The sequence below is a fragment of the Rattus norvegicus genome, chromosome 16 (genome assembly GCF_021556685.1).
Source record: "Rattus norvegicus strain SHRSP/BbbUtx chromosome 16, alternate assembly SHRSP_T2T, whole genome shotgun sequence".
In the NCBI taxonomy this organism is placed as follows: Eukaryota; Metazoa; Chordata; class Mammalia; order Rodentia; family Muridae; genus Rattus; species Rattus norvegicus.
This window is the reverse complement of record NC_141549.1, coordinates 22,377,063-22,449,151: the sequence shown is the minus strand read 5'-3', so window position 1 is coordinate 22,449,151 and position 72,089 is coordinate 22,377,063. Positions and strand designations below refer to the sequence as shown.

Sequence of the window (72,089 nt, the reverse complement as noted above, 5' to 3'; positions counted from 1 at the left end):
ATCCTGAAGTCACAATATGCCTGTTTCTGTGCCATTTATGCGTTTTTATGAACATAAGAAGGTAATAACAGAAAAAAAGAACAATAAGACTAATTGCATTGAGACTGTGAAACTGTTTGCACTTCCAAGTATAAGTTAAAATGCATATTTTGCAAGGAGTTTTTGAACAGTTTTAGTATGGAAAAGTTTGAATCTTGATTTTTGACATTAGCTTGTATGATTTAGGAAATTTTAAACATGGAGGAAATAAGTCATTTGATAGTATTTATAAAATGTTTTCCTGATGTAGAGCCCAAATAAAGAGAACAACATAATTGTCTTCTCTTGTGGAGGTAATTACTCTTAATGAGCACAGAATTAGCTTGAAATACACCTTTTAATTTTCTACCAAACCAGTGTCTAACCTAGCATCCTGGACAGGAATGGATGGGCCTTCACCTGTATGTTCATGTCCAACTGATGTGGAAGGCAAAACCCCCTTTTATACAGAGATAAATAATTGTCACATGGTCATTTAGTTCTATACATTCAGCTAACCTATTGAGATTCAAAGGATCTGTTACTGTGGAAAGCAGATCATATGAATGGATAATTGACGGGTGGAACTTTCAGGAAGACATGGGACTTGTGGAATAATTAAAAGGTGAATGATTCCCTCGAGTTCCAATGCCAGGTGGAATCACATGCTCTAGATGTTTCTCTGTCCTCCATTTTCACACACTGTCTCCATAAAGGGTTGTTCCCAACCTGAAACCCACATCACGTTCCGTGGGCCATGCTAGTGTGGCCAAATGTCAAGCTAGCCCCAAGCATTCTATAGCCTAGCACGGCTTCCTGTCACAGACTCTTCTCACACTCCCAACAACCCAGTGAAGTCATGACTCAACAAACTGTAGCCCAGCAACCAGAGTCATATGTTAATTACTTAATGAACAATACATTCGCACAATTAACTTATAACTAACTTATAAGGACATAAACCGCCCACCAAGATAAGATATAGTTTGTTCATCTAGACACACAAAATCCTGTACATATCCATCCCTTCAGAATAACCATAACACCCAATAAATGTACAGAGAGAATTCTTAACATCCACCTTCAAATTCTCTCAGCTTGTCATTGGATGGACTGCAATTCATGGGTGTCTTCCAACATCTATGATATATGCTACACCTTTGCATTCATAGCTGGTGCCAAAGGAGGAAAGAAATTGTTGCCATCCTCTAGTAATGACTGACTGAGAATCATTCCAAATTATGTAACATGTCAGACAAGATGAATGACTGAAATGATAACTATGAGTGTGGGTCTTAGTGTACAAGTATTTAGTAAGGCTTTGAAAAGCCAAAGAATCTTAAGTAGACACTAACTTGCACAGTTAATCCTAGCAGGCTCTTTTTAAAAACTGTATAGTTTGTTCTTGGAAATGGTGGGTGAGTATAATTTTCATTTTCTTATGAAATACACCGAACAAGTTTTCAACCTAAAATTATATTCAGAATATTGTGGGACCTGTACGACACAAGTCTCAAAGTATACCCAAAATAATTTACTTATTATCTTTGCATTTCTCTAGTATTAATGTATTGTTAAACCTTACCGGGACAAAGGCCTTTCATTGTTAAAAACAAATACTTCTGAAAATAAAAACAAAGAATGTATTATTACAAGTATAGAAGAATATTACGAATAATCAGACTCATTATTAGTATCAATGTCTATAAGAGCAATCTAGAGAGTATTCTAGAGTAAATATTCATTTGTAGCCAATTACTTCACTTAGAACCAATCCATTCCCTATATATTTCAAATCAAGGATGACAGCAATTTATCAAACATTAATGTCTAGAAATAAATAGCCGTAAACAATTGCGATGATCCTAACTGAACTCTCTCAGAATGACAGGAAGCCCAATCCTTACCAGTATGAATATAATCAACTGTGATTCTTTTTACTCTGGGCTAATGATTCTGGAAAGAATAACAGATTGGGTCTGGTGGTGCATAACATGAATACCAACACTGAGGAAGCAAAAACACATTGATCACTGTGATTCCTTAGACAAACAGAACTACAATTTAGTGAGACAATGTCTCAACTTCACCCGTAAAAAGAGAAAAACCCAGAGCCCACCTCAGGACACTGCACCTGAAAAACACCCAGGGATAAACAGTTGGCTGAGGGCCAGCATGAGAATACATTCAACAAGAGCCAAATCAACATGACACATCCTGAGCCCAGATATCCTACTACAGCAAGACCTGGATATCCTAACACAATCAAAGCACAATGAAATTACTTTGAAACCAATCTTATTGATATGATAGAGGAATTTAAAGGAGAAATTAATAAATCCCTTAAAATGTACAGGAAAATATAATCAAACAGGTGAAAAATGAATAAAACATGTCAATACCTGCAAATGATAAAAAAAGAAATAAAGGAAACAAACTGATGGAACCTTGGAGATGGAAAATCTACAAAAGAGAACAAGAACAGAAGCACAGCCAACACAATAAAAGAATTGGAAGAGATGATCTCAGGCATAGAATATATACTTTAAGAAATTAATACATCATCCAAAGAAAAGGTTACCTAAAAAAATGACTGACCCAAAATGTTCAGGTAGTCTGAGACACTGTGAAATTTCCTACTAAGAATAATAGCCATGAACAAAAGTGGAGAGTACGAGCTCCAAGGATGAGAACATATGTTCAGCAAAATCATAGAAGATAATTTATACAACGTAAAGAAAGAATGCTTATGAACATAAAAGAACCTCACAGAACACCAAATTGATTAGTGTTCCCAACACATAATAATCTCTTCACAAAACGAGAATGGTAGGAATTAACACTCATTGGCTATTAATATCTCTCAATATAAGTGAACTCATCTTCCCCACTAAAAAGACACAGCCTGACAAGCAGGATGTGAAATTAGGACCAAATCTATGAAAAATAGGAATGGAAGAAGTTTCCCAGATTAAAGGCACAGAAAATATCCTCAACAACATCATAGAAGAAAACATCCCAAACTTCAAGAAAAAGATGCCTATCTACACACAAGAAGCTTAAAGTACAAATAGTACTTTATTGTGCCAGAAAAGAAAATCCTCCAGCTACATAATAACCAAAACAGTAAATCCACCAAAAAAGAGAGAAAATTAAAAAGCGGCAAGGAGAAAGAGGCAAGTAACATATTACATATAAAGGCAAACCAATCAGAAATATACCGAACTTCTCAACAGAGAATTAAAAGCCAGAAGTGCCAATGAGATGTCTTCTAGAACCTAAGAGACTACAACTGTCAGCCCAGACTACAACACTTAACAAAATTTTCAAACAACATACATGGAGTAAAAAGATATTTTGTGACAAAACCAAATACAAACTATATCTTTCTACTAATCCATACCTACCAGGGATGCTACAAGCAAAACTCCAAGACAAGTAGAGTAACTGAACTCAACAAAACAGAAGAAATTAATAATCACACAGCAAAACCAATAGAAGAGAAAGACATGCAAACCAACATCAAAATAATAAATAAAAGCAATCGTTAGTCATTAATACCTCTGAACAGGAACAGATTCACTTGCCAAACAAAAAGACAGGGTCTAAGAGAGCAGATGTATAAACAGAATCTATCGTTCTGTTGCATATCGAAACGGAACTTAGCCACAAAGATAAAAACTACCACAAAATAAAGGGCTGAACCAAAGGACTGAAAAGCAAATGGACCCAAGACACAAGCTGAAGCAGTCAATCTAATAACTGGTAAAATAGACCTTCGATCAGAAATAATCAAAAGAGATGGGAAAGGACACTGCATACAAATCAAAGGAAAATACACCAACATGATGTCTCAATTCTGAACAATGCCTGAGATGCAAGGGCATCCTGCTTCATAAAAGAAACATTTACTAATTTGGCTAAAGCTTAAACCACACCTCAAACCTCACAAATTAAGAGTAGGGGGCATCAACTACATATTATCACTATTATGACCAAAGGACATGTCACCAAAAGAGAAACTAAACTGAAAAATTATGCAACTCATAGATGGCATGTACCAAATGGACCTAACAGATATCTACAGAACCTTTCACACAAATAAAAAATATGTACCGTCTCAGCATCTCATGGAATGTTCTCCAAAATTGAACATATATAGATACAGATCTACATCAACAGATAAAAGAAAAGGGAAAAAAAGAACCAACAACAATCCCCCCAAAAAACTCTTGCATCTAATAAGGTCACCATGGACTAAAGCTGGACTACATCAACAAGAAAACAACAGAAAGCATACAATCTGATAGAAACTGAACAATGCTATGCTCAGTGACCACTGGTGCAAGAAGAAATCGAAGACTTTCTAGAATTCAATGAAAATGAAGGCACAAAACATCCCAACTTAGGGAACACAATAAAAGCAGTGCAAAAGGAAAGTTCATAGCACTATGTCCCTTCATAAAATGGAGCAATTTCATAAAAGCAGCTAAACATCAAATCTGAAATATTGAAAAAAAGAAGCAAACAGGCTCAAGAGAAGATGGTATGAAAATTAAACATAGAAACATGGCAAACAATACAGAGAACAAAACCAAGGGCTGCTTACTCAAACCCACTGACATGTGATTTGACACCCATCACAAAACAAGGTGACAAACTCAAGTGAGAGTAAATGCTGGCAGGATGTGGAGCAAAGGGAAGTCTACTCCATCACTGGTGGGTGTCAACAATAACTGGATATCAATTGGGTGGTTTCTCAGAAAACTGAGAATAGTTCTACCTCCAGGGCCAGCTATAACTCTCCTGGGTGTAGTCAGAAAGATGTCACACGATACCAAAGAACCACATCTTAAACTATGTTCTAGTAGCTTTGCTATGAATTTCATAAAGGCATTGTTTTTGATAGGTAAGTAATATTCCATTGTGTAGATGTACCACATTTTCTGTATCCATTCCTCTGTTGAAGGGCATCTGGGTTCTTTCCAGCTTCTGGCTATTATAAATAAGGCTGCTATGGGCTGGAGAGTTGGCTCAGCAGTTAAGAGCACTGTCTGCTCTTCCAGAGGTCCTGAGTTTGATTCCCAGCAACCACATTGTGGCTCATAACCATCTGAAATGGGATCCGATGCCCTCTTCTGTGTGTCTGAAGACAGCTACAGTGTACTCATATAAATAAAATAAATCTTAAAAAAATAAATTTTTAAAATGAAAAAAGACAATGTGGGATACCATTCACCTACTAAGGACAAAGATAATGAATTTTGCTGGTGAATGAATAGAACTTGAGAGTATCTTCCTGAGTGACATAACCCAGACCCAAAAGACATGGATGGTGTATACTCACTTCTAAGTGGATATTAGCAATAAAGTACAAGATATCACTACTATACTCAGGACCGAAAGAAGATGAGCAAGAAAGAACCAAGAGAGGATTTTGAATCTAACTTAGAACATACTGTAAAATAGTCAGAGGAGGCAGAGGAAGGAAGGAACTAGGTGGGAGTGGGTAAATTTGGGACAATTGAGTGTTTCAGGATCGGGTCTGGGGAGATACAGAGGAGATGGCTTGACAGCCATGAAAATGAATGGATAGCTGCAGCTGGTAGGGGTGGGGTTATGGAAAAATTTTACTTGATCATCACATTAGATGCTGATAAAGCCATATAAAAACAAACACCCCTTCATGTTAAAAGTCTTAGAGACCTCAGTGATCAAATTTGCATACCTAAACCAGCCAATAGACAATAACAACTTAAATGCAGAGAAACTTAAAACCAGAGAGTAAGCAAAGCTGCCCACATACAAAGGAGACCTCGCAAAATCTACCAAAGTACACCTACACCAAAGGTGATAAACCCTTACAGAAAAGTGTCTGGATACAAGATTAACTCTGAAAACCAGCAGCCCTCCCTCATACAATAGTTAAAAGAGATAAGAAAAAATTTAGCCAAGCAAAACCCTTCACAGTAACCACAGGGAACATTAAATAGCCCAGTACAACTCTAATCAAGCTACTTAAAGTCCTGTCTGTCAAAAACATTATGTCTCTGAAAAAGGAATTAACAGGACATCTGAAGATGGAAAGGTCTCCTATGCTACAGATGGATAGGATTAACAAGGTGAAAATGGCCATCTTATAAAAAGCATCATCACATTCACTGCACTTCCCATCAAAATTGCAAGACAGTTATTTACAGACCTTGAAAGAGCAATTCTTTCAAAAAAAAAAAAAAAACCCAAGATCGCTAGGACATAGATAGATAGATAGATAGATAGATAGATAGATAGATAGATAGATAGATAGATAGAGTTAGATATCGATATAGATATAGATCTTGAATAATAAAATAATTCTTGGAGGTATCACCATCCCTGATCTCAAGACATATCACAAAGCAATCATAACAAAAGTTGTATAGAATTAGTACAGAAACAAAAAGTTGATAGGTGGAATCAAATCAAAGAAAAGACACACATATCTACCAACACATGATTATGACAAAGAAGGCAAAACCATACAATGGGGGAAAAATGAAAGTATCTTCAACAAATGATGCAGGTGTAACTGGAAGTCTGCATGAAGAAGAATGCAAATAGATGAGTATTTATCACCCTGCACAAAACTCAAGTTCACATGGATGAAAGACCTCAGCATTGAAGCAGAAACATTAATATCCTTGGAACATTAGTACAGTAGACAATTTCCTAAACAGAACACCAATGTCCCAGCCTCTAAGACCAACAACTGATAAATGGGGACTCATGAAACTGAAAACCTTCTGTAAAGCAAAGGAAACCATTAAAGGACAAAACAGAAGCCTACGCATTGGGAAAAGATCTTCACCAGTCCTGCACTTGAAAGAGAAATAATGGTCAAATTATATATAAAAACCCAAGGAGTTAGACACCAATAAACCAATTGGAAAGTGAGGTAAAGTGGTAGATGGAGAATTCTCAACAGAGGAATCTCAGGAGGCAGAGAAATAGTAAATGTTCAGTCTTCAGTCATCACTGAATGCAAATAAAAAGAACTCTTAGATTCCATCCTACCCCAGTCAGAATGGCTAAAATAGAAAACACAAGTGACAGCACATGCTGGCAAGGATATTGAGCAAAGGAAACACTCCTCCATTGTTGGTGGGAGGACACATTTACAACCCCCTTTGAAAAGGAACTTGACAGTTTTTTTTTTCTAAAAATTAAGAATGGATGGGATTGGCAAACATCATAATGGATGAGGTAACTGAAACCGAGAAGGACAGGCATGGTATGTACTCACTTAAAGGTGAGGACCTTAGCAGCCATAAATTACAGAATAACCAGGCCACAGTGCACAGACCTAAAGAAGCTAAGTAATGAGGGCCCAAGGGAAGATGCGTGAATCTCACTCAGGAGAGAAAATGAAATAGATATCAGGATTCAATTGAGGGAGGGAAATTTGTGGGAGATGGGGAGGGGAACTAAGGTGCAGAGCAGGTGTGGTGTGGGAGCTGGGACAGAAGATACCAGTGGAGAGGCATCTCTATCGTGAAACAAAGACCAGGAACCATGGGGGCTCTTAGCAGTCTATCTATGGAGCTGAGACTCGCGGAGCCTACTAGCAGCAGGTGATATGCAGCTTTCAGTGGTCATCTTCTGTACACAGGGGAGACTTCCAGGAGAAGGAGGAGAACACCAAAGCACTTAGAAAAACATCAACCCAAAATTTATCCTACCAGCAAGATAGGCAGGTTAAAATGGAACGGACATTAAGGAGATACCAAACCAATAACTGGACCAACTTGAGACCCACCCTGTGGAAGAGAGCCAATCTTTGACTCCATTAATGATATTTTGCTATGCTTGCAGACAGAAACCTTGGCTAATTGTTCTGAGAGTCTTCATCAAGCCCTGGATAGAAACAGATGTGCACACCCACAGCCAAATAAATATCAGGTGGAGGTTGGGGCGTCTTGTGAAAGAGTTGGGTGAAGGATATTGAATTCAAAGGAGGACAGTGCCATTGAAGGTTCAGAAACACAACAAGAAAACCTACAGATTAACCAACAGGGGACCATGAGGGCTCACAGGGACTGAACCACCAATCAAAGAGCACGCAAGGCTGCACATAGACCCCATATTCACAGGTAGTAGATGTGCAGCTTCATGTGCTCTTCATGTGGACTCCTGGTTTACTGAAGTGAGGGCAGGTTCACATTCTGTTCACATTTGGATTCCTTTCTGCTAGCTGGGCTGCCTTGTGTGGTCACAGTAGGAGAGGAGCTAAAATGTCTGCACTATTTTATCTAGGGTGAATAAGACCAGCTACAATATAGTAAATTTATATATGATATAAAAATCTTACCTTTGTTAAATCTGACATGCTTCACTTTTTTTTTATGTGCTGGTCTTCTTGCACTGTGGCATAGATTTTAAAGTTATGGTTATCGTACTATTCATAAGAAAAACATTTAGCGAGCATTTGAAGCCCTTTATATTTGAGTCCCCTGTGTCTTAGTTTAGATGTTTACAAACATTCTTTTTTGAAACCGGATCTCACTATGTAGCCATGCTGGTCTGAAACCCACCCCATAGACCATGTTGGACTTAACTCACAAAGGTCTATGTGTCTCCTACCTCCCACAGTCTGGGATGTAATTCATGGAACTACAGGTCTAGGCAAATAATCTGTAATTCATTTTTCAGCAAATGATTATGATTATTGACTGGTATCCTCCCGAATTTCACAAGAGAAAACATGAGGCATGGTTAAGTTTTAAATAGAGCACAAACTAAAATGCTCGAGAAAGCATACACACAATCTTTCCCTCTTTCCCTCCCTTCCTCCCTCTCTCCCTCCCTCCCTCCCTCCCTTCCTCCCACTTAAAAACTCTAATGACAAGATTTGCCTTGCTCAGGGATGTATGGCATTAGACTCTTAGGGAACACTAGGAGGAAAGATTCCAGGTCTGCAAGGAGATAAGAACTCCAGAGGACAAACAACAGAGTGAAATAACCTGGACACCTGGGGCTCTCAGAGACTGAACCACCAACCACAGAAAATACACGGGCTGGACTCACACCTTCCCACTCATATGTAGCAGAAGAGTAGCTGGATTTTCATATAGGTCCCAGTCAACTGGGATGGGGCCTATCAAAAAGCTGTTCCTTATACATGGGATACCTCCTTCTAGCTGAGCTGCCTTGTCTGACCTTGGAGAGAGAGGAAGTGTCTACCCTTGCAGAGACTTGAAGTGCCTGGGTGTGGGGATATATAGGGGATCCATGACTGCTCAGAGGTGAAGGGGAAGGGGAACCGGAAAGGACTGTAGAATAGGGAGACTGAGACAGGGTCAGTGAGTTTGATGTAAAGTGAATAAGAAAAAATAAAATTAAATATTTCAAAGAGCATTAAAGTTTTGAAATGAGAGTGAGCTCTCTCTAGAAAGGCTCACCTTAAAGCACAGATCTGTTGTCTGGAAATAATGGCTCAACATAAACAATAGGTAAACATGTGTACTAAACAGGGAATTTCAGCATAAACAATTTTATTTCATATGGAAAGGAATATAGCTTTGTAAGATCATTTTGTAGAGCTAAACATTAACAAAGTCTAGGACAAGATTTATAATTCTACAATACCAGAATATGTGGAAGGAAATGAACTATTTATATATCCACATTGAAAGCTCCATCTGAAATATGACAAAAAAATGTCTTGGACTGCAGTATCAAGAACATTGCTGGTTCATTACAGGATGAAAGTTTACAGAAAACCACCTAGCAAAAGGTAGTTTTCTGCTGCATTGGACATTTCAAAACTCAAACAGATCATTAGGAAACACTATTTATTACCTGTGATTATGTATGTATAATTCTAAACATGTGGCTTATGCTGTCATTTTTAGAGTCAGAAATTATAAAATTTCAGACTCAGGGACTGGGGGTGTTTATTCATGGTAGAACATTTGCCAATGACACACATGACCTTTAATTCAGTGGCAAACTGTGTCAAAATAAAAAATACTGAAGTGGACCAACAGCTGATCTAGCTTATTCTTTGTCTTGGTTCATGACTCACGAACTGAACTACTGAACTATGTAGTAATCCTGGTACTGCTGTTCTTTTGTTGTGTTGGAACAGTCTCCGTATTTCCTGTGTCATAAGCTTTCTAAATATTTGTCTCTGAGTTTTTCAAATCATTTAATATCATTTTAATATTCATACATAAGTAATTGTCACCATCAAGAACAACACTAAGATTGTAGGGAAGGGAGAGGTAGCAATGAATATCCTAGTAAGAGCACCAGTGGAAGGGGAAGCCCTGGGTCCTGCTAAGACTGAACCCCCAGTGAACTAGACTGGTGGGGGGAGGGCGGCAATGGGGGGAAGGTTGGGAGGGGAACACCCATAAGGAAGGGGAGTGGGGAGGGGGATGCTTGCCCGGATACCAGGAAAGGGAATAACACTCGAAATGTATATAAGAAATACTCAAGTTAATAAAAAAAAAAAAAAAAAAAAAAAAAAAAAGAACCTATTCTGCATACAGGCAACATCCTTTAGGATAACCCATGCTGTAATTGTTTGGGACTCACACAAAGATCAAGCTGCACATCTCCTACCTATGTGTGTTGAGGCTTAGGACCAGCCTCTGTATGTTCTTTGGTTGGTGGTTCAGTCTCTAAGAGCCCTAAGAGTCCAGGTCAGTTGATTTCGTTAGTCTTCCTGTGGCGTTCTTATCGTCTGAGGGACTGCAATCCTTCCACTTATTTTTCCATGACAGTCTTCAAGATCCATCCAATTTTAGCTGGGAGTGTTCATCTAAGTCAGCTTCTGGGTGAACCCTCTCATGGGACAGCCTATGCTAGACTCTGTCTGCAAGCATAACAGGATATCATTAATAGTGTCAGGGACTGTTGCTTGACAATGTGATGGGTTTCAAGTTGGGTAGGCTAGTGGTTGGCTTTTCCCTCAGTCTCTCCTCCAGTGTACCGCGCGAGCTCGCCAGCAAGAATACATGGGAACACACGAATTCTTACTGCAGCTAAACATTTTTTGAATCTTAAGGAGAGGCCCGGGACGCCGGCAGGGCGCGGCTTATATACACCCTAGCTCGGCACATCCACACCTGAGTGGTCGCTTACCCAAGATCTCATTAGGCACGCCCCGGAGTGGGCAAAGACCTGGCACGAAGGCACTTTTGCACATGCACACACAGTTAACTTCCTGAAAGGAAGTCGGCTGGCGCGGCGGAGGCCCGCGCCATCTTGTGGTGGCGAATGTTATTGCGGCCCTCTACACTCCAGCCCTGTTCCTTCATTGACTGTAGACAGGAAAAAAATTGGATGTAAAGTTTTGTGGTTGGGTCGATGTTCGAATTGCTCCAGTGGGCTTGCTGCGTAGCTAGAAGAGCCAGTCACCCCAGGCTCTGTATCCCCAAGGCTATGATTCACAACCTCCACTGATTCTTGTGTGCCTCCCCTATCCCATTCTCTGTCTCTCTCTCTGAGGTTGTACCCTCACTCAACACTCTTACAAGTTACAGATCTCCATGTAAGGTTTGTATGTAAGCTTGTGGACATGACCTGTGGATGATTAACAGACTATGGCCATTTTTTATGCGTGATTGACAGGCTGTGAAAATTTCTTCTGGATGACAGAGAGTTGAGAGTTGCTTGTAGATGACTGACAGGACAAGGAGGTTTCCAATGGATGATTGACAGGACTTAGGCAATTCTTATTGATGATTGCCAGGCTGTGGGATTTCCCTATGGATAATTGACAGACTATGGAGGGTTTGCGGACAGATTTTTTGATAAGCTGTGTGTCTTGTGGATGACTGACAGGCTGTGGGTCTTAGGCTGGATGATTGACACAATGTAGACATGACCCACTGATGCAGTTTTCAGACCACGTGTATCTATGTAAATTCTTACCAACAAATGAACAAGGAAACCCCCAGTCACTAGTACTTTGATTTTTTTTTCGTTTCCAAATTTCATTTTTTATGCCCAGGAGTAATGTTTCTGTATTTGCTTCCATCAGGATCACAACATGCTTCTTAGGTAATAGATAAAGTATCAATGGTAACACAGGGACTAAAAGGTAGCAAAGCAGGACTTCACGCTTTATGGTAAAATGGTCAGTGTGTGCCTGGACTTATACCAAAATTGGTAAATATCACTATGAGGTGAGAAACAATGGCACCCCAGCTCCTGGATTTTAGATTCAAAATGGTTTAAGCAAAATGAAATGAGGGTCCCAAAGACCAGGGTTCATTTCATAATATTTAAATTTATGAACTGTAAGGATCTTGACTGGCTAAAGAAACAAAAAGGTGTAAGAATGGGACAATCTTGAGAAATAGTAGAATGGGGATTCTACACAGTACATGTGGGAAGTTACATGTGGGGAGTAAATGGACTGACAGAATGAAAAACTACAGTTCATCAAGTCGGAGTATTTAAAGAATATGTTCAATAAACAGAGGAATATTTTGGAATTAGAATGCATAATTTATTATTTATATGAAACTGCAGCTTAAAGACTAATTAATTAAGCCTTTAGAACTACAAGATGATCAAGAAGCATGTGGACAATGGAATGTCTACTACTGTGCTACTGGTTCTCCTTCCTAAGCTAGTACAGCCTAAAAATAGGAAATAAGGGATAGAGACTGGGGTGCTTGGTAAAACTCAATTGGCAAAACACTTGTCCTGAAAACCTCATTGCAGATGTGGGTATAATGGGATCCCCAAAGCTTACTTTCCTGCAAGTATGAAGATAATTTTGCTCCAAGACAGAAAATCAAACACACTAGGGATTTGAGTGAGTGAACAGTCTCCAAAATGGAGGGACCAGGGGTGGAACGAAAATGAGGGTTGATGGTCTGTATTCAGTCCCTAGAACCCACAGTATAGCAGAACAGAACTGTCAAGTGGCATTGTCCTTTGGCCCAAACACAGTAATCCACGTGTGGGGGTAAAGTGAGAGAAAGACAATATCAGTCTCTATCTTTCATATGTGGATCAATGCACAAACAAGATGTACACATGTACACAATGTGAGTACTGGGGTTCAGGGTCATAGATCCAATTCAAAATGTCTTTGACCCATCTGCAAACACAGGTCATATTAGAGTAAAATGTTCTTAGTGAATTTTTTTTTACATAAACTAGACAATGTATTGAAATTTCATAAGATTTTATGATAAAATTTACCATGTTGATATATATATATATATACCTTTAGAGATGGATGGGCTGTTAAGAGTTCTAGTTTTGACTGTAGAGCTCTCAGTTTTAATTGCTAGCACATTGCTGGTCACTCACAACTATCTGTAACTCCAATTCCAGGGGAACCAGTACTGAATTCTATCACACATACTGCATAGAAAATGCACAGCAGCAAAATCTCCTACATATAAATCTAATCAATTTAATGATATAAAAAATGTAATTTCTTTAACTTAAACATGTTAAAGTGCTGAATAGATGGGCTCTAAAAGAAACATTGGAAAAGTATTTATGACTTAATTCAATGATTATGTTTTCTTATAGAAGGCCTAGGATTGGCTCTCTTTAGTTATACAGGCCTCTTATGCCTAGGAGCCCTAAATAGGAATGCAATCCAGTGGGGCTCAATGAAAAGGAAGGTAAGCATGACCCCTCCCTCTCAGGAGGCAGCCCATAAAATACAGGATGCCCATGATAGACTCTACAGACCCAAGAAGGTAGAAAAAGAAGGGCACAAGAAAGGATATTTGAGAATATAGAATGGTCATGGAAGGCATATGGATGGATGAAAGGAGCTGATTAAGAAAGGAGATAGAAAGGGATAGGGTCAGGCAGGGTTCAGTGTGGGAAGGAGGAGGGAACCATGATAATGAATGGAGATCTGTAACTTGTAAGGGTGTTGAGTGAGGGTACAACCTCAGAGAGAGAGACAGAGAATGGGATAGGGGAGGCACACAAGAATCAGTGGAGGTTGTGAATCATAGCCTTGGGGATACAGAGCCTGGGGTGACTGGCTCTTCTAGCTACGCAGCAAGCCCACTGGAGCAATTCGAACATCAACCCAACCACAAAACTTTAAATCCAATTTTTTTCCTGTCTACAGTCAATGAAGGAACAGGGCTGGAGGAGAGACTGAGGGAAAAGCCAACCACCAGCCTACCCAACTTGAAACCCATCGCATTGTCAAGCAACAGTCCCTGACACTATTAATGATATCCTGTTATGCTTGCAGACAGAGTCTAGCATAGGCTGTCCCATGAGAGGGTTCACCCAGAAGCTGACTTAGATGAACACTCCCAGCTAAAATTGGATGGATCTTGAAGACTGTCATGGAAAAATAAGTGGAAGGATTGCAGTCCCTCAGACGATAAGAACGCCACAGGAAGACTAACCAAATCACCTGACCTGGACTCTTAGGGCTCTTAGAGACTGAACCACCAACCAAAGAACATACAGAGGCTGGTCCTAAGCCTCCACACACATAGGTAGGAGATGTGCAGCTTGATCTTTGTGTGAGTCCCAAACAATTACAGCATGGGTTATCCTAAAGGATGTTGCCTGTATGCAGAATAGGTTCTTCTAGCTAGATTGTGTCCTCGGACTCAGTGGGAGAGGAAGGGATTAGTCTCACAGAGACTTCATGTTCCAGGGTGGGAAGATAACCAAATGGCCCCTACCCACTGAGAGGAGAAGGAGAGTGGGGCACAAGGGAACAATTATGGGAGAGGCTGACAGGGAGGGGGCAGTGAGCAGGATGTAAAGTAAATAAGTAAATATTAAAATTGAAAATATTAAAATTGAAAATAATTGAAAAAAGTTTCCAGGAAGCATCACATGGCACAACTGAGACTCCAATGAAACAATCAATTTTTACTTCAGTCTACAATCAGACTGAACATTTTATTTTAAAATTTATATATATGATCAATTCTCCCACACAGACTGTGTTTTGATATTCCAATCGATCCTGGAGGAGCATCAAGGGTCTAGGGATCAGGAGCCGCAGCCACTAGAAGAAAAAGAAGAATTATTAACAGTATCATCAGGCACATCTCTGGTGATATTGTCATGCCCAGCATCAACAACATCAGTGTCATATTCATGTAGATATCAATGTAGACATATCAATGTAGAGAGAAACAGTGAGAAGGTGGATGCTTCTCTTGTTATTTTTAATCTCAGAAGTTGCTTCTTTTGGAATGTTGCGGTCAAAGGCTATGCTAACTTCAGAAGTCAGAGTTCAGAATGACAGCGATAAATAGACAATAACATTTAACAGGAAGTTTTCCCGGCTTAGTCATTCAGGAAACACATGTTTTCACTGGAAGTGACAATAATCTCCTCATTCTAGAATAGGAAACATCCAAGTAGGAAAAAATATTACCTGGTCAGTTGTATTTCTCTAAACTGGATTTGTTACATTATGAAAATTATTTTCTATAAATTGAGAAAAAATAAAGTTTTCAGGTTCTAGGTTATGCGTAAATAGCCCTATAGAAGTATGAAATTTATTAACAAAAGAGACCTAGGTTTCTAGTAAAACAATCTTAATCTATTTTAAGCTACTATTTTAGTTTAACTTACCTGGTCCGACTCTCTTCTTAGTGGGAGCTCCTTGGCCATTTTCTTCATGCCATGCTTGTTGAATTTGGATTTTCATCCATGTTATGATGGATAAGAGTGAGGATATAAGCCATATGAAGAGCAAAAAAGGTATGCGTGGTATCTCTGTTGCCCGAAGATATCCACTCTCCCTGAGAAGGATCAAGCTGTGGTTTATTGGTTCAGCTCGTGCGGAAGCATGAAAAATATCCTCAGCACCCTGAGTAGCAGGCAGACCTTCTTCTACGTCAGGAGTAAAAGAAGATTCCTCATCTGAAGTAGCAGAATCAAATATTTCTTCTTCACTAAGGGATATCAAAAGAGTCAGGTTAGTCATTTGAATGGAGTCAAGGGAATAACAAGTGCAGGAACCAGGAGTGGGCTCTGGGTCAGCATGGGGTTTGTACCTTGTACTCTCCTTGTAAAGAGGTAAATCAACTACATAATCCAATCCAATGTGACTAGCTGGTCCTGAGTCATGACTCTCAACTAACACACTACTGTCAGCAGCACATGTAACAGACAGCCGAGGTTCAAGAGCAGCCAGACAGTCAGCAACAATGGCAGGATCTGTAGGCTCAGCATCAATAGCAGCCATACTGTCAGCAGGGTGGGTGGACATACTGGACTCAGGCTGAACAGCAGGCAGACAGTCAGCAGTACTGGAGCAATTAGTATGTTCAGGCTCAACAGCAGTCAGAATGTCAGCATGGTGGGTGGCCATAGTTGGCTCTGGCTCAGCAGAGTCCAGACAGTCAGCAGCTTTGGTGGAATTAGTCAGTTCAGGCTCAATAGCTACCAAACTGTCAGCAGGGTGTGGGGACATAGATGACTCAGGCTGAACAGAATCCAGACAGTCAGCAGGGTGGTTTGACCTAGTTAGCTCAGGCTGAACAGTAGCCAGACAATCAGCAGCTTTGGTGGAAAAAGTAGGCTCAGGCTCAACAGATGCCAAAGTGTCAGCAGGCTGGGTGGACATGGTTGGCTCAGCCTTGAGAGAAGCCAGACAGTCAGCAGCTTTATTGGCATGAGACAGCTCATGCTCAAGAGCAGCCAGACTGTCGGAACGGGGGGTGGGCATAGCTGGCTCTTGTTCAATAGAGTCCAGACCGTCAGCAGCATTGGTAGAATTATTATGTTCAGGCTCAACAGCTGCCAAACTGTCAGCAGGCTGGGTGGACATGGTTGTCTCAGTCCCAACAGAAGCCAGACAATCAGTAGCATTGGTGGAATTAATCAGCTCAGCCTTGAGAGAAGCCAGACAGCCAGCATCTTTGTTGGCATGAGACAGCTCATGCTCAAGAGCAGCTAGACTGTCGGCACGGTGGGTGGACATAGCTGGCTCTGGCTCAACATAGGCCAGGCAGTCAGCAGCACTGGAGGATTTAGTCGACTCAGGCTCAAGAGCAGCCAGACAGTAAGCAGCATTGGTGGAATGTGTAGGCTCAAGCTCATCAGTAGCCATATTGTCAGCAGGGTGGGTGGACATAGTTGTCTCAGTCCCAACAGAAGCCAAACAATCAGAAGCATTGGTAGAATCAATTGACTCAGCCTTCTGAGAAGCCAGACAGTCAGCAGTGTTGTTGGAATTAGTCAGCTCATGCTCAAGAGCAGCCAGACTGTCGGCACGGTGGGTGGGCTTAGCTGGCTCTTGTTCAACAGAGTCCAGACCGTCAGCAGCATTGGTAGAATTATTATGTTCAGGCTCAACAGCTGCCAAACTGTCAGCAGGCTGGGTGGACATGGTTGTCTCAGTCCCAACAGAAGCCAGACAATCAGTAGCATTGGTGGAATTAATCAGCTCAGCCTTGAGAGAAGCCAGACAGCCAGCATCTTTGTTGGCATGAGACAGCTCATGCTCAAGAGCAGCCAGACTGTCGGCACGGTGGGTGGACATAGCTGGCTCTGGCTCAACATAGGCCAGGCAGTCAGCAGCACTGGAGGATTTAGTCGACTCAGGCTCAAGAGCAGCCAGACAGTAAGCAGCATTGGTGGAATGTGTAGGCTCAAGCTCATCAGTAGCCATATTGTCAGCAGGGTGGGTGGACATAGTTGTCTCAGTCCCAACAGAAGCCAAACAATCAGAAGCATTGGTAGAATCAATTGACTCAGCCTTCTGAGAAGCCAGACAGTCAGCAGTGTTGTTGGAATTAGTCAGCTCATGCTCAAGAACAGCCAGACTGTCGGCACGGTGGGTGGACATACCTGGCTCTGGCTCAACATAGGCCAGACAGTCAGCAGAATTGGAGGATTTAGTCGACTTAGGCTCAAGAGCAGCCAGACAGTAAGCAGCGTTGGTCGAATTTGTAGGCTCAAGCTCATCAGTAGCCATATTATCAGCAGGGTGTGTGGACATAGATGACTCAGGCTGAACAGAGTCCAGACAGTCAGCAGGGTGGTTTGACCTAGTTAGCTCTGGCAGAACAGTAGCCAGAAAATCAGCAGCTCTGGTGGAAATTGTAGGCTCAGGCTCAACAGCTGCTGAACTGTCAGCAGGCTGGGTGGACATGGTTTGCTCAGCCTTGAGAGAAGCCAGACAGTCAGCAGCTTTGTTGGCATGAGACAGCTCATGCTCAAGAGCAGCCAGACTGTCGGCATGGTGGGTGGACATAGCTGGCTCTGGCTCAACGGAGTCCAGACTGTCAGCAGCATTGGTAGAATCATTATAGTCAGGCTCATGAGCAATAGGAATATCAGCAAGGTGGGTAGACATGGTTGTCTCAGACCCAACAGAAGCCAGAATATCAGCAGTATTGGAGGAATTAGTCGACTGGGGCTCAAGAGCGGCCAGAAAGTAAGCAGCATTGGTGGAATGTGTAGGCTCAAGCTCATCCGTAGCCATATTGTCAGCAGGGTGGGTGGACATAGTTGTCTCAGTCCCAACAGAAGCCAAACAATCAGTAGCATTGGTAGAATCAATTGACTCAGCCTTCTGAGAAGCCAGACAGTCAGCAGTGTTGTTGGAATTAGTCAGCTCATGCTCAAGAGCAGCCAGACTGTTGGAACGGTGGGTGGGATTAGCTGGCTCTTGTTCAACAGAGCCCAGACCATCAGCAGCATTGGTGGAACTATTATGTTCAGGCTCAACAGCTGCCACACTGTCAGTAGGCTGGGTGGACATGGTTGTCTCAGTCCCAAAAGAAGCCAGACAATCAGTAGCATTGATGGAATTAATCAGCTCAGTCTTGAGAGAAGGCAGGCAGTCAGCATCTTTGTTGGCATGAGACAGCTCATGCTCAAGAGCAGCCAGACTGTCGGCACGGTGGGTGGACATACCTGGCTCTGGCTCAACATAGGCCAGACAGTCAGCAGCATTGGAGGATTTAGTCGACTCAGGCTCAAGAGCAGCCAGACAGTAAGCAGCGTTGGTCGAATTTGTAGGCTCAAGCTCATCAGTAGCCATATTATCAGGAGGGTGTGTGGACATAGATGACTCAGGCTGAACAGAGTCCAGACAGTCAGCAGGGTGGTTTGACCTAGTTAGCTCTGGCAGAACAGTAGCCAGAAAATCAGCAGCTCTGGTGGAAATTGTAGGCTCAGGCTCAACAGCTGCCGAACTGTCAGCAGGCTGGGTGGACATGGTTGGCTCAGCCTTGAGAGAAGCCAGACAGTCAGCAGCTTTGTTGGCATGAGACAGCTCATGCTCAAGAGCAGCCAGACTGTCGGCACGGTGGGTGGACATAGCTGGCTCTGGCTCAACTGAGTCCAGACTGTCAGCAGCATTGGTAGAATCATTATAGTCAGGCTCATGAGCAATAGGAATATCAGCAAGGTGGGTAGACATGGTTGTCTCAGACCCAACAGAAGCCAGAATATCAGCAGCATTGGAGGAATTAGTCGACTGGGGCTCAAGAGCGGCCAGAAAGTAAGCAGCATTGGTGGAATGTGTAGCCTCAAGCTCATCAGTAGCCATATTGTCAGCCGGGTGGGTGGACATAGTTGTCTCAGTCCCAACAGAAGCCAAACAATCAGTAGGATTGGTAGAATCAATTGACTCAGCCTTCTGAGAAGCCAGACAGTCAGCAGTGTTGTTGGAATTAGTCAGCTCATGCTCAAGAGCAGCCAGACTGTCGGCACGGTGGGTGGGCTTAGCTGGCTCTTGTTCAACAGAGTCCAGACCGTCAGCAGCATTGGTAGAATTATTATGTTCAGGCTCAACAGCTGCCAAACTGTCAGCAGGCTGGGTGGACATGGTTGTCTCAGTCCCAACAGAAGCCAGACAATCAGTAGCATTGGTGGAATTAATCAGCTCAGCCTTGAGAGAAGCCAGACAGTCAGCATCTTTGTTGGCATGAGACAGCTCATGCTCAAGAGCAGCCAGACTGTCGGCACGGTGGGTGGACATAGCTGGCTCTGGCTCAACATAGGCCAGACAGTCAGCAGCATTGGAGGATTTAGTCGACTCAGGCTCAAGAGCAGCCAGTGTGTCAGCAGGGTGATTGGACATAGTTGGCTCTGGTTCCACATCAGGCAGACTGTCAGCAGGGTGGGTGGACATGTTTGGCTCAGGCTCAAGGTCAGCCAGACAGTCAGCAGCTTTGGTAGAAGTATTATGTGCAGGCTCGTCAGCAGTCAGAATGTCAGCAGGGTGGGTGGACATAGTCGGCTCAGGCTCAACAGCTGCCATACTGTCAGCAGGGTTGGTGGACATAGCGGGCTCTGGTGCAACAGCAGCCCGACAGTCAGCGGCATTGGTAGAAATAGTCGGATCAGGCTCAAGGTCAGCCAGACAGTCAGCAGTGTTGTTGAAATTAGTCAGCTCAGGCTCAAGAGCAGCCAGAGTGTCAGCAGGGTGGGTGGACATAGTTGGCTCTGGTTCCACATCTGGCAGACAGTCAGCAGGGAAGGTGGACATAGTTGGCTCTGGTGCAACAGCAGCCTGAAAGTCAGCGGCATTGGTAGAAATCGTCGGATCAGGCTCAAGGTCAGCCAGACAGTCAGCAGTGTTGTTGAAATTGGTCAGCTCAGGCTCAAGAGCAGCCAGAGTGTCAGCAGGGTGGGTGGACATAGTTGGCTCTGGTTCCACATCAGGCAGACTGTCAGCAGGGTGGGTGGACATGTTTGGCTCAGGCTCAAGGTCAGCCCGACAGTCAGCAGCTTTGGTAGAAGTATTATGTTCAGGCTCGTCAGCAGTCAGAATGTCAGCAGGGTGGGTGGACATAGTCGGCTCAGGCTCAACAGCTGCCATACTGTCAGCAGGGTTGGTGGACATAGCGGGCTCTGGTGCAACAGCAGCCCGACAGTCAGCGGCATTGGTAGAAATAGTCGGATCAGGCTCAAGGTCAGCCAGACAGTCAGCAGTGTTGTTGGAATTAGTCAGCTCAGGCTCAAGAGCAGCCAGAGTGTCAGCAGGGTGGGTGGACATAGTTGGCTCTGGTTCCACATCAGGCAGACAGTCAGCAGGGTGGGTGGACATAGTTGGCTCTGGTGCAACAGCAGCCTGAAAGTCAGCGGCATTGGTAGAAATCGTCGGATCAGGCTCAAGGTCAGCCAGACAGTCAGCAGTGTTGTTGGAATTAGTCAGCTCAGGCTCAAGAGCAGCCAGAGTGTCAGCAGGGTGGGTGGACATAGTTGGCTCTGGTTCCACATCTGGCAGACAGTCAGCAGGGTAGGTGGACAGAGTTGGCTCTGGTGCAACAGCAGCCTGAAAGTCAGCGGCATTGGTAGAAATAGTCGGATCAGGCTCAAGGTCAGCCAGACAGTCAGCAGTGTTGTTGAAATTGGTCAGCTCAGGCTCAAGAGCAGCCAGAGTGTCAGCAGGGTGGGTGGACATAGTTGGCTCTGGTTCCACATCAGGCAGACTGTCAGCAGGGTGGGTGGACATGTTTGGCTCAGGCTCAAGGTCAGCCAGACAGTCAGCAGTGTTGTTGAAAGTAGTCAGCTCAGGCTCAAGAGCAGCCAGAGTGTCAGCAGGGTGGGTGGACATAGTTGGCTCTGGTTCCACATCAGGCAGACAGTCAGCAGGGTGGGTGGACATAGTTGGCTCTGGTGCAACAGCAGCCTGAAAGTCAGCGGCATTGGTAGAAATCGTCGGATCAGGCTCAAGGTCAGCCAGACAGTCAGCAGTGTTGTTGGAATTAGTCAGCTCACGCTCAAGAGCAGCCAGACAGTCAGTAGCATTTGTAGAATTTGTTGGGTCAGGCTCGGCAGCATCCAGGCTGTCAGCAGTAGAGGTGGAAGCTTCACGATCAGCAGTAGCCTTAGGAATAGAATTTCTATGCTCAGAAGACACCGCATAGAAATTATCTGTTTTATATTTTTCATCCTAAAACGAAAATTAGCAGTGATACTTTTGATTGAAAATTTACTGATTTTATTCATTCTATCACCCTTCTGATAATGTCAGAACCTGGATTCATAGTCCCCAAACTATTTGTGTATTCTGTCGAAAGTTAGCACGACATTCAGTGACATTCAGTGAAGTCTGCTTCCTGTCTGCTTGAGTAATTGGCCCAGAGTTTTTCAAAGTCTTTACTGTGGATCTCCTTAGGTTTATACTTAGATTTCTTCTGCTCTTTGCTACCTGAAGTCATTTTTCCTTGTAAGATGGAAATATATAAATAGAAAGGACTAAATGTGACTCTTGGCCTCTGATGTTTTGCTCTACTCTTCCTCTAAATAGTGATTTTGTAATATTCTCTTTCCTTCATATTCTATGGTTCATTCTGCACTGTTTCTCTCTAAAACTCTCCAAGTAAAAAGGCCACCTCCCTCCCTCCGCCCCTCCCTCCCTCCTCCCTCCTCCCTCTCTCTCTCTCTCTCTCTCTCTCTCTCTCTCTCTCTCTCTCTCCCCCCCCGTCTTTTTGTACTTTCTGCTGCACTACCCCTCAAGTAGCCACTTTTCTTATTCCTTCGTGAGAGAGATGGGAATATTCTTTATACCAAATCTTTCTCTGGATAATCACCTTCTCTTTCATGCAATTAAGCATCACTTTTAAACGAGGTACTTCATTCTATAAACTAAGGTTACATTGATTACTTAGCATTAAGGGTGCGTACTAAGGAAATGTCTACATTCCAGTTTGAGAGATTAAAGGTCTGTGCAAAGGCTGAACCACAGCAATTAGTAGAAATTTGTTTATAAGTAAACAACGCAATCTGGGAGGAGGGCACAGTATCGTCAACTATTCTGTAACATCATGACTATTGCTACACTTACAGGATGTATATTAAGACCTCATCCAGCACCTCTGTGGTGGCTTGAATGTCAACAGCCCCATAGGCTCACATTATGCTTGCTGTGCAGAGCGCTGAATTATTTTCAAAAGGAGTAGGTGGTGGGGCTGTTTTGTAGTAAAACTGTTGCCAGGATGAGGTTTAAGATTTCAATAGAGAGACAGAGCTGGAAACAGAGTAGAACAACAGTGCTTTCTTTTGGCATCTGAGACACCGCCAGAACCTGAAGGGACTGACCATATAAACAGTTCTCTACACCCAAATCCTGTGGGAGGGAGAGCTAAACCTTCAGAGAGGCAGACATGCCTGGGAAACCAGAAGAGACTGCACTCTGCACACATTACTGACTCCAGAGGAAAACACCAAACGCCATCTGGAACCCTGGTGCACAGAAGCTCCCGGAAAGGGCGTTCAGAACTTCCTGGTGGCTGCCGCCGCGGAGAGCTCATAAGCAACACCCCATGAGCAACCTTGAGCCTCCGGATCACAGGTAAGACCAACTTTTCTGCTCCAAGTGACCTGCCTGGTGAATTCAGGGCACAGGCCCACAGGAACAGCTGAAGACCTGTAGATAGGAAAAACTACACGCCCCAAAGCAGAACACTCTGTTCCCATAACTGGCTGAAAGAAAACAGGAAAACAGGTCTACAGCACTCCTGAAAAACAGGCATATAGGACAGTCTAGCCACTGTCAGAAATAGCAGAACAAAGTAACACTAGAGATAATCTGATGGCGAGAGGCAAGCACAGGAACCCAAGCAACAGAAACCAAGACTACATGGCATCATCGGAGCCCAATTCTCCCACCAAAGCAAACACAAAATATCCAAACACACAAGAAAAGCAAGATCTAGTTTCAAAATCATATTTGATCATGATGCTGGAGAACTTCCAGAAAGACGTGAATAACTCCCTTAGAGAACAAGTAGAAGCCGACAGAGAGGAATCGCAAAAATCCCTGAAAGAATTCCAGGAAAACATAAATAAACAAGTAGAAGCCCATAGAGAGGAGTCACAAAAATCCCTGAAAGAATTCCAGGAAAACACAATCAAACAGTTGAAGGAATTGAAAATGGAAATAGAAGCAATCAAGAAAGAACACATGGAAACAACCCTGGAAATACAAAACCTAAAGAAGAGACAAGGAGCTGTAGATACGAGCTTCACCAACAGAATACAAGATATGGAAGAGAGAATCTCAGGAGCAGAAGATTCCATAGAAATCATCAACTCAACAGTCAAAGATAATGTAAAGCGGAAAAAGCTACTGGTCCAAAACATACAGGAAATCCAGAACTCAATGAGAAGATCAAACCTAAGGATAATAGGTATAGAAGAGAGTGAAGACTCCCAGCTCAAAGGACCAGTAAATATCTTCAACAAAATCATAGAAGAAATCTTCCCTAACCTAAAGAAAGAGATACCCATAAGCATACAAGAAGCCTACAGAACTCCAAATAGATTGGACCAGAAAAGAAACAGCTCCCGTCACATAATAGTCAAAACACCAAACGCACAAAATAAAGAAAGAATATTAAAAGCAGTAAGGGAAAAAGATCAAGTAACATAAAGGCAGACCTATCAGAATCATACAGACTTTTCGCCAGAAACTATAAAATCCAGAAGATCCTGGACAGATGTCATACAGAACCTAAGAGAACACAAATGCCAGCCCAGGTTACTGCATCCTGCAAAACTCTCAATTAACATAGATGAAGAAACCAAGATATTCCAGGACAAAACCAAATTTACACAATATCTTTCTACAAATCCAGCACTACAAAGGATAATAAATGGTAAAGCCCAACATAAGGAGGCAAGAGATACCCTAGACGAAGCAAGAAACTAATCGTCTTGGCAACAAAACAAAGAGAAGAAAAGCGCACAAACATAACCTCATATCCAAATATGAATATAACAGGAAGCAATAATCACTATTCCTTAATATCTCTCAACATCAATGGCCTCAACTCCCCAATGAAAAGGCATAGATTAACAAACTGGATACGCAACGAGGACCCTGCATTCTGCTGCCTACAGGAAACACACCTCAGAGACAAAGACAGACACTACCTCAGAGTGAAATGCTGGAAAACAACTTTCCAAGCAAATGGTCAGAAGAAGCAAGCTGGAGTAGCCATTCTAATGTCAAATAAAATCAATTTTCAACCAAAAGTCATCAAAAAAGATAAGGAAGGACACTTTATATTCATCAAAGGAAAAATCCACCAAGATGAACTCTCAATCCTAAATATCTATGCCCCAAATACAAGGGCACCTACATACATAAAAGAAACCTTACTAAAGCTCAAAACACACATTGCACCTCACACAATGATGGTAGGAGATTTCAACACCCCACTCTCATCCATGGACAGATCATGGAAATAGAAATTAAACAGAGACCTAGACAGATTAAGAGAATTCATGAGCCAAATGGACTTAACGGATATTTATAGAACATTCTATCCTAAAGCAAAAGGATATACCTTCTTCTCAGCTCCTCATGGTACTTTCTCCAAAATTGACCATATAATTGGTCAAAAAACGGGCCTCAACAGGTACAGAAAGATAGAAATAATCCCATGCATCTTATCAGACCACCATGGCCTAAAGTTAGTCTTCAATAACAATAATGGAAGAATGTCCACATATACGTGGAAATAAAACAATGCTCTATTCAATGATAACCAGGTCAAGGAAGAAATAAAGAAAGAAATTAAAGATTGCTTAGAATTTAATGAAAACGAAGGTACAACATACCCAAACTTATGGGACACAATGAAAGCTGTGCTATGAGGAAACTCATAACGCTGAGTGCCTGCAGAAAGAAACAGGAAAGAGCATATGTCAGCAGCTTGACAACACCCCTAAACGCTCTAGAACAAAAAGAAGCAAACACACCCAGGAGGAGTAGAATGCAGGAAATAATCAAACTCAGAGCTGAAATCAGCCAAGTAGAAACAAATGGACCATAGAAAGAATCAACAGAACCAAGAGATGGTTCTTTGAGACAATCATTAAGATAGATAAACCCTTAGCCAGACTAACTAGAGGACACAGAGAGTGTGTCCAAATTAACAAAATCAGAAATGAAAAGGGAGACATAACTACAGATTCAGACGAAATTCAAAAAATCATCAGATCTTAGTATAAAAGCCTGTATTCAACAAAACTTGAAAATCTGCAGGAAATGGACAATTTCCTAGACAGATACCAGGTACCAAAGTTAAATCAGGAACAGATAAACCAGATAAACAACCCCATAACTCCTAAGGAAATGGAAGCAGTCATTAAAGGTCTCCCAACCAAAAAGGGCCCAGGTCCAGACGGATTCAGTGCAGAATTCTATCAGACCTTCATAGAAGACCTCATACCAATATTCTCCAAACTATTCCACAAAAATGAAACAAACGGAGCACTACCGAATTCCTTCTATGAAGCCACAATTACTCTTATACCTAAACCACACAAAGACCCAACAAAGAAAGAGAACCTCAGAACAATTTCCCTTATGAATATCGACACAAGAATACTCAATAAATATCTGGCAAACCAAATCCAAGAGCACATCAAAACAATCATCCACCATGATCAAGTAGGCTTCATCCCAGGCATGCAGGGATAGTTTAATATACGGAAAACCATCAACGTGATCCATTATATAAACAAACTGAAAGAACAGAACCACATGATCATTTCATTAGATGCTGAGAAAGCATTTGACAAAATTCAACACCACTTCATGATAAAAGTCCTGGAAAGAATAGGAATTCAAGGCCCATACCTAAACATAGTAAAAGCCATATAGAGCAAACCAGTTGCTAACATTAAACAATATGGAGAGAAACTTGAAGCAATCCCACTAAAATCAGGGACTAGACAAGGCTGCCCACTCTCTCCCTACTTATTCAATATAGTTCTTGAAGTTCTAGCCACAGCAATCAGACAACAAATGGAGGTCAAGGGGATACAGATGGGAAAAGAAGAAGTCAAAATATCACTATTTGCAGATGATATGATAGTACATTTAAGTGATCCCAAAAGTTCCACCAGAGAACTACAAAAGCTGATAAACAACTTCAGCAAAGTGGTTGGGTATAAAATTAACTCAAATAAATCAGTAGCCTTCCTCTACACAAAAGAGAAAAAGCTGAGAAAGAAATTAGGGAAATAACACCCTTCATAATAGATCCAAATAATATAAAGTACCTCGGTGTGACTTTATCCAAGCAAGTAAAAGATCTGTACAATAAGAACTTCAAGACTCTGAAGAAAGAAATTGAAGAAGACCTCAGAAGATGGAAAGATCTTCCATGCTCATGGATTGGCAGGATTAATATAGTAAAAATGGCCATCTTACCGAAAGCAATCTACAGATTCAATGCAATCCCCATCAAAATACCAATCCAGTTCTTCAAAGAGTTAGAAAGAACAATTTGCAAATTCATCAACAAAAAGCCCAAGATAGCTAAAACTATCCTCAACAATAAAAGGACTTCAGGAGGAATCACTATCCCTGAACTCAAGCACTATTACAGAGCAATAATGATAAAAACTGCATGGTATGGGAACAGAGACAGACAGATAGACCAATGAAACAGAATTGAAGACCCAGAAATGAACCCACACACCTATGGGCACTTGATTTTTGACAAAGGAGCCAAAACCATCCAATGGAAAAAAGATAGCATTTTCAGCAAATGGTGCTGGTTCAACTGGAGGTCAACATGTAGAAGAATGCAGATCGATCCATGCTTATCACCCTGTACAAAGCTTAAGTCCAAGTGGATCAAGGACCTCCACATCAAACCAGATACACTCAAACTAATAGAAGAAAAACTAGGGAAGCATCTGGAACACATGGGCACTGGAAAAAATTTCCTGAACAAAACACCAATGGCTTATGCTCTAAGATCAAGAATCGACAAATCGGATCTCATAAAACTGCAAAGCTTCTGTAAGGCAAAGGACACTGTGGGTAGGACAAAACGGCCACCAACAGATTGGGAAAAGATCTTTACCAATCCTACAACAGATAGAGGCCTTATATCCAAAATATACAAAGAACTCAAGAAGTTAGACTGCAGCGAGACAAATAACCCTATTAAAAAATGGGGTTCAGAGCTAAACAAAGAATTCACAGCTGAGGAAGGCGAAATGGCTGAGAAACATCTAAAGTAATGTTCAACATCTTTAGTCATAATGGAAATGCAAATCAAAACAACCCTGAGATTTCACCTCACACCAGTGAGAATGGGTAAGATCAAAAACTCAGGTGACAGCAAATGCTGGCGAGGATGTGGAGAAAGAGGAACACTCCTCCATTGTTGGTGGGAAAGCAGACTGGTGCAACCATTCTGGAAATCAGTCTGGAGGTTCCTCAGAAAATTGGACATTGAACTGCCTGAGGATCCAGCTATACCTCTCTTGGGCACATACCCAAAAGTTGCCCCGACATATAAAAAAGACACGTGCTCCACTATGTTCATAGCAGCCTTATTTATAATAGCCAGAAGCTGGAAAGAACCCAGATGCCCTTCAACAGAGGAATGGATACAGAAAATATGGTACATCTACACAATGGAATATTACTCAGCTATCAAAAACAATGACTTTATGAAATTCGTAGGCAAATGGCTGCAACTGGAAAATATCATCCTGAGTGAGGCAACCCAATCACAGAAAAACACACATGGTATGCACTCATTGATAAGTGGCTATTAGCCCAAATGCTTGAATTACCCTAGATGCATAGAACAAATGAAACTCAAGACGGATGATCAAAATGTGAATGCTTCACTCCTTCTTTAAAAGGGGAACAAGAATACCCTTGGCAGGGAATAGAGAGGCAAAGATTAAAACAGACACAGAAGGAACACCCATTCAGAGCCTGCCCCACATGTGGCCCAATCATATACAGCCACCCAATTAGACAATATGGATAAAGCGATGAAGTGCATGCCGTCAGGATACGGATGTAGATCTCTCCTGAGAGACACAGCCAGAATACAGCAAATACATAGCCGAATGCCAGCAGCAAACCACTGAACTGAGAACGGGACCCCCGTTGAAGGAATCAGAGAAAGAACTCGAAGAGCTCGAAGGAGCTCGAGACCCCTTATGAACAACAATGCCAAGCAACCAGAGCTTCCAGGGACTAAGCCACTACCTAAAGACTATACATGGACTGACCCTGGACTCTGGACTCTGACCTCATAGGTAGCAATAAATATTCTAGTAAGATCACCAGTGGAAGGGGAAGCCCTTGGTCCTGCTAAGACTGAACCCCCAGTGAACGTGATTGTTGGGGGGAGGGCAGCAATGGGGGGAGGATGGGGAGGGGAACACCCATAAAGAAGGGAAGGGGGAGGGATTAGGGGGATGTTGGCCTAGAAACCAGGAAAGGGAATAACATTCGAAATGTAAATAAGAAATACTCAAGTTAATAAAAAAAAAAGATTTCAATAGACTGGTGTCATTTCCACTAAGTTCTCTCTTTCCTGTGTAGGTCAAGATGTGATCTCTCAGCTGCTGCTTCATCGTCATGCTTGTCTGCCTGAATCATGATGGTGATTTCTGTATCCAATTTAACCAAGAGACCCACTTCACACCATCTCTTTCTTCTAAACATTTTCTTTCCCATGATATTTTTTACAACTATAGAAAGTGACTAACATAAGCATCAGCTAGTTACAATAAGAGTGTATTTAACAGAGTCTGAAGGATTCATTCAAAGCTGTGAAGTGGTGTTACCCAGGGGATTTGGTCACAAAATGTGTTATCAAATTCCATAAAGCTAGCTTAGATAGGATGCCCGGAACACTCGTTGATTTAAATAGATAAATTCAGGAAGTTGGGCTTGTGAATGGGTTTGATGCTGCATTGTAAATGGGAAGCCTCATTGACTCATACTGCATAAGAAATAAGATCTTCACATGTTTGTTCTTCCTTACACCTCAGGGAAACCCATAACATGGCAGTCTACTTTTGACTTTCAGTGCCAGGTTTGAGGATGATTTACGTTTCTTACTTGCAAAACTGACACGTCAAACATTCTCTGCATCAACAAGCAATATATCACAGAGAAGATTCAACAGAACAGGTGAAGGAGGACTGTTGATCAAAGAATAATGTTGAAGAAGCATGCATTTCCTCTTAGTGTTCACACTATTAAAATGGATCATGAGAGAATTTAAGTTCCTTGGATTTCCTGAGAAAGACAGACTTGAATATAGCAAACCATGGGGTATGTTACACACATAGTCATGTTTTCATATGCAATGTGTTACCAGACTACTTATCACTACCCCATTGAACCATCTGGCTGGCAAATATGCATATACACATGTGTGTGCACTTATACGCATGTATGTATTTCTAACTACATATGTGTACGTGAGAAGATGTGTATACATGCATATATATGCAAGTATATGTATATATGTATATATATGTATATATATTTACTGCTTTTAAAATAAAAGGAGAAAGATTGGTGTATAGCCGTTTAGAATAAAAATGAAATGTAGTAAGTGTGAATTTCTCATTCATGTGATCTTTTTCTTTCAGCCAAACTAGGCATCACCTTTGAAATGTGCCTGTGTCATTGTAAATCCTGCTGGCTGTACTTGTTTATAATGACTTATACCTGGTATTCCGCTAGCATGGGGTAGAGAACTGGTATTAACTAGCTAAGGTCTTTCATTTTTTTATTTTATACTCATTACACTGCATTTCCCATGTAGTCTTGTGGGAAGTCTTGTGTTCGTTTGGTTTTATTCAAATTTAACATCAGAAATGATGTTTAGTTTTACTTCAGTGACATTTATTCCTTGGAAGAATGGAAACTACCTTTGTCTTAGTTGTCTCTGTAAGATCCCACTGCTGTAATGATATTGTGGATTGTATTCTAATCATGGGCATATAAAATTTAGTTACTATATTCATCACCATTATTTGTACATTCCATAGCATCATAAAATTCTAGTTAGGATAAAATGTGTTTGCATTGGAAATTTTAGTTTAGAAAATTCTAATGACTTTTCACTGCAATAGAAGGTGATTGCCGAGTGAATTTCTGTTTATTAAAGTACCTGAGTTCTATGTCTTTGCTAAGTTCTTCCTAGAATAAAAATTACTCAGGTTCATCACCTGTAGTAGTTAATTGGAAACCAAATTGATCTAGGCATAAACGAAGAGCATTTGAGTTTGGTTTCTGTAAATTACAGTTTCTAATGATTCCATTATGTGTAATAATTATATCTGAACTTCCTCTTTCCTAATGATGAAATTAGAGGTCTAGAGGAAGGTAGTTAGCTACGTGTTGACAGTATGCAGTGGAGTAAGGAGTAAGTAGTGTGTGTAAGATCAGCAGACACACCCTTCTGCTTGCTTTGTAACTTCTGAAAGGGGATTTAAACAGGAAAGATGGCTGTTACTTTTGAATTTGTTTCTGTACTTTCTGTGACAAAATATCTGATGGGGAAAACCAGTCACTTATTTCAAGGAAGGAACAGGGAGGCCTGACTTTTGGCAGTACATTGTTGGTTCTCACATGCTGGTAGACCGGGAAGCAGATAACACAGTACTGGTACCACAAGTAGTCATAGCCATTAAAATCTACCACTGAAAACCTTCTGCTAGCAAGGCCAGACCCCGAAAGTTAAACAATCTCCCATCAGTGGCCAAGTGTTCAATCACATGAACTCCCATCTCTTTGTCTGATCCTCCCATGCACTGCTTAGCATTTGTGTTAATGTTAAATAACCCCCCACACACACACATGCAGAGTTTATCTACTGTTTGTCTGTTAATGCTAACCAAAGTGTAAATCATACTACCAATGTGATAAACCTACTTGGCAGCCTGACTGACAACTTGAATTTGATACCTGAGACTGGAAACAGAGGAAGGGAAAGATTGATTCATACAAGTTATCTTTTGATACCTACAATTCAACTTACATTCTCCTACTCCCCAAATAAATTAAGTACAGAATGTCCTTGAACTGACAGAGACCATCCTGCCTGATTTATGAGTTCATGAATTAACTGTGTACACCAACATACCCAGCCTCCTGTTGTGGGCACCCCGCCTATAAGTACTTTGGACTTCAATGGGTAAAACCAGAATGCTGAGGTCCTGTCCAGGAAGTTAAGAAATATCAGAAGACTGACTTCTTATTTCCCCTGATGATAATTTTAATCTTTTTGCCTATCAAACATATTAAATCTGTGTGCTGGAAAAGGGGCTGAGGAGTTTAAAACATTCATTGCTCCTCCAGGACACCTGGCTTTGCTTTGTAAAACACATAATATTGGTTGACAAAATTCTGGAACAACAAGAACAAAGGATGAAATGACCTCTTCTGATTTTTGTGGGAAGCACACGCACATGGTATACAGACAGAATACACGCAAAACATTCACACACATAAAGTCAGTCAATCCAAAGTAAATGAAGCACAACTATGGTGGTCGCTTTCATGTTGACTGTACCTATTTCCAGGAGCATGTACTATTTGGTTTCTGTATTTTTATGACTTCTCCTCAGTGAGTTAAAAACATGCTCATTTTCTGTTTTTTCTTCTGTTTCCATAGTCTAATTTACTATTATTACATTTTATGACAGTGATTCTCAACCTGTCTGTCATACCCTATTGGAGGAGGGCATAGAACAGTCTCACACAGGTTGGCAAAGACCTTCTGAAAATACCAATACGACATTACAGTTGATGATATTATCAATCTGACACTGATGCAGTAGCAACATAACAGTTGTATGGTTGGGAATCACCACAGCATGAGGAACTGTATTAAAGGTCACAGCGTTAGGAAGGTTGAGAAGCAATGCCTAATGCAGTGACTGGCAAGGAGTGAGGATATGGAGAGTGTGAAGGGAATGCTCAAGGCTGATCTTTCTCTACTCGTTCACTACTTGCACTAGGAAGGCATAGGCACAAACACCCATCACTCCCCTTCACAAAAGGAAATAGGTTACTTCTCACATCAGTGGGGATTACTGTTGCAGATGTATTTTCTTCCCATACTTCAAGAATTGGGTCTACCCGAGAAGACACATAAACTCCAGATTTTCTAAAAATATTTTGGATCTTCTTAGGTATTATATGGAATTTTCTTCCCGATTCTCCCTGCAATGCAGAGAAGAGAGTTTACTTTTTATTTGGTCTTGAAATTAACTCTATTCTTTTAGGATGCATGCTTTCAAATCAACAATGTTCTTTAGGAATTACAGGATATTGACACATGAAAATCAAAATTATTAAATATAAAATATCTTCTTATATGCCTATTTACAACTTAATAGGATACCATCAAGAAGTTAAAATATTTATGCTAGCCTAGATTAAGAGAAAATCATTAACTGACAAACTTGACCTTGTTCTTGTTGAGACTAAGCTTAATTCATTATCAGTCAATTATTCTGCTTCTAGTTTAAGATGATTATTAATATTAATGAGGCCCCTTCTAACAGTCTTCCTCTTCCATTGTGGGGAATCACAAAATGCACAGTTTTCATTTACAAATAAATGGCAATTTAATTGCTAGCACTGTCCATACCATAGAACCGGTGAAACTGCTTTATAGAAACACAATTGTCCACTGAGTCACATTCAAAAATCATTAAATTGCCACTCTTCATTCACACAGCCCCTCACTATAGGGCTATAGGTTATATAGAAACAGGTTTCTTAACCTGGAGCAGCTCACAGTGATAAAGCAGCCTCAGACTGGATATGGAAATATCTAAGTAAAGCACTACAATATTTTAACTGTTTGAATGTGGCACAAAGAATATAAGTTTATATTATTTTAAAATCCATAAAGAAGAACTTAAATGGAAATATACAGTAATTGACTCCCTGCATCTAAAAATGCTGGATAATTGGGAAAAACACTTGTTGTTTTTCTGGATGAAGAGCTTTCAACATACCCTCATAGAATCAAATAGAAAATGCTCTATTCTCAGAAGACAAACTTGATGAACATATTACAAACTGCTACATAGCCACAATTTCTCCTTAGTGTAAATACACATGAAATAGAGAAACCAAGGAGATGCTCTCATACAGGATCCTAAAATAGCAGTGTCCAAAGGTAGATAAAAATTGCATGCATTTTCCTGAGGGTAAAGTCACTTAGGAGATTCATGGATTATAGAAATGTCTGGACTTACTAAGAAGTACTTATTATATATAAGTATACAGTAGCTATCATCAGACACACCAGGAGAGATCATCATATCTCATTATAGATGGTCGTCAGTCAACATGTGGTTGCTGTGAATTGGATTCATCAAGACCTCTGGAAGAGCAATCAGTGCTCCTTTTTTTTTTGGTTTTTTTTTTTTTTTTTTTTGGTTCTTTCAGTCAGTGCTCTTAACCACTGAGCCATCTCTCCAGCCCAGGAAAACCGATATGGGAGAGGGTGAGGGGAAAGGGATGGGGGCTCATGGACCGGAAACCAGGAAGGGGAAAAACATTGGAAAAGTAAGTAAAGAAATATATCTAATAAAAATTTTTTAAAAAAGAAATATTATGGTCTAGTAACAGTCACATTTTAAAATCAGTCGAACATGTACTCATTTCTGCAAACAATACTTGTCAAACATCAGACATCTTCTATTGTACGAGGACTGCGCTCAGTCTTCCACTCACTATGTCTTTTGAGTCCATTCTCTTATTGACCACCACTACCCACAAGGACTTACTGCTCACTTGCAGTTTGTAGAAATCTCCACATCTACAATGTGGACTCCCTTGAGCAATCTTTCCATATAAAACTGGGATAGTTACACTATTGCTGAATTGTAACAAAATTTATAAGAAAATTAAATTCACAAAGAAGAATTTTACCTTCACAGAGGAGGTAGAGCTGACATTATCCACATTCACACACCTAGGAACAAGAAAGGAGGGCTTGTCAGGGAGCCTTTAGAATAACAGCATGCAACATTCTTCCAACCTTGGTTTTGTGGCTCAATCCCTTCTTCATGAATAAGAAACCCAGGCAAACTAGCCAGTAACCTTCAGGGGATTCTCTCTCACCACCTCCTGCCTCACCATAAGTGCCCCAGGATTCAGATGCACATGAGATCCTCAAGACCTCATGTGGATTCTGAGAATCCAAACTTCCATTCTCAGAGACTCATGGCAAGCACTTTATCCACTGAATCATCTCCCTTCCTAAGGATGTTTGTCCATAACTCATGCTGTGTGGGAGATAATTGTTCAGCTTGTGATTATAGAAGAAATAAAGAAGCTGAAATCATAGTACACAGAGGCAAAGAGAATGTCAGGTTCTGAACATTATACTTTTTACAGATTAATTTATTGTAAAATGCACAGATTCTTACCATGGTGATGTTCCTGTAAGTCTCTTACCAGCTTCTAAAGAGGGAAGCAAAATTTGTCACAAAACAACTATAGGAAACATGGCAATAAGTGCAAAGGCTAATATTTGTGACCCTATATCCTTTGGCACCATTTATGAAAAGCCTTTAAAGTGAATAATTATTGGTAAATAATAAATATATGCAAAAACCTTTCTTCCCATTTCCTAGTATATTTTAAAGACAAAGAGAAAATTTCATCAAAAGTTACTACTTATAAAAATTGTTGTGCAAATTACCTATGATCCTGATCACTATCAGACACAGAAATTATCATCTTAGCCTGAACTGTTGTCCCATAGTGAAGGGTTAAAAGGACAGCGTCATGTTGCCACTGCTGCTTTTTGCCTCTGGACTAGGGATGTTTGCAGCGCTCTAGGTGAGCATGCTCATCTCGTACAGTAGTGAAAGGGGCTGCTACAAAGGTCGACTTGAACTTCCTTCACTGTAGGGGAACATTCATTGCTACCACCGGGAAGCACAGTCTCTGGTGACTGTCGTTGCAGCATAGTCAAATATAGGAGACCCAAAGACCTTTACAAAGTATTTCCAGCTGCAAGTGTGACAAAGCTCTTGAGAGATCAGTGTGTTACTGTAGTCGAGATCTTCTGAAGAAGATGTTAAGGGCCCTCAGATCTAGCATTGACCCCTAGCTCATTTCCAGCAAAAAGAAGTTCAACATCAACTTCCATTGCTGGCCATGGCAAGAGCAACTGGAAAGACTTCCTTAGTAGTTATGCAACATGAATTATTACTCCAGAGAGAAGCATGAAAGAAACTTGCAGATAGAGCAGCAATCTTACATAAAACATTTTAAAAATATATTTCCACATATAAACCATAGTGTGTCTCATGTTTCACTCTCTGGATAAAGCCTGCCCTCGAAACATGCTTCAGAGAATGAACAACCCTAGTTCATTTCCTTTACAGTATGTAAAACTCCACTGCACACCCCTTGGCATTGCCCATGACCAGAGCAAGTTTTTGTCCTATCAACAAATGGGCTGAGAAAATGTCTCTATGGTGGACCGTATGCTCAGCATGTGTGGGGCCTCTTTCAGTCCTCGACAACACAAACAAAACTCCAGTGCTGAAATACATTTTAAAAAAAGACACCCACATTATGATAATTCTGTTTCTCTCAGGGTTATGTGAAGAGGGTCATTTAGGTTCCTCTACACTATTCTCTGGCTGGCTCTCTCCAAAGGCACAGTAGGTATGAGAGATGCTGTGGTGTAGGTTGCTGAAAGGATAAATTCTATGGTGCTTCTCCCCCTGTTGGAATCTAATCTTATTCAGACTCAATCAAGGGATCATTCAGTGCTGTGTACTGGAGAATGATGTGGTTTTTCAACCTTCCATCTACTGTGTCAATGTTGTTTTTACTGGAAATTATGTCTTGCAGCATATAAATCAAGTATCACTATATCTTTTGCTAATTAATAGAACTACAGGGAAAAGGTGCTGTCAGAGTAGCCCATATGGAGGCTGCTTTCATTGAATGCTAAGAATATCAGTTTTCATTCCCCAGCACTACCTACAAATCTCACACACCATTCACTTCTCCAAAGGTTCCTGAGTGAGCCAGATATTTATAATATCAAGATATTCACATTAAATGGAAGATAACTAAAAATAACTATAAGATAATCTGTGAATTATAAAATAAGTATGATTGAAATATTATGGAGGGAAAAATTCCAGATTATGCTAATGATATTTAGTCTCCAAAACATAATGAAATTAATTGAATACTGTTTTTGGTTTGCTTTTTAATATGATCATATTTTCACACACTGACACCTATGACATGTAGCAATAATCATATATATAGTATATATGCTAAAACCTGAAATAAAAATGTATTTTATATCAAAGTCAACTTGCTGCTATGTGTCTAGAGAGGACACAAATCATGGAATAGTTTTTTTTTTTTTTATCAAAGGTCACTACATGCATCAGTAGTTCGATTTGAATATAGTAGCATTGCAGATGATATAATTTGAATTTGAAATTTCTTAGAAGCTCTGGTTGGTTGGCATTGTTGTTCATATGGGGTCTCAAGCCCCTTCAAGCTCCTTCAGTCCTTTCTCTGATTCCTTCAACGGGGGTCCCGTCCTCAGTTCAGTGGTTTAATGATGGCATTTGCCTATGTATTTGCTGTAGTCTGGCTTTGCCTCTCAGGAGAGATCTACATCCGGTTCCTGTCGGCCTGCACTTCTTTGCTTCATCCATCTTATCTAGTTTGGTGGTTGTATAAATTTTTAAAAATCCCATAAAAGAAAAAAGGAAAAAAAAGAAAAAAAAAGAAATACAGGGTAAAAAATGGAGCAGAGAGGAAAGGAAAGGCTGTCCAGTGACCGGCCCAACTTGGGATCTATCCCATGCATAGGCACCAAACCCTGATACTATTACTGATGCCATGTTGTGCTGGCAAACAGGAGCCTAGCATGGCTGTCCGCTAAGAGGCTCTACCAGAAGCTGACTAAGACAGACGCAGAGACAGCCAACCACTGGATTGATGTCTAGAATGCCTATGGAAAAGTTGTGTAAAGAAATAAAATGTAATTCAATAAAAAGAATGCAAATACATAAAACAACTTTAAAAGAAAAAAAGAAATTTCTTAGAAACAATATCTTAAGTAAATCTGAATTCTAAAAATGGTTGCCAGGAAGTGAAGAATGGATATAAATATATTCATATTTGATTTCCTTACTTTCCTAGCACAAACAAAGTTCTTTCTATAGTTAGGGTAGAATCAGTAGAGGACTTACACTTAATCTTACCTGAATTATGCCGGTTAGAGTTTTTCAAAATGGATTTTAGCTGTCCTGGTGGTCTTACTCCACTGTGGTGTATTTTAAGAATGTTATGTTAATATTCATACTAAACATTAATCCAATGCATTGGATTACTTCTTGCTTGATTTTCTAACTTATATTACATTATAAATTGTTTTAAAAAGCTATTCATTTGTTCTTTAACCAGTTGAGTATGTCTGGGAATACTTTACTTCCAACTTTTCCCCATGTAGAAGAAAGGGAAGGAAATTAGGCCCAAAAATTAGCCCAATGAAACCATTATACAGATACATATATACACACAACCACCTCTCTAGCTTTTGCTCTCATAGCTATACCGAGTGATATTTTTTTTTATAAGCAGTATTCTTTTTTATTAGATATATTTCTTTTTTTTTTTCAAAAAAACTTATTTTTTTTTATTAACTTGAGTATTTCTTATATACATTTCGAGTGTTATTCCCTTTCCCGGTTTCCGGGCAAACATCCCCCTCCCCCCTCCCCTTCCTTATGGGTGTTCCCCTCCCAACCCTCCCCCCATTGCCTCCCTCCCCCCATAGACTAGTTCACTGGGGGTTCAGTCTTAGCAGGACCCAGGGCTTCCCCTTCCACTGGTGCTCTTACTAGGATATTCATTGCTACCTATGGGGTCAGAGTCCAGGGTCAGTCCATGTATAGTCTTTAGGTAGTGGCTTAGTCCCTGGAAGCTCTGGTTGCTTGGCATTGTTGTACTTTTGGGGTCTCGAGCCCCTTCAAGCTCTTCCAGTTCTTTCTCTGATTCCTTCAATAGGGGACCTATTCTCAGTTCAGTGGTTTGCTGCTGGCATTCGCCTCTATATTTGCTGTATTCTGGCTGTGTCTCTCAGGAGCGATCTACATCCGGCTCCTGTCGGTCTGCACTTCTTTGCTTCATCCATCTTGTCTAATTGGGTGGCTGTATATGTATGGGCCACATGTGGGGCAGGCTCTGAATGGGTGTTCCTTCAGTCTCTGTTTTAATCTTTGCCTCTCCCTTCCCTGCCAAGGGTATTCTTTTTCCTCCTTTAAAGAAGGAGTGAAGCATTCACATTTTGATCATCCGTCTTGAGTTTCGTTTGTTCTAGGGATCTAGGGTAATTCAAGCATTTGGGCTAATAGCCACTTATCAATGAGTGCATACCATGTATGTCTTTCTGTGATTGGGTTAGCTCACTCAGGATGATATTTTCCAGTTCCAACCATTTGCCTACGAATTTCATAAACTCGTTGTTTTTGATAGCTGAGTGATATTTTTAATCTATAGATGCAATGGAATTAGTCCCCTGACTACATTAATCATAACAGTCTTTGCCCCTGATGCAGTAAGGCACCTATTCCCATGATACTTTGTGAATATTTCACTATCTATGATGGTACCACCCAAGTGGTTTGCTTGTCGAACATCAAATAGATTTCTGTTGCTGCTAGAGCTCTTCAAAACCCACCACTGCATTTGTAATGTTCAAGCTGCTCCTTCTTAACACACGCATGAATGAATCCCGAAGTCACAATCTGCCTGTTTCTGTGCCATTTATCCATTTTTATGAACATAATAAGGTAATAACAGAAACAAAGAACAATAAGACTAATTGCATTGAGACTGTGAAACTGTTTGCACTTCCAAGTATAAGTTAACATGCGTATTTTGCAAGGAGTCTTTGAACAGTTTTAGTATGGAAAAGTTTGAATCTTGATTTTGACATTAGCTTGTATGATTTAGGGAATCTTAAACATGGAGGGAATAAGTCATGTGATAGTATTTATAAAATGATTTCCTGATGCAGAGCCCAAATAAAGAGAACAACATAATTGTCCTCTCTTGTGGAGGTAAGTAATCCTTTTTTTTTTTTTTTTTGGTTCTTTTTTTCGGAGCTGGGGACCGAACCCAGGGCCTTGCGCTTCCTAGGCAAGCGCTCTACCACTGAGCTAAATCCCCAACCCGAGGTAAGTAATCCTAATGAGCACAGAATGAGCTTGAAATACACCTTTTAATTTTCTACCAAACCAGTGTCTAACCTAGCATCCTGGACAGGAATGGATGGGCCTTCACCTGTATGTTCATGTCCAACTGATATGGAAGGCAAAAACCTCCTTTATAGAGAGATAAATAATAGTCACATGGTCACTTAGTTCTATACATTCAGCTAATCTATTGAGATTCAAAGGATCCATTCCTGTGGAAAACTGATCATATGAATGGATATTTGATGGGTGGAGCTTTCAGGAAGACATGGGTCTTGTGGAATAATTAAAAGGTGAATGACTGGTTCCCATGAGTTCCCATGCCAGGTGCAATCACATGCTCTAGATGTTTCTCTGTCATCCATTTTCACACACTGTCTCCATAGCGGGTTGTTCTGTGGGCCATGCTAGTGTGGCCACATGCCAAGCTAGCCCCAAGCATTCCATAGCCTAGCACCGCTTCCTGTCACAGACTCTTCTCACACTCCCAACAATCCAGTGAAGTCATGACTCAACAAACTGTAACCCAGCAACTGTAACCCAGAGTCATATGTTAATTACTTAATGAACAATACATTTGCACAATCAACTTACAACCAATTGATAAGGACATAAACCACCCACTTAGGTAAGATATAGTTAGTTCATCTAGACACACACAAACCAGTATATATCCATCCCTTAAGAATAGCCATAACAACCTATAAATGTAAAGTGAGAAATGTTAATATCCACCTTCATGGAATCTCAGCCTTTCATTGGATGGACTGCAACTCATGGGTTTCTTCTAAGATATATGATATATGCTACACCTGACAAAATGTTCCTTTGCCTTCATAGCTGGTGTCAAAGGAGGAAAGAAATGGTTGCCATCTTGTAGTAATGACTGACAACTGAGAATCATCCCACATTATGTACCGTGTCAGAGAGATGAATGCCTGAAATGATAACTATGAGTGTGGGTCTTAGTCCACAAATACAATTTAGTAAGGCTTTGAAAAGCTGAAGAATCTTAAGTGGACATTAACTTGCAGAGTTAATCCTAGCAGGCTCTTTTTAAAAACTGCATAGTTTTTTCTTGGAAATGGCATACTTGTGAGCATACTTTTCACATTCATATAAAGTACACTGAACAAATTTTAGGCTAAAATTATATTCAGAATACTGTGGGACCTGTAAGACACAAGTCTCAAAGTATACCCAAAAAGAATTTGCTTTTTATCTTTGCACTCCTCTAGTACTAATGTACTGTTAAGCCTTACCAGGACAAAGGCCTTTCATCTTTAAAAAACAAGACTTCTGAAAATAAAAACAAAATGTGTATTATTACAAGTATAGAAGAATATTACAAATAAAATTATGAAACTCATTTTTAGTATCAATGTCTATGAGAACAATCTATTGAGTACTCTAGAGTAAATATTCATTTGTAGCCAATTACGTCACTTAGAACCAATCCATTCCCTGTATATTTCAAATCAAAGATGGCAGTAATTTATCAAACATCAATGTCTAGAAATAAATACCCGTGAACAATTGTGATGATCCTAACTGAACTCTCTCAGAATGACAGAAAACCCAATCCTTACCAGTATAAAAACAATCAACTGTGATTCCTTTTACTCTGGGCTAATGATTCTTGAAAGAATAACAGATTGGGTCTGGTGGCGCACAACATGAATCCCAACACTGAGGAAGCAAAAGCATATGGATCACTGTGATTCCTTAGACAAAGAAAGCTACAATTTAGTGAGACCATATCTTAACCTAACCCCTAAAAAGAGAAAAACCCAGAGCCCACTTCATGACTCTTGCACCAGTAAACACCCATGGATAAAGAGTTGGCTAAAGGCCAGCATGAGAATACACTCAACAAGAACAAAACAATATAACACACCTGGAGCCCAGCTATCCTACTACATCAAGACCTGGATATGCGAATAAAATCAAAACACAATAAAATGACATTGAATCCAATCTTATGAATATGATAGAGGAATTTAAAGGAGAAATTATCAAATCCCTTAAAATATACAGGAAAATACAATCAAACAGGTGAGCAAAATGAATAAAATATGTCAACACCTGCAAATGATTAAAGAAGCAATAAAGGCAACCCAAAATGATGGAACCTTGGAGATAGAAATACTCCAAAAGAGAACAAGAACAGAAGCACAGCCAACACAATAAAAGAATTGGAAGAGATGATCTCAGGTATACATGATATACTCAAAGAAATTAATACGTCAACCAAAGAAAATATCACCTAAAAAGTTACTGACTCAAAATATTCAGGTAGTCTGAGACACTGTGAAATTTTGTACTAAGGATAATAGGAATTGTTCAAAAGTGAAGAGAGTACCAGCTCCAAAGATGAGAACACATGTTCAACAAAATCATAGAAGGAAATTTATACAACATAAAGGAAGAATGCCTATAAACTTAGAGGAACCTTACAGAACACCAAATTGATTGGTGTTAACAAAAATAAATAATAATCACTCATTCACAAAATGAGAATGGCAGGAATTAACACTCATTTGTTGTTAATATCTCTCAATATCAGTGAACTCATCTTCCCCATTAAAAAGGCACAGCCTGATAGGCTGGATGTGGAATCAGGGCCAAACTTAAGAAAAATAGGAACAGGAGAAGAAGATTCCCAGATTAAAGGCCCAGAAAATATCTTCAACAACATCATAGAAGAAAACATCCCAAACCTCAAGAAAAAGATGCCTACATACACACAAGAAGCTTACAGTACAAATAAGAGTTTACTGTGTCAGAAAATAAATCCTCCAGCTACATAATAACCAAAACATTAAATCCCCAAAACAAAGAGAGAAAATTAAAAAGCCACAAGGAGAAAGAGGCAAGTAACATATTACATATAAAGACAGAACAATCAGAATTATACCAAACTTCTCAACAGAGAATTAAAAGCCAGAAGAGCCAGAGAGATGTCTTACAGACCCTAAGAGACTATAGCTGTCAGCCCAGACTACAATACTTAGCAAAATTTTCAATCAATTTTACTCAAGATGGAGTAAAAAGCTATTCTGTGACAAAACCAAACGCAAACTATATCTTTCTACTAACCCATCACTAATCAGGATGCTACAAGCAAAACTCCAAGACAAGGAGAGTAACTGAACTCAATGAAACACGAGAAACTAATAATCGCATAGTAAAACCAACCAAGAGAAACACATGCAAACCAAAATCAAAATACCAAGTAAAAGCAATCATTAATTATTAATATCTCTGAACAGGAACAGATTCACTTACCAAATAAAAAGACATAGTCTAAGAGAGTAGATGCATAAACAGAATCTATAATTCTGTTGCATATAGAAATGCAACTCAGCCACAAAGATAATCACTGCCACAGAATAAAGGACTGGACAAAAGGTCTGTAAAGCAAATGGACCCAAGAGTCAAGCTGCAGCAGCCAATCTAATATCTAGTAAAATAGACTTTAAATGAGAAATAATTAAAAGAGATGGGAAAGGACACTGCATATAAATCAAAGGAAAATCCAACAAGATGATGCTTCAATTCTAAACATCAATGCTTGCGATACAAGTGCATCCTCCTTTACAAAAGAAACATTTACTAATTTTGTTAAAGCTTAAACCACACCTCCAATTCCACACATTAATAGTAGGGGACATCACCTACATATTATCACGTTAATGACCAACAGGCATGTCACCAAAAGAGAAACTAAACTGAAATGTAATGCAACTAGTAGATGACATGAATCAAATGGACCTAACAGATATCTGTGGTGGTTTGCCCTGAAGTTTCTGTATTTTGATGCTAATTCCACTGCCCCAAGGACAGCTGCCTAGTCACATACTCAGAACTCAGATGACTTCACCAGAACCACCTCCCCATTGAATTTGTAAAATACAGGTGAGGGGCAGGTACAGGATAGTAGGAGACCTGACACTGGAGGAGAAGCAAGGATGGGCAGGAGAGAAGCTTGAAGGAAGAGAAGGGGATTAACACAGAGAAGAGGAGAGAGAGGGGGGAGGAGCCATGGCAGGTGATGTTAAGATTCTGCTCTGTGTATTTACAGGTTGTTATCAATCTTCCTAAGGGATGGATGGTACCAGGCCTTGTATGTTTAAGTGGCAACTATACCTTACCAATTGGATCAAAGATTATTGTGTTGTGTGTTGTTTTATGTGAGGGTTTGAGTGTAGGAAAATGTGCGGCTGGGCTGTGTTTCCGCCAAGATATCTAGCAGATATCTTGGGGCACCGAGGTGCGGACCTAGCGGGGTAAAAGACAACTTTTACTTTTTTATTTTAATATTTTTACAACAACATATATTTATAGAAGCTGTCACTCAAATAAAAAAATATGTATCTTCTCAGCACCTCATGGAACCTTCTCCAAAATTGAACATGTACAGATACAGATCTACAACAGATACAAGAAAATACAAAAACAACAACAACAAAAGAACACCAAAATGCTTTTGTGTCTGATAAGGTCACCATGGACTAAAGTTGGACTATGTCAACAACAAAAACAATGGAAAGCCTACAATCTCATGGAAACTGAACAACTCTATGCTAAGTGACCACTGTTGAAAGAAGAAAAGTCTTTCTAGAATTCAATGAAAGTGAAGGCACAAATCATACAAACTTAGGGAACACAATAAAAGCAGTGCAAAAGGAAAGTTCGTAACACTATGTCCCTTCAAAAGAAATGGAGAGATTTCATAATAGCAGCTAATCAGCACATATGCAATATTAAAAATAAAAACAGAAGCATACACGCTCAAGAGAAGATGGTATGAAAATTAAACATAGAAACATGGGAAACAATACAAAGAATGAACAAAACCAAGAGCTGCTTACTCAAAACCACTCTGACATGTCATTTGACACCCATCACAAAAGCAAAGATGAAAAACTCAAGTGAGAGTGAATGCTGGCAGGTTGTGGAGCAAAGGGAACACTAATCCATCACTGATGGACGTGAAACTTTGAACAACAACTTTGGAAATCAATTGGGTGGTTTCTCACAAAACTGAGAGAAAAAAACTGTTCTACCTCAAGGGCCAGCTATAACGCTCCTGGGTGTGTAGTCATAAAGATGTCACACTGTACCAAAGAACCACTTGTCAAACTATGTTCATAGTAGCTTTGTTCATACTAACCAGAATCTGGAAACAACCTGGATGTGCCTCTATTGAACAATGAATAAAGAAAGTGATGTATGGCTCCCAAACCCCGTGGGAGGACCGGACACTTCCAGTTTTTAGCGGGAGTCCGAATCTCGTGCTCCCTGCCTCCAGCTCACTGCTCCCAAACCCCGTGGGAGACAGAGCTCACCGCCCGGACAGGTGGGCACTCCTGAGACTGCAGAGCAGAAGAGACCACCAACACTGCCCACCCCTGCCCATATCCCTGGCCCAAGAGGAAACGGTCTCTAGGTTCCCGTAGATAAGGGCACAGGAGCAGCAGGTCCACTGCGTCTGAGACACCGCAGGAACCTGAAGGGACCAGCCAGATAAATGGTTCTCTGCACCCAAATCCTGGGAGAGGGAGAGCTAAACCGTCAGAGAGGCAGACACGACTGGTAAACCAGAAGAGACTGCACTCTGCCCACATCTCTGACTCCAGAGGAAAACACCAAACGCCATCTGGGACTCTGGTGCACGAGGGGCTCCCGGAAAGGGCAGCGCAGGTCCGCCTGGTTGCTGCCCCTGAGGAGAGATCATTAGCAACACCCCACGAGCAATCTTGAGCCTTGGGACCACAGGTAAGACCAACTTTTCTGCTCCAAGTGACCTGCCTGGTGAATTCAGGGCACAGGCCCACAGGAACAGCTGAAGACCTGTAGATAGGAAAAACTACACGCCCCAAAGCAGAACACTCTGTTCCCATAACTGGCTGAAAGAAAACAGGAAAACAGGTCTACAGCACTCCTGACACACAGGCTTATAGGACAGTCTAGCCACTGTCAGAAATAGCAGAACAAAGAAACACTAGAGATAATCTGATGGCGAGAGGCAAGCACAGGAACCCTAGCAACAGAAACCAAGACTACATGACATCATCGGATCCCAATTCTCCAACCAAAGCAAACACGGAATATCCAAACACACCAGAAAAGCAAGATCTAGTTTCAAAATCATATTTGATCGATGCTGGAGGACTTCAAGAAAGACATGAAGAACTCCCTTAGAGAAACACAGGAAAACATAAATAAACAAGTAGAAGCCTACAGAGAGGAATCACAAAAATCCCTGAAAGGATTCCAGGAAAACACAAACACTTGAAGGAATTAAAAATGGAAATAGAATCAATCAAGAAAGAACACATGGAAACAACCCTGAATATAGAAAACCAAAAGAAGAGACAAGGAGCTGTAGATACGAGCTTCACCAACAGAATACAAGAGATAGAAGAGAGAATCTCAGGAGCAGAAGATTCTATAGAAAACTATCGACTCAACTGTGAAAGATAATGTAAAGCAGAAAAAGCTACTGGTCCAAAACATACAGGAAATCCAGGACTCAATGAGAAGATCAAACCTAAGGATATAGGTATAGAAGAGAGTGAAGACTCCCAGCTCAAAGGACCAGTAAATATCTTCAAAAAAATCATAGCAGAAAACTTCCCTAACCTAAAGGAAGAGATACCCATAAGCATACACGAAGCCTAGAGAACTCCAAATAGATTGGACCAGAAAAGAAACAGCTCCCGTCACATAATAGTCAAAAGACCAAACACACAAAATAAAGAATATTAAAAGCAGTAAGGGAAAAAGGTCAAGTAACATAAAGGCAGACCTATCAGAATCACACCAGAAACTGTGAAAGCCAAAAGATCCTGGACAGATGGCCTACAGACCTTAAGAGAACACAAATGCCAGCCCAGGTTACTTTATCCTGCAAAACTCTCAATTAACATAGATGGAGAAACCAAGATATTCCAGGACAAAACCAAATTTACACAATATCTTTCTACAAATCCAGCACTACAAAGGATAATAAATGGTAAAGCCCAACATAAGAAGGCAAGCTACACCCTAGAAAAAGCAAGAAACAAATCGTCTTGGAAACAAAACAAAAAGAAGAAACGCACACAAACATAACCTCACATCCAAATATGAACATAACAGGAACCAATAATCACTATTCCTGAATATCTCTCAACATCAATGGCCTCAACTCCCCAATAAAAATACACAGATTAACACACTGGATATGCAATGAGGACCCTGCATTCCCTACAGGAAACACACCTCAGAGACAAAGACAGACTCTACCTCAGAGTGAAAGGCTGGAAATCAACTTTCCAAGCAAATGGTCTGAAGAAGCAAGCTGGAGTAGCCATTCTAATATCAAATAAAATCAATTTCCAACTAAACGTCATCAAAAAAGATAAGGAAGGACACTTCATATTCATCAAAGGAAAAATCCACCAAGATGAACTCTCAATCCTAAATATCTATGCCCCAAATACAAGGGCACCTACATACGTAAAAGAAACCTTACTAAAGCTCAAAACACACATTGCACCTCACACAATAATAGTAGGAGATTTCAACACCCCACTCTCATCAATGGACAGATCATGGAAACACTAATTAAACAGAGACGTAGACAGACTAAGAGAAATCATGAACCAAATAGACTTAACAGATATTTATAGAACATTCTATCCTAAAGCAAAAGGATATACATTCTTCTCAGGTCCTCATGGTACTTTCTCCAAAATTGACCATATATTTGGTCAAAAAACAGGCCTCAACAGGTACAGAAAGATAGAAATAATCCCATGGGTGCTATCAGACCACCACGGCCTAAATCTGGTCTTCAATAACAATAATGGAAGAATGCCCACATATACGTGGAAGTTGAACAATGCTCTACTCAATGATAACCTAGTTAAGGAAGAAATAAAGAAAGAAAATAGAAACTTCTTAGATTTAATGAAATCGAAGGTACAACATACCCAAACTTATGGGACACAATGAAAGCTGTGCTAAGAGGAAAACCCATAGCTCTGAGTGCCTGCAGAAAGAAACAGGAAACAGCATATGTCACCAGCTTGACAGCACACCTAAAAGCTCTAGAACAAAAAGAAGCAAATACACCCAGGAGGAGTAGAAGGCAGGAAATAATCAAACTCAGAGCTGAAATCAGCCAAGTAGAAACAAATGGACCATAGAAAGAATCAACAGAACCAAAAGATGGTTCTTTGAGACAATCATTAAGATAGATAAACCCTTAGCCAGACCAACTAGAGGACACAGAGAGTGTTTCCAAATTAACAAAATCAGAAATGAAAAGGGAGACATAACTACAGATTCAGACGAAATTAAAAAAATCATCAGATCTTACTATAAAAGCCTACGTTCAACAAAACTTGAAAATCTGCAGGAAATGGACAATTTGCTAGACAGATACCAGGTACCGAAGTTAAATCAGGAACAGATAAACCAGTTAAACAACCCCATAACTCCTAAGGAAATAGTAGCAGTCATTAAAGGTCTCCCAACAAAAAAGAGCCCAGGTCCAGACGGGTTCAGTGCAGAATTCTATCAGACCTTCATAGAAGGCCTCATACCAATACTATCCAAACTATTCCACAAAATTAAAACAGATGGAGCACTACCAAATTCCTTCTATGAAGCCACAATTACTCTTATACCCAAACCACACACAGACCCAACACAGAAAGAGAACTTAGACCAATTTCCCTTATGAATATAGACGCAAAAATACTCAATAAAATTCTGGCAAACCAAATCCAAGAGCACATCAAAACAATCATCCACCATGATCAAGTAGGCTTCATCCCAGGCATGCAGGGATGGTTTAATATATGGAAAACCATCAACGTGATCCATTATATAAACAAACTGAAAGAACAAAACCACATGATCATTTCATTAGACGCTAAGAAAGCATTTGACAAAATTCAACACCCCTTCATGATAAAGTCCGGGAAAGAATAGCAATTCAAGGCCCATACCTAAACATAGTAAAAGCCATATACAGCAAACCAATTGCTAACATTAAAATAAGTGGAGAGAAACTTGAAGCAATCCCACTAAAATCAGGGACTAGACAAGGCTGCCCACTCTCTCCCTACTTATTCAATACAGTTCTTGAAGTTCTAGCCAGAGCAATCAGACAACAAAAGGAGGTCAAGGGGATACAGATTGGAATAGAAGAAGTCAAAATATCACTATTTGCAGATGATATGATAGTACATTTAAGTGATCCCAAAAGTTCCACCAGAGAACTACTAAAGCTAATAAACAACTTCAGTAAAGTGGCTGGACATAAAATTAACTCAAATAAATCAGTAGCCTTCCTCTACACAAAAGAGAAACAACTGAGAAAGAAATTAGGGAAACAACACCCTTCATAATAGACCCAAATAATATAAAGTACCTCGGCGTGACTTTAACCAAGCAAGTAAAAGATCTGTACAATAAGAACTTCAAGACTCTGAAGAAAGAAATTGAAGAAGACCTCAGAAGATGGAAAGATCTCCCATGCTCATGGATTGGCAGGATTAATATAGAAAAATGGTCATCTTACCAAAAGCGATCTACAGATTCAATGCAATCCCCATCAAAATAACAATCCAATTCTTCAAAGAGTTAGACAGAACAATTTGCAAATTCATCTGGAATAACAAAAAACCCAGGATAGCTAAAGCTATCCTCAACAATAAAAGGACTTCAGGGGGAATCACTATCCCTGAACTCAAGCAGTATTACAGAGCAATACTGATAAAAACTGCATGGTATTGGTACACAGACAGACAGATAGACCAAAGGAATAGAATTGAAGACCCAGAAATGAACCCACACACCTATGGTCACTTGATTTTTGACAAAGGAGCCAAAACCATCCAATGGAAAAAAGATAGCATTTTCAGCAAATGGTGCTGGTTCAACTGGAGGTCAACATGTAGAAGAATGCAGATTGATCCATGCTTATCACCCTGTACAAAGTTTAAGTCCAAGTGGATCAAGGACCTCCACATCAAACCAGACACACTCAAACTAATAGAAGAAAAACTAGGGAAGCATCTGGAACACATGGGCACTGGAAAAAATTTCCTGAACAAAACACCAATGGCTTATGCTCTAAGATCAAGAATCGACAAATGGGATCTCATAAAACTGCAAAGCTTCTGTAAGGCAAAGGACACTGTGGTTCGACAAATCAGCAACCAACAGATTGGGAAAAGATCTTTACCAATCCTACAACAGATAGAGGCCTTATATCCAAAATAAACAAAGAACTCAAGAAGTTAGACCGCAGGGAGACAAATAACCCTATTAAAAAATGGGGTTCAGAGCTAAACAAAGAATTCACAGCTGAGGAATGCCGAATGGCTGAGAAACACCTAAAGAAATGCTCAACATCTTTAGTCATAAGGGAAATGCAAATCAAAACAACCCTGAGATTTCACCTCACACCAGTGAGAATGGCTAAGATCAAAAAGTCAGGTGACAGCAGATGCTGGCAAGGATGCAGAGAAAGAGGAACACTCCTCCATTGTTGGTGGGATTGCAGACTGGTACAACCAATCTGGAAATCTGTCTGGAGGATCCTCAGAAAATTGGACATTGAACTGCCTGAGGATCCAGCTATACCTCTCTTGGGCATATACCCAAAAGATGCCCCAACATATAAAAAAGACACGTGCTCCACTACGTTCATAGCAGCCTTATTTATAATATCCAGAAGCTGGAAAGAACCCAGATACCCTTCAACAGAGGAATGGATACAGAAAATGTGGTACATCTACACAATGGAATATTACTCAGCTATCAAAAACAATGCCTTTGTGAAATTCATAGGGAAATGGTTGGAACTGGAAAATATCATCCTGAGTGAGCTAACCCATCACAGAAAAACACATATGGTATGCACTCATTGATAAGTGGATATTAGCCCAAATGCTTGAATTACCCTAGATGCATAGAACACATGAAACTCAAGATGGATGATCAAAATGTGAATACTTCACTCCTTCTTTGAAAGGGGAACAAGAATGCCCATGGCAGGGAATAGAGAGGCAAAGATTAAAACAGAGACTGAAGTAACACCCATTCAGAGCCTGCCCCACATGTGGCCCATACATATACAGCCACCCAATTAGACAATATGGATGAAGCAAAGAAGTGTAGGCAGACTGGAGCCGGATGTAGATCTCTCCTGAGAGACACAGCCAGAATACAACAAATACAGAGGTGAATGCCAGCAGCAAACCACTGAACTGAGAACAGGACCCCCGTTGAAGGAATCAGAGAAAGGACTGAAAGAGATTGAAGGGGATGAGATGCCATATGAACAACAATGCCAAGCAACCAGAGCTTCCAGGGACTAAGCCACTACCTAAAGACTATACATGGACTGACCCTGGACTCCGACCTCATAGGTAGCAATGAATGGCCTAGTAAGAGCACCAGTGGAAGGGGAAGCCCTGGGTCCTGCGAAGACTGAACCCCCAGTGAACGTGATTGTTGGGGGGAGGGCGGCAATAGGGGAGGAATGGGAGGGGAACACCCATAAAGAAGGGGAGTGGGAGGGGCTACGGAGATTTTGGCCTGGAAACTGGGAAAGGAATAACACTTGAAATGTAAATAAGAAATACATAAGTTAATAAAAAAAAAGAAAGTGATGTATACTTTCAAAATGGCATATTATCCCACTATTACAAACAAAGGCAGAATGAATTTTGCAGGTAAATCAATGGAACTTGAGAATATCCTCCGGAGTTCAAACAGGACATGTGTGTTATGTACTCACTTATAGATGGTTATTGGCCAAAAATACAGACACCATGCTATTATCCACAGACTCAGAAAAGCTACACAAGGAGGAATGCACAAGTGAGGATGCCTGAATCTCACTTAAAGGAGTGCATAAAGCAGTCCTAAGAGGAAGACGAGGGAGTGAACTGAATAGAGAAGAGATACGGAGGGCTATGGGATGGGTTTGGAATCAGGTGTGGGTAAGGAAGAGGAGAGATGGATGGATGGTCCTGAAAGTGAATGGAAATCTGCAACTGACAAGGGTGAAGTTTTTTTTTTTAATGAAAAAAGACAATGTGGGATACTATTCACCTACTAAAGACAAAGACATAATGACCTTTGCAGGTGAATGAATAGAACTTGAGAATATCTTCCTGAGTGACATAACCCAGACCCAAAAGACATGGATGGCGTATACTCACTTCTAAGTGGATATTAGCAATAAAGTACAGGATATCAATACTATACTCAGGACCAAAAGAAGATGAAGAAGAAAGGACCAAGAGAGGATTTTGAATCTAACTTAGAACATACCGGAAAATACTCAGAGGAGGCAGAGGAAGGAAGGAACTAGGTGGGAGTGGGTAAATTTGAGACAACTGAGTGTTTCAGGATCGGGTCTGGGGAGATACAGGGGAGATGGCTTGACAGCCATGAAAATGAATGGATAGCTGCAGCTGGCAAGGGTGGAGATGTCAAAAAAATTCACTTGGTCATCACATTAGATGCTGATAAAGCCGTTGATAAAATCAAGCACCCCTTCATGTTAAAAGTCTTAGAGACCTCAGTGATCAAATTTGCATACCTGAACCAGCCAATAAACACTAACAACTTATATGCAGAGAAACTTAAAACCAGAGAGTAAGCAAAGCTGCCCACATACAAAAGAGACCTCACAAAATCTACCAAAGAACTCCTACACCAAAGGTGATAAACCCTTACAGAAAAGTGTCTGAACAAGATTAACTCAAAAAACCAGCAGCCCTTCCTCATGCAACAGTTAAAAGGGATAAGAAAAATTTAGTCAAGCAAAACCCTTTACAGTAACCACAGATAACATTAAATAGCCCAGTACAACTCTAATCAAGCTACTTAAAGACCTGCCTGTCAAAAACATTATGTCTCTGAAAAAGGAATTAACAGGACATCTGAAGATGGAAAGGTCTCCTATACTACAGATGGATAGGATTAACAAGGTGAAAATGGCCATCTTACAAAAAGCATCTTCACAGTCAATGCATTTCTCTTCAAAATTGCAAGACCATTATTTACAGACATTGAAAGAGCAATTTTTTAAAAAACAAAAAACCCATGATAGCTGATAGATACATAGATGATAGATAGATAGATGATAGATACATAGATGATAGATACATAGATAGATAGATAGATAGATAGATAGATAGATAGATAGATAGATAGATATCTTGAATAATTAAATAATTTTTGGAGGTATCATCATCCCTGATATCAAGACATATCACAGAGCAATCATAACAAAAGCTGTATAGAATTAGTATAGAAACAAAAAGTTGACCGATGGAATCAAATCAAAGAAAAAACACACATACCTACCAACACATGATTTTGACAAAGGCAAAACCACACAATGGGGAAAATAGGAAAGTTTCTTCAACAAATGGTGCAGGTGTAACTGTATGTCTGCATGAAGAAGAATGCAAATAGATCTGTATTTCTCAACCTGCACAAAACTCAAGTTCATGTGGATGAAAGACCTTGACATTGAAGCAGAAACTTCAATATACTGAGGACATCGGTACAGTAGACAATTTCCTGAACAGCACACCACTGTCCCAGCCTCTGAGATCAATGATTGATAAATGGGGACTCACAAAACTTAAAAACCTCTGTAAAGCAAAGGACACCATCAAAAGGACAAAAGAGAAGCCTACATTTTGGGAAAAGATCGTCATCAGTCTTACACTTCACAGAGAAATAATGGTTAAAATATATAAAAAGCCCAAAAAGTTAGACAGCAATAAACCAATCTGAATATGGTGTACAGTGGTAAACGAAGCATTCCCAGCCGAGGATGCTCAGGAGGCCGAGAGACATCAAATGCTCATCTACAGTCATCACTGAATGCAGATCAGAAGGACCCTGAGTCCATCCTACACCAGTCAGAGCAGCCAGAATCAAAACCTCAAGTGACAGCCATGCTGACAAGGATATTGAGCAAAGGGAATATTCCTCCATTGTTGGTGGGAGAGACATTAAAATCCCTTTTCTTTTTTTTTTCTTTTTTTCAGAGCTGGGGACCGAACCCAGGGCCTTGCGCTTGCTAGGCAAATGCTCTACCACTGAGCTAAATTCCCAACCCCTAAAATCCCTTTTGAAAAGCAATTTGGCGGGTTTTTTTCCAAAAATTTTGAAATAGTTTTTACCTTAAGACACAACTATGTCAATCATGGGCATATACCCCAAACTTGCTCCACCATACCACCCAAGCACACTTGCTTAACTATGTTCATAAAACCTCTCCTTGTAATAACCATGGACAGGAGACAACTGAAAAACTGATTAAGGAAATGTGGTATATTTGCACAATGAAATAATACTCGGCTATGAAAAACATGGAATTTGAGAAAACTGCAGGCAAATGGATGGGATTGGCAAACATCATACTGGATGAGGTAACTGAAACCGAGAAGGACAGGCATGGAATGTACTCACTTAAAGGTGAGGACCTTAGCAGCCATAAATTACAGAATAACCAGGCCACAGTGCACAGACCTAAAGAAGCTAAGTAATGAGGGCCCAAGGGAAGATGCGTGAATCTCACTCAGGAGGGAAAATGAAATAGATATCAGGATTCGATTGAGGGAGGGAAATTTGTAGGATGGGGAGGGGAACTAAGGTGCAGAGCAGGTGTGGTGTGGGAGCTAGGACAGAAGATACCAGTGGAGAGGCATCTCTGTGGTGAAACAAAGACCAGGAACCATGGGGGCTCTTAGCAGTCTATCTATGGAGCTGAGACTTGCAGAGCCTACTAGCAGCAGGTGATATGCAGTTTTCAGTGGTCATCTTCTGTACCAGGGGAGACTTCCAGGAGAAGGAGGAGAACACCAAAGCACTCAGAAAAACATCAACCCAAAATTTATCCTACCACCAAGATATGCAGGTTAAAATGGAACGGACATTAAGGAGATACCAAACCAATAACTGGACCAACTTGAGACCCACCCTGTGGGAGAGAGCCAGTCTTTGACTCCATTAATGATATTTTGCTATGCTTGCAGACAGAAGCCTTGGATAATTCTTCTGAGAGTCTTCATCAAGCCCTGGATAGAAACAGATGTACACACCCACAGCCAAATAAATATCAGGTGGAGGTTGGGGCGTCTTGTGAAAGAGTTGGGGGAAGGATATTGAATTCAAAGGAGGACAGTGCCATTGAAGGTTCAGAAACACAACAAGAAAACCTACAGATTAACCAACAGGGGCCCATGAGGGCTCACAGGGACTGAACCACCTATCAAAGAGCACGTCAGGGCTGCACATAGACCCCATATTCAGAGGTAGCAGACGTGCAGCTTCACGTGCTCTTCATGTGGACTCCTGGTTTACTGAAGTGAGGGCAGGTTCTCATTCTGTTGCCTGCATTTGGATTCCTTTCTGCTAGCTGGGCTGCCTTGTGTGGTCACAGTAGGAGAGGAGCTAAAATGTCCGCACTATTTTATCTAGGGTGAATAAGACCAGCTACAATATAGTAAATTTATATATGATATAAAAATCTTACCTTCCAAAAATCTTACATGCTTCACTTCTTTTTTATGTGCTGGTGTTCTTGCACTGTGGCATAGATTTATAAGTTATGGTTATTGTACTATTCATAAGAAAAACATTTAGCGAGCATTTGAAGCCCTTTATATTTCAGTCCCCTGTATCTTAGTTTAGATGTTCACAAACAATGTTTTTTGAAACCGGATCTCACTATGTAGCCATGCTGGTCTGAAACCCACCCCATAGACCATGTTGGACTTAACTCACAAAGGTCTGTGTGTCTCCTACCTCCCACAGTCTGGGATGTAATTCATGGAACTACAGGTCTAGTCAAACAATTTTGAATTTATTTTTCAGCAATTCACTATGACTGTTGACTGGTATCCTTGCGACTTTCTCAAGAGAAAACATGAGGCATGGTTAGCTTTTAAATAGAACACAAACTAAAAGGCTCAAGCATGCATACACACAATCAGTCAATCAATCTCTCTCTCTCTCTCTCTGTCTGTTTGTCTCTCTCTCTCTCTCTGACTCTCTGTCTCTCTCTGTCTCTCTCTCTGTCTCTCTCTGTCTCTCTCTGTCTCTCTCTGTCTCTCTCTCTCTCTCTCTCTCTCTCTCTCTCTCTCTCTCTCTCTCTCTCTCTCTCCTCCCTCCCTCCCTCCCTCTTAAAAACTCTAAAGAGAATATTTGCCTTGCTCAGGGATGTATGGCAGTAGACTCTTAGGGAACACTAGGAGGAAAGATTCCAGGTCTGCAAGGAGATAAGAACTCCAGAGGACAAACAACAAAGTGAAATAACCTGGATGCCTGGGGCTCTCAGAGACTGAACCACCAACCACAGAACATACACGGGCTGGACTCACACCTTCCCACTCATATGTAGCAGAAGAGCAGCTAGGTTTTCATATGGGTCCCAGTCAACTGGGATGTGGCCTATCAAAAAGCTGTTGCTTATACATGGGATACCTCCTTCTAGCTGAGTTGCCTTGTCTGACCTTGGAGAGAGAGGAAGTGTCTACCCTTGCAGAGACTTGAAGTGCCAGGGTGTGGGGATATATAGGGGATCCATGACTGCTCGGAGGTGAAGGGGAAGGGGAACCGGAAAGGACTGTGGAATAGGGAGACTGAGACAGGGTCAGTGAGTTTGATGTAAAATGAATAAGAAAAAATAAAATTAAATATTTCAAAGAGCATTAAGTTTTGAAAGGAGAGTGAGCTCTCTCTAGAAAGGCTCACCTTAAAGCACAGATCTGTTGTCTGGAAATAATGGCTCAACATAAACATTAGGTAAACATGTGTACTAAACATGGAATTTCAGCATAATAATTTTATTTCATATGGAAGGGAATATAGCTTTGTAAGATCAATTTTTTTAGAGCTAAACATTCACAAAATCTAGGAGAAGATTTATAATTCTAAAATACCAGAATATGTGGAAGGAAATGAACTATTTATATATCCACATTAAAAGCTCCATCTGAAATGTGACACAAAAATGTCTTGGACTGCAATATCACCAACATTGCTAGTTAATTACGGGATGAAAGTTCCCGAACACCTCCTAGCAAAAGGTAGTTTTCTACTGCATTGGACATTTCAAACAGATCATTAGGAAACACTATTTATTACCTGTGATTATGTAACATATAATTCTAAAGATATGGCTTATACTGTCATTTTTAAGGTCAGAAATTATAAAATTTCAGACTCAGGGACTGGGGGTGTTTATTCATGGTAGAACATTTGCCAATGACACACATGACCTTTAATTCAGTAGCAAACTGTGTCAAAATAAAAAATACTGAAGTAGACCAACAGCTGATCTAGCTTATTCTTTGTCTTGGTTCATGACTCACGAACTGAACTACTGAGCTATGTAGCACTCCTGGTACTGCTGTTCTTTTGTTGTGTTGGAACAGTCTCTTTTCTAGCTCATATTTCGTGTGTAATAAGCTTTCTAAATATTTCTCTGAGTTTTTCAAATCATTTAATATCATATTAATATTCCTGACTTAAGCAATTCTCACCATCAAGAACAGCACTAAGATTGTAGAAGAGAAGAAACTGTACCTGTTTGACACTTGCACGGCCTGTGCATCTGCACTCATTGATTCTAAGAAGTTTATCATTTCAGTCTGATTTTCATATGTTGCAAGTTGCAGTGGTGTCAAGCCATACTGTAAAGAAAACAATATTACATTTTATAAAACAACTTGTTTCTCAACTGAAAGTTCATCACAGATTTTGTGAACATAAACACACACTGTACTGAGTCACAAGGCATCATTTTTCCTACAACACCTGCTGTGCTTTCCACACACAGCTCTCTTCTTCCCTTTGACACATCTTTTGTCTACACAACACTGCATATGAACACCAATCCCTTCCAGAATTTTCCCCAAACACTCAATGGTTCCAATCTTCTTAGCTCCAAAGACTAGGACCTCCATGGACACAACCCCAAAATATAAAGTTTGGTATGCCCCTGTTGAAGGAGTGTGCTCAAGAGGTATCTGGAGCAGAGTTTCTCAATCTGCACTCCAAATATATTTCTTTTCTAAACTAAAAATTATCTCCCAAGGGCAATAGCATCTTCTATGAATACCAAAACTTTTGAAAATCATAAAAATGTTTTGTATATTTTCTCAATGATCAGATTTTCTAATTTGCCTGACACCTCTCTCCTTTCCCAGTCTGCCCTCATCCCTGAGCCAAACACACATCAATACCTTCTTAGCAGCAACCCAGTTCTATATATTCTATAATCATTAAACTTGAAATGTATTTCTTTTTCTTGTTGGTGTAGATGTGATGTGATGTGTGTGTGTATGTGTGTGTGTGTGTCTGTGTGTGTCTGTGTGTGTCTGTGTGTGTCTGTGTGTAATCCTAAAGCCTATAATCTTGAATTTCAAACTTAAAGTCAACGCTGAGACAAAATATGCTATTCTGTGGGTTTTTTGGCACTAATTATAAATACACACACACACACACACATATTTAAAGAGAAAAAGCGTTCCTCTGAACACATTCAGTGAGAATGCTTGAGGTTCTGCATGTAGAAAATAGGTCTGAGTGTCCCAGCTAGAAGTAGCTAGAAGTGCATTGGGAATGAAGTTGAATGACCTTTACCTCTGTTTTGGCTTCAATATCTACGTTGTACTCCAGGAGCATCTTTACAATTGCTATGCTGCCCCTGGAAATGGCATGGTGAAAGGCTGTATTCCCACTGTAATCCATCAAATTTGGATTAGCATTGTGCCTGAGCAATACACAAACACAATGTGTGTTGTCCCGCTGCGCAGCCTGTGGAAATTGTACAAAGAAATACATCTTCACTTCAAGGAAGCCAAGGGAGACATTTCTACAATGGCACTGAATAGTTTCTCTGAAATCAGACAGAGTTTTAGTTATTCATATTTTCCCTCCATTTTGACACAAGGTCTTCTTAAATACTCCAGGCTTGACTCATTTAATGATCTCCCCACCACATCTTTTTCCAAGTGGTAGAATTAAGGGGTTCTACCAACCCACCTAGATGTCCTAAGCACTCAGGTCTGTGCTGGTTGGCTGTCACAATGCAGAGATTGCTTGTTTGCTTAGATTTTGTTCTTTTTGCCAATGTGATACATGCTTAATACACCTGGAAAGATCCTCACTTGAGGAATTGGACTGGCCTCTGGGGCACTGTGTGGAACTATTTTTTTTTTTATTTAGACAGAAGTAGGAAAGCCCAAGGTCTTGTGGTAGGGGCATGCCTGAGTTCAAAGTTGTATAAAAAAAAGCTGACCAAACCTGGGTAAAAGCCATGGAAAGCTGCATTCTCCCCTGATCTCTAGTTTAGTTCTTCCCCCCAGTTCCTGATTTGAGTTCCTGACCAGGTTTCCCATGAGGATCAACTGGGATGAATAAATGTAAGCTAAATAACTTTTTCCTCTCCTGAGTAAGTTTTGGTCTGTGTTTTCTCACAACAACAGAAACCAAACAAGGACACCTCTAATCCATTTCATACCAAAACAGATGGCCAATAGCTACCTTAATCAACGGTGTGCAGCCTTCATCATCCTGGATGTTAATGTTGGACTTATTTTCTAATAACAGTGTCACTACATCTGGATGGTTGTGGGCACTCGCATAATGCAGCGATGTCCTGCAAATTGAAAACACATTTAGCAACATCTCTGAATTCCCAGTAAGACTATCATCACCTGTAAGTACTACATAATATGAAGGTGATTTCTATCTGATGGAAGAAAGTAACTACAATGTTCTTATTTATTGAGGTCTACTCGAATGTTCATTTACTGTGCTAGGGATATGGTACATGACTCTTCCTATTTAAGGCAGGTGTTCTATCCTGACCTTCTTCGCTGCTCAAAGCAGCCTGTCTGAATCCTAGAAAAGTTCCCAAATTGATCTCAGCTTGAATTTAATTCATACTCTAATATCTGGAACTTACTAGTTACTCCTCGGTATTTTCAGGAGCTCCATGACTCCATGTCCCCATCCAAGGGATGAACATTAAACATATCTTAATAGGGGCTACTCTGATGTTTCAGTTCGAATGGGGAAGAAATCTGCTACAACACTACAAGCATTTCCAGCTCCTGAGAGCTCAGCATTTCCTGATCATGGTAATGATTTCTCTTCCTAGTGATAACAAACAGAACTATTCTGTGAGAGAAAAACAGGATTTTATCAGCAGTACACATAAAAAAATTCATATAAAAGAAGTTTACATTTCTTAATCCTCCTATCTTATCTATTGTGGTTACCTTCATTTTCATTCACATTTTACCCTCTCTAAGAATGGAAGGTCATTTATCCTTTTTATTATTTTACAACTATAATTAGCAATACTTTTAGCACTTTACAAAATTAAAGGTAATTATCATGCAACCCATTGTGGCCTACATTAAACAAAATATGTCACAATCAACAGGTAAGTGGCAATTTTACCGGTCACTTGCATCTATGTACATTTTTAACAGTGAACAAAATATAAGCCCTCAGTCCTCAATACTTTCTTTTATTTTTATTTTCACATTTCATTTTTTATGTCCATATGTAACACTTCTATACTCGGTATAGAAACCAGGACCTCATGCTTTGCCGTATATTGATCAATGTGCCCATGGACTCACACCAAAATCAGGTAAATATTGCTACAAGGTAATAACCTATGGTGGCATAGCTGCCTTGCTTGAGATTCATAGAGTTTCAGTAAAATGAAAGAAGGGTTCCAAAGAATAATGTTCATTTCATGTTATATTTAAATTTATAGAATGTAAGGAAGCTTGACTGGGCAGAGAAATGAAGTTTTACAAATGGGAAGATCTTGAGAGATATTAGAACGTGTATTCTACACAGGGGATATCTAAGTTACATGTGGGGAATAAATGGACTGACAGAATGAAAAATTACCATTGGACAATTCAGTGTTTTTAAAGAAAATATCCAATGAACAGAAGAATATTTTAAAACTAAACTTCATTCTTGTATTCTTTATATGAAGCTCCACCTTAAAGACTAATTAACATCTTAGAATAACAAAATGATCAAGAAGCATGTGAACTAGGGAAAATATGCTGGTGTGTCATCGATTCCCCTTCAACCATAAAGACAGGATATAAGAATGAGGTGCTAACCTTTAAAAGTCTTGGAAAAATCAGGAATTCAAAGCTTACTATAAACATAGGAAAAGCAATATACAGCAAACCAATAGCCTACATCAAACTAAATTGAGAGAAATTTGAAGGAATACCACTAAAATCAGGGAGTAGTCAAGGATGCCCCCTTAAACAAATTCAGCAAAGTGGCTGGATACAAAATTAACTCAAACAAATCAGTAGCCTTTCTCTATTCAAAGGATGAATAGGCTAAGAAAGGAATTAGGGAAACAACACCTTCAGAATAATCACAAATAAAAAAAAATAACCCAGTGTGACTCTAACCAAGCAAGTGAAAATCCTGTTCGGTAAGAACTTCAAGTCTCTGAAGAAAGAATAGAAGATCTCATAAGATGGAAAGATCTCCCATTCTCACAGATTGGCAGGATTAACATTATAAAATTGGGCATCTGTCCAAAAGCAATCTACTGATTCGACGCAATCTCCATCAAAATTCTAACTCCATTCCCCATGGAGGTAGAAAGAGCGATTTGGAAATTCACTTGCATTAACAAAAAAACAGGATCCTGAGAACTATACTCAACAAGAAAAAAAAATTCTGGGGGAATCACCCTCCCTAACCTTAAGCTGTATTACAGAGCAATAGTGATAAAAATGTTATGATACTGGTACAGCGATAGGCAAGTAGATCAATGGAATAGAATAGGAGACCCAGAAATGAACCCATACACCTACCTATGGTCACTTGATTTTTAACAAAAGAACTAAAACCATCTAGTGGGAAAAAGATAGCTTTTTCAACAACTGGTGCTGAATCAACTGGCACTCAGCATGTAGACTGCAAATCAAACCTTTCTTATCACCCTGTACACAGTTAAAATCCAAGCAAATCAAGGATCTCCACATAAAACCAGATATTCTCAACTTAAAAGAAGAAAACATGGGGAAGAGCCTAGAATACATGAGCCTGGAATACTTGGGAAAATTTCCTGAACAGAACAGCAATAGTTTATTCTCCAAGATCAAGAATCAACAAATGGGACCTCATCAAATTGCAAAGCTTCTGTAAGGCAAAGAGTACTGTCATTAGAAAGAAATGGCTACTAACAGATTGGAAAAGATTTTTATGAATCCTACATCTGATAGAAGGCTTACAACCAATATACACATAGAATTCAAATAGTTGGACTCCAGAGAATCAAATTACTCTATTACAAAATGGGGAGCAGAGCTAAACAAAGAATTCTCAATTGAGGAATATCAAATGGCCAAAAAGAACCTAAAGGACTGGTCAACATCTTTAGTCATCAGAGAAAATGCAAATCAGTACCACCCTGTGATTCAACGCCACACCAGTCAGAATGGCTAAGATCAAAACTCAGGCAACAGAGGTAGGCGAGGATTTGGAGAAGGAGGAACACTCCTCCTTTGTAGGTGGGAGAGCAAGCTGGGACAACTCTGGAAATCTGTTTGGAGGACCCAGCTTTACACACTCCTGTGCATATACACAAAAAGGGCTCCAACATAAAACAAAGAAACATATTCCATTACATTCACAACAGCCTTATTTACAATAGCCAGGAGCTGGAGAGAACCCAGATATCCGTTCATCTAAAGAGTTCACATGGAAAGACCCCTGGCTTCAACTGCATATGTAGCAGAGGATGGCCTTGTTGGGCACCAATAAGAGGAGAAGCTCGTGGTCCTGCCAAGGCTCTAGCCCCAGTGGAACGGAATGCTAAGGCAGGGAATCCGGAAGGAGTGGGCAAACGGGTGGGGGTGAACCCTCATATAAGAGGAGGAGGGACGATGAGCAAGGGGGTTCATGGTAAGAACCCACACACACACAGAGAAAAAGGAATGAGGGGCTGGGGTAGTTGTTAAAACTCAATTGGTAAAGCATTTGTCCTGAAAACCTGACTGCTGATCTTGGGATAAGGGGATCCGCAAAGCTCACTTGCCTACAAGTGTGAGGATCAGTGTGCTCCAAGACAGTAAATAAAGCACACCATGGACTTGCTTGAGTGGAGTCTCCAGAACAGAGGGACGATGGGCTGGAACCCACAGGGAGGCCTGCTTGCCTGAGCTCAGGCCTTAGAACCCCATGGTGGTACAACATAACTAGCAGTCGACATTGTCTCTGACCACCACACCCTAAGCTCCACACGTGTGGGGCACAGGAAGTGAGATGAGGACAATCTCTGTCCTTCACATGTGTATCGATGTAAAAACAACAGTACAGAAGGTGATTACATGGGAGCATGGTCACAGTTCCAGTTCTAAATGTCTTTGATCCATTATTATTTTATACTATATTATTATATTGTATCATATACATTATATTATATTATACATTATTATATTGCATCATATTATGTATTAAGAAAGTCGTCATAGAATCAGGGGGAGTGGGAAGTGGGATGGAAGAGGCAGGACAGGATATAACATTGAAATGTAAATGTATGAACTATCTAATAAAAATGAAAAAACAGAAAACAACAACAACAAAGAAGAAAGAAAATCTAGATAGGGGTCTTGGCAATAACAGCTCTAGTTTTGTTTAGTAGAGAACTCAGTTTGATTGCTAAGACACACAGGGCAGCTCACAACTGTCTATAGCTGCAGTTCCAGGGGATCCTGCACCAGGTTCTATCACAATGGTACACAGAAAATACACAGAGGCAAATCAACGGTATTTATGTGTGTGAATGTGTGTGTCTTTTTGTATGTTTACAAAATGTAAGGGTTAACATAAGAATAAAATTATGTAGTTTCATTAAGGCCTAGGAGCTGCTGTTCCACAGTGTGGAGGTCTCATACGACTAAGAGCATTTAGCAGGTATAAAACCCAGGGGTCCCCAGTGAAAATGAGCCTATGTATGACCACTCTCTACCCTCAGATTGTAGCCCTGGAAGTTGATTTGTCTTCCTCCTTAGCCCTGAGTGTCCCTAACAGTTCCTACCCTCCTCCTTTTACTCCCCTCATCAATTTGAAGCCCCATTACCTGCCCCTCCAATCAGATTCATCCACATGATGATGACACTCATGGATCATACTTTCAATTTTCTCCACGTCCCCAACACAGGCCGCTCTTTGTAATCGACCCACGGGATCATACCCGATCAGATAGAGGGGAAATTTCGTCGTTTTCTTTTGATGCAGGCATCCAAAACCAGGACAGGAGCGCCACAGACGGGTGTACCAGCGTCCCCTTCTAGGGAACTTCAATGCCAGAGCATCATATTCAAAATCTTCCTCCATTATGGAGCGCTAGGGCCGCCCAGGACCTTCTTACCCTCTCTTCCCTCCCATTTAGCTAATCTCCACCTCCCAAATTATACGATAAGAGTTTGCTAAAATCACCAATTCTTGCCAAAGAAGTGTAGGCAAGACCTGCTCATTCAGGGTTAACTGAACTATACTTCATCACCTAGTAACACAGCTGCACTGGCACCACCATAGTGACATGCTCTGAGCTCACAATGGAGCTGGCTTACGGACTGTACCCTATGCTTATGCTCCATGTGTGCCCCCCTCAGACTCCACTGTTAGGAGCCCAGCCCCCTCAGTGCTTGTTCAAAGCTCTGTCAATGTTGACGCTGAAGTAGATCTATTTGCATGGCCTTCAAAGGGAGTACTGAGGGCAGTTAGGGCAGCCATTGCAATCTGTAACCCTAAGACTGGCCTGATGGACCTAAAAAAATCATCCTGATTTGGCAAACCCAGACCCAAAACAACAAACATTTCATGTGTCTGCTGTTAAGGATGTTAGGTTTTAAGTATCTGATATGAGAACTACAATCTGGATAACCACACAGGATTCCTGACTATCTACTAGGGAACTAGGGAGCAGAAGAATATCGCCCCAGGAAGAGGAAGGAGTGTATAGTGTTGGGAAGAGATAAAAGCTAGAATAGGAGGGGTTAATGAGAGGGAACCGGGAGAAATGGGTAGAGGCAAAGGGTACACACTTCTACCTCCCTCGCATTTTTCAAGCCCCTTTACCCTCCTTTCATATTCATCAACATGATGTTGACTGGAGTTGATCACTCTCTCCAGTGTATCCTGGTCACCTGCTGGCTGCATGTTGGAATGGGCATACAGATTCATACTTGATAAGGAAGAGGGTCAGTTTCTTTTTCTTATCCAGGCACCCACAGCCCTGGCATGCAAGCCTAGGTAAAGTAGGAAATAAGGGGAGGGACAACAAACACTAAAGTCCCTTTGAAAAAATTAAATGGAAATCTGCTACTCTATTAGCTTCCTATATGTATGGAATACATATGGAGCCAAAAACTAACATGACACGAGGCTCCACCTAGACATCTTGTGCCACCAAGTTACAAATCCAGCAACAGGAATGGGTGACAACCTGTTGAGTCATTACCCAAAGGGTCCTATAGAAAACCTTGACCATCACAAGCCAGTGCCAAGACTATTGGTTGCTCTACACAATCTGATGTTCAGGACTGACTTCTGAAGATAACATTTCTGTCATCACAGGGGGGGGAGGGATAGGTTGAGCCGGGGTCTAACTAGACTCTTCACACTACTAACCAGAGTTCATAATACTGGAAGGTAACCTGTCTGCTACTGGAGGGCAAAGGTAATCCTCAACATCAGTCAGCTTCAAACCCTGAAACCTACAGTAACACCTACAAAGAAGCTCAAAGGCATCTTCAAATCTAATTATAGGCGATCTAGAACTCTCATATCTTCACAGGCCCAGACATACATATAGTGCACACACAGACACGTAGGCAAAACATTCATACATGTGAAAGAAGCATTATCTTTCAATAATAACATGTTTACAGGTATGTAATACACTTATGCAGCAAATTCATCTTTTTCAAGTATATAATCTAGGAGTGCATTCTTACTATGTCATTAAATTATGCATCCCTTATACTATTGGTTTTAAAAATATTTTAAGTTTGAGAAAACTCTGTGGCCATTAGAAGGTACTCTTTATTCCTCCAGATCCTACCCCCTATCAACTTGTTAGGCACCAGCTCAGCCTATCCCTCTTTAATGACAGAAGTGTTACTTTAAGTATAGGAACTTAAGATCAGGATGTGTAGAGCACACCATAGCCCATGATGTGCCTGGGTTTCATGGATGCTTTGAGTTAAGGAGTAAACTGGCTGCAATCCAATCTAACATTTGGTCTCATTCCGTTGGTTTTTGGTGTAGATGTTGTCGTCGTTGTTGTTGTCGTTGTTGTTGTTGCTGCTGCTGCTGCTGCTGCTGTTGCTTCTGACATTGTTTGATAGATTGATTGGTTTTTTGGTGTCTGGTTTTTTGAGGTTTTTGTTTGTTTAAGTGATTCCTTGTGTGAGTGATTGGTTGATTTTCAAGAAAGTTTGTCTCTGCCCACCCCCTTTCTCTCTCTCTCTCTCTCTCCCTCTCTCTCTCCCTCTCTCTCTCTCTCTCTCTCTCTGTCTGTGTGTGTGTGTGTGTGTGTGTGTGTGTGTGTGTGTTTGAGTGTGTGTAGCTCTGGCTCTCCTGAATGTACCTCTGTAGACTAGGCTGGCCTCAAACTCGTGAAAATCTACATGCCTCTGCTTCCTGAGTGCTGGGATAAATTTCTATGCCCCCACCAACCAGGTCATTTTGCGTATTTAACAAAAATGAAGTCATCTAATATAGAAATATCCCCTTTCTTGGTCATTAAATAATAGCTTCTTTTATCATAAGATACTGTCAATGCCTCTGTCCATCTCTAGAGACTAGTCCATTGTATCAATATGATAAACTCTGTTTACCCATTCATCATGCTGGACCATTTGGGGTTCTCTCTTTTGTCTTTTACACTTAGCAGGGCAATTATACATCAATCACAAAAAAATGAGCTTCAGACTTGCCCTCAGGACAATGTGATGGAGAAGATACCTCTACTGTGATTCACTTTTCCCAGATTATATCCACATTTTGTAGAGTTGCTTAAAATCAACCAGCATCCTAGCCTCCAAGGCTCCAGTGCTGCTGTTGAGCAGAGTCAGAGAGGATGGAAGAGTGAATTTTGGGGGCATTCCTGTAAAACTAGGTCTTCCGGATGGAACAAATGCTAGCAGTCATGAGTCCAATACAGGGGCCTTTGCTGAAAACACCCCACACAGAATGGGGCATCCTAATTCCATCAGGTACTGGAAGGAGCTCCTGAAGTTTTAAAGGGTACCAGTTGAAGACTGGTTTTCACTTGAAAAATACACTAAAAAGCTACTGATGTAATAAAGAGTATAGAAACTTGTGGCTTTCACTTAGAACATTTTAATGGGAAACTTTTTTTTTAATTAACTTGAGTATTTCTTATATACATTTCGAATGTTATTCCCTTTCCTGGTTTCCAGGAAAACATCCCCCTAATCCCTGCCCCTCCCCTTCTTTATGGGTGTTCCCCTCCCCATCCTCCCCCCATTGCCGCCCTCCCCCCAACAATCTAGTTCACTGGGGGTTCAGTCTTAGCAGGATCCAGGGCTTCCCCTTCCACTGGTGCTCTTACAAGGATATTCTTAATGGGAAACTCTTAATTAAAAGGCAAACAGTTTAGGTCAACACTCATAGGATGAGTCACTAGGACTAGCAGCAGAGTCCTTGACAAGAGGGAGTCCTACTTAGCAATCTCATGATAAACCCTCACAAATCAGAGGCCCACTGCTCTCCTTGGACTGTTTTACTAACAGTGCTGTGCTGGCTTTGTTTTACAACTTTACAGCGTACGCAGACCAGACTCCATAAATTGTCATGTCTGCAAACGTCATCTTCTGTTCGTGACGTCACTTTATCTCTGAAAAAAACTGAGCTTCACTAAGGATCACCTTGGACATGGATACATCTACTGTCATGGTATTGGCCTGCTGCCTGCCCGATGGCAAAGAAGGACAAATAAGTCACCTCCAGGACACTGCAGTCACAGAGACATGGATTCTCCTTGATCAAGGTTCCAATCTCCTGGATTGCATCATCTGGTAAATGCGTGAGAAGTATTTGTTCTTTTCACACATAAAATCCTGTTCACCAAAATCAGTGAGTGCACAGTGCACCCTTCAGGTGCAGACCTGACCTATTAGACTGAGAATAAATTTTAACAAACATCCATGCTCAGTGGAATCCAAACATCACATCTGTCTTCCCAAGTGGAGGATATTTATACTCATTAAATTGCAGAAATTACTAAAATACCTAAATACTGAAGGGAAACACAGGGTGGCTGGTGCCATTGTGCTGTCCTTAGGTGATGCTTCTACAGGTCCTCTGAATGCACGAAAGGGAAAGTACTGACCTCTACCTTCATCCACTCAGCAATTCCTTGTTTGAATCCTATTGACTTCTTAGTATTACTTCTCAGATTCCATGTTGTTTTTTCTTCTCTTTTACTAGGGACTTGGTATTATGTCTGTAAGTCACTCACTACAGTAATCTATCACCCCAATCTCTTAGAATCTCTACGTTTATTTGCTATAGAGATAATGAAGTCTTGAGGGAGAGATGTAAAGGAGTCATACCATTTAAAATGGAGTTACCACCTTCTCTGTACACTTTCCAGGTTGGGGTCTCTGTGTTAGTGTCTATAGCCTACAAGAAGATGATGCTTTTCTAACGAGGGTTCCAAACACAGATCTATAGCTATGACAGTCATTTCATTGATACGGATAAGAGTACTGAGTTTTCCTCTTGGCTCAGGACATATCTACTCTTAGGATTTTGGCTGCTTTAGCAGTTTCAGGCCTGGCTTCCATCACATAGAGTGTGTCTGAAATAGAATCAGGAAAGAGAATTATTTCCATAATATGTGTTCCACTACTGTACCAGAACATCTTACGAGCCAGTAACTGGTTTACTTTGCAGTATTTGTAGCTTTGGAATAACCACGCTTGCATTTCTGTTCTGAAATCATGCAGACTACTTTATGTATCATGAATGCTACTTGGTAGGTGTGAAGCTTAATAGATAAGGCTTTTCTTGTGTTTATAGAATAAATATACTTATTTTTATAGGAATCTATTAAGATTTTTACGAATGGTAGAGGCATCATTTTCAGCTAAATGATGATGATCATTGATTTATGCCATGTTTTAAATTTCAGGAGGTATGATTTATGAATGGATGTTTTTATTCTCTGTGCTATAGGAGTAATGTTCAGGAAGTACCATTCTGCACAGCGAAGTCAAACATATTTCCTATTTTCTCATCTCCCACATCTGTGGTATGAAGTCTTATGTTTTGTTCCATGATGCATGTGGCATTGACTTTTGTGCTTGTTCTGTGTGATGGACCAAGTTTCTGTCTTCTCCATGAAGCTGTCTCTATTCATCAGTATAATTTGTTAACGTGCTGTCAATTCCCCATATACCATGGATTTATTTTTAATTTTTATTTTTTAATTAATTAGTTAATTAATATATACTTTCCTTCAATCTCTTCTCCAAATTTTGGCTTCATATTTCCTGCTATAAATATTTTTGTTCCCCCTTCTAAGAAATACTGACACAAACACATTTTGGTTGTCCTTCTTCTTGAGCTTTATGTGGTCTGTGGATTGCACCTTGGCTCATCTGAGCTTCAGGGCTACTATTCACTTATCAGTGAGTGCACACCATCTGTGTTATTTTCTGGGGTCACCTCACTCAAGATGATATTTTCTAGTTCCATCCTTTTGCCTATGAATTTCATGAAGTCATTGCTTTTTAATAGCTGAGTAGTACTGCGTTTGTGTAATTGTACCACATTCTCTGTATCCATTCTTTTGTTGATGGACTTCTGGGTTCTTTCCAGCTTCTAGCTATTAAAAATAAGGCTGCCATGGACTTACTGGAGCATGTTTGTCTGTTATATGTTGGAGCATCTATTGGCTCTATGCCCAGAAATGGGTATACCTGGGTCCTCAGGTAGTACTATGTCCAATTTTCTGAGGAAACCCCCAGCTGATTACCAGAGCAGTTGTACCAGCTCGCTATCCAAGTAACAGTGGAGGAGTGTTCTGCTTTCTCCACATTCTTGTCAGAATCTGTGGTCACCTGAGTTTTGTTCCTAGCCACTCTGAGGGGTGTGAAGTAGAATCTCAGCATTGTTTTGATTTGCATTCCCCTAATGACTAAGATTGTTGAAGAACATTTCTACAGGTACTTTTCAGTTGTTCGATATTCCTCAGCTGAGATTTCTCTGTTTAGTTCTATATCCATTTCTCTAATAGGATTATTTGGCTCTCTGGAGTCTAAGTTCTTGAGTTCTTAGTACATATTGGATATTAGACCTCTATTGAATGTAGGATTGGTAAAGACCTTTTCCCAATCTCTTGGTTGCCGTGTTGTCCTAAAGACAGTATCCTTTGCCTTAGAGAAGCTTTGCAATATTATGAGGTCCCATTTGAAAGTCCTTGAGCAGAAGCCATTGGTGTTTCTTTTCAGGAAAATTTCCGCAGAGTCCCTACGTTCGAGGCTTTTCTCCACAGTTTCCCCTCTGGCTTTGAGTGTTTTCTTTTTATGTGGATGTCCTTGATCCACTTGCCCTTGAGCTTTGCACTAGGGAAGAAGATCAATATGCATTCTTCTGGGTGCGAACTTCCAGTTGATCCAGCAACAATTATTGAAAAAGCTATCTTTTTTCTACTGTATGGTTATATTTCCTTTGTCAAACATCAAGGGACCATAGGAGTATTTGTTCATTTCGGTGTCTTCAATTCTATTACATTGATCTACCTGCTTGTCTCTGTTTTTAATACCATACAGTTTTTAAAACTATTGCTCTGTAATACAGCTTGAGGTCAAGGACGGTGATTCTATCTTTTATTGTTATTATTTCTTTATGTTGAGGATAGTTTTCTCTATCCTTGTTTTTTTTTTGTTGTTATTCCAAGTGAATTTCCAAATTCATCTTTCTGACTCTATGAAGGATTGAATTGGAATTTTGATAGATTGTATTGAATCAGTAGATTGCTATCAGCAAGATAGCCATTTTTTATTTATTTACTTTTACACTTCAGATTTCATTCCCCTCCCAATCCACCCCCTGACAGTTCCACATCTAAATATTGCATACCTCCTCCCCCTACCCCTTGTCTCCTCCACAAGGATATCCCCAGCCCAGCAACTCCACCATATGTATAAGCTTCCTGGAGCCTCTAGTCTCTTGAAGGGTAGACATCTGCTTTACCTGAACCCAGACAGGGGTGTTCAATGACTCATGGCTGTCTGTGTACAAAATTATGGACAGATGCTTAATTACGTTTCCCAACCTATGAGCCTTTGAATACTGTTGCAGATTTCATTATTGCTTTACCTCTATGGTGTATTAACTCCAAATCTGTGTCGGTGAGGGCTCAAGCTGCGCTAATGTTGATGACTGTGCTGACCTACATGGCTCCTTTATATTGACCTATTAAATTAATGATGGATTTCTAAATGTCATTAAAGAATCGTGTTGGTATTCTTAGGGGATTGCACAGACTATCTAGATGAATTTTTGTGTTATGGCCACTGTCTTACGTAGGACTTTAGTTGTGTGAACAGACACCATGGCCAATGCAACTCTTAAAAGGAAACCATTTCATTAGGGCTGGTTTACAGCCTCAGAGGTTCAGACCTGTTATCATCACAGCAGGATCACTGCAGCCACCAATCAGACATGGTGAAGGAGGATCTGAGAGCTGTAGATCTTCATCTGGATGGTCCTGCAGAATACGGCCTTCTAGGCAGCTAGGATGAGTGTGTTAAACCCCTTACACACAGTCGCACACCTACTCCAACAGGGCCACTCCTACTCCAACAGGACCACGCTTCTAATAGTGCCACCCCTGAGCCAAGGAAATATAAACCATCACATCCAACTCCACCATATTAATCCTTCTGACCTAGGAGCGTGGGGCCTTTCCATATTACTGTATCTTCTTCTGTTAATTTACATTAAGTTTAGAG

General features: G+C 40.5%; 2 protein-coding genes across 2 annotated transcripts in view; both read right to left on the bottom strand.

Annotated features, from left to right (window-relative positions):
- The window catches only part of LOC148000460 (uncharacterized), a 13,049-nt gene extending 11,004 nt beyond the window's left edge, over window positions 1-2,045 (bottom strand). The window contains exons 1-2 of the mRNA XM_087589582.1: window positions 2,021-2,045; window positions 1,604-1,640 (exon numbers count right to left, since the gene is read on the bottom strand). Of these exons, the coding sequence (XP_087445708.1) occupies window positions 1,604-1,640; window positions 2,021-2,045 (62 nt within the window). The remainder of the gene's footprint in view (window positions 1-1,603; window positions 1,641-2,020) is intronic.
- Window positions 2,046-14,879: 12,834 nt separating this feature from the next.
- LOC148000459 (uncharacterized) lies at window positions 14,880-64,567 on the bottom strand. The gene is made up of 13 exons (XM_087589363.1): window positions 64,178-64,567; window positions 59,578-59,692; window positions 58,675-58,848; window positions 57,616-57,722; window positions 55,562-55,614; window positions 41,253-41,289; window positions 37,996-38,057; window positions 35,173-35,206; window positions 34,673-34,715; window positions 32,819-32,947; window positions 21,722-21,883; window positions 15,601-20,497; window positions 14,880-15,025 (listed from the first exon to the last, which is right to left on the bottom strand). Exons 1-13 carry the CDS (start codon window positions 64,432-64,434, stop codon window positions 15,003-15,005), a joined length of 6,093 nt encoding a protein of 2,030 aa, XP_087445489.1. The 5' UTR covers window positions 64,435-64,567; the 3' UTR covers window positions 14,880-15,002.
- Between the last annotated feature and the right edge of the window lie 7,522 nt (window positions 64,568-72,089).

Bases quoted from the DNA above. Each gene is read 5' to 3' on its own strand.
- LOC148000459 (XM_087589363.1), bottom strand. From the start codon at position 64,434: ATGGAGGAAGATTTTGAATATGATGCTCTGGCATTGAAGTTCCCTAGA. The intron at 35,207-37,995 runs GTAAGATTAAGT...TTCCCTCTTTAG, and splicing joins CTCTAACCGGCATAATTCAG to AAGCTGGTAAGAGACTTACA. The intron at 34,716-35,172 runs GTAAGAATCTGT...TCTTGTTCCTAG, and splicing joins CTTACAGGAACATCACCATG to GTGTGTGAATGTGGATAATG.